Raw genomic sequence first — 72,089 nt, 5'->3', positions numbered from 1 at the left:
GAGATAGACTTGGTAAAAAATGCCTATTCCTTCTTTCCAGTCCCCATTGCTGTCTTCGGTCCAGGAAGTTCAGATCCCGTGCATCTTCTGTCTTCGGCCACCGAGCAAACAACAACCAGCACTGACCCTGCCATAACTGCTTATTATCCTTCCACACTAATAACTTAACGCCCCTCATCACCAACTGCACCTTCACAACCTGCACCAATTGCATCTTCTCCACCGACAATAGACGTTCGATAAATGAGTGCTTCTCCTCATCGGTCTCCCGACCATGGGAATTTGGGGCACAATTACTTACCCATTTCCCCAGATCTTTGAGGGAGGAGAAATGCCACTCTTTTAGTTTTGAAGGAGTGCCATATGTCGTCCAAGTCGATGGAGCTTGCGAATTATCTGAAGCCGCTGACTTCAGAAAAAGACTGGAAGAAAATGCATTCTCTTTTGGGAGAATGCTTGTTGAACAATGCCATGCAAATCGTGGCAACAATACCGTACTTGTTCTCTTACCATTTCTTTTCCGCTTTCCTACCGCAACAGAAATCCTAACCTCGATACTTGTTTTTACGGGCTAACTTTCTTGCTTCCAAAGGCCTACAGAGATTGATCCTCAAAATTCAAGGACTAGCTTCCGAGCAGAATCAACTGTTGGCCGAAAGGAACCAATTTGACGTGCGCCTCCCGATTTTGGAGGCAAAAGCTACTGAGATGGGCAAGCTTGAGGCCTGATTGCAACAGAGTGAGCAAGATAAAATAGCCCACAGCCAAGAAGACACACCATTACACGAGCAACTTTAAGAGGCTAAGGCTAAGTGGGTCGAGCTCCTTGACGCTGTGCTTGCTGTTGCCGATTGCGAGTCTGCCTTCGAAGAGCAAATAAATAATTTGAAGGCAAGCTTAAGCTCCAAAACCAAGGAGGCCAAGATTACCGATGAGAAGAGGGCCAATATGGAGGAGAGACTTAAGAGGGCTATGGATCAAAACCGGATTTACTCAACTACAAATGTTAAGCTCAATTCTTGCCTTACTGCCTTGAGATCTGAAAGAGGCGACTGTCAGGCCGAAATTGATAGGCTCCAAGAAAAGATCCAGGACTAAGGGATTACCTCATTCTAGAAAATACTTATTCCATATATCATATGAGGAGGAAAATATTGGAAGAGGACAAAGTAGGCATTGCTAATACAAATGATTGTATTGCCCATGCCCGAGAACTAAAGTTGTCTGCTCGGGAATGCCTTCCCGCTCGCCCCCCCGCAATCGATTCCTCGAGTACTGGTTTAGATTATTCGGGGACCGAAGGGGATATAGAGGAATATGAAGATGAAGGCCAAGAACCAGCAACTGATTCGCCTTCCTCCACCGGGGGAAACACATGTCCCTCTCTCCCTCCTGGCTCTGATGGCAATGATGCTTCGTTTTTTTTTGTACTTTTAATTATGCCAAGCTTTTCATCGAGTTTGACACTTTGATAAATAAAGAATATTTTTGCTTAAGTGTTGTGCAAAATACATTCCTTTTGCATTGATTTATTTAAAGCTTCGGGTAAACTTTCACCCGATAGCTTTTGATTCCGGGCATAAATTCTTCCGAAATCAACCCTTTACTATGAAGGTTTCATACGAGAGGGACCTTTTATGTTTATGGTGCTCTTGAAGAGGACGTCTTCTGTTCATTCCGGCATAAGCATTTGAAGTTTTTGTTAACTTTCAAATGATAAAATCAACCCATCATTTAGGCAAAAAATAAGTTAAAAATAAAAGGACTTTATTTTATTCCTTCTATCTTTAAATATACACGAGTATTCATTTGCAAAAGTAAAAATTGTCAATACATGTGGCTAACTTGTAAAACTTATTTCTACGGGGCTGATCATGCAGTCCCCGGCCCTGATGAGAAATTATTGTTCTTGATTCTAGCAGTCCCTGGTTTTCATGGCATTCATTGTTGTTGTATATTATACTATTCCCCCAGTGTTCGAATGTGAAATATGCGAAATGGAACACTGGAAGTCTTGCTACTTGTGAGTGGTTAAATAGTCTTTGGTTCGATGGCAAGCTTTGCTTTTCAGCCATCGAACCAAAGATTATTTAACCATCCCATAGCGGTTTATCATTGGTGTGAAGATTTTCATGCCTTGTCATTTAAATGTCTTATTCTTATCGATGACGCTCCTTTCGTAGTATGCTTTCCGTTGCTGCCTCATTAAAAACCTTGCTAGAAAAACCCGATTGGGACAAAAACTGGTCGAAGGGAAAAATAGTGCAGTAAATACTTTCAGTGTTGATATGATCTGTCAGCAGTAGTTTCTTTTGAGGTAAGTCACGTCCCAATTACCGGGCAACTTGACCCCATCTTTATTCTCCAATTCATATGATCCCTTACCAGTAATAGCTGAAACCCGGGAAGGACCTTCCCATGTTGGACCCAACATTCCGGTGTTGACTTCCCGAGTGCGCTGAGTCACTTTTCTCAAAACCAAGTCTCTTACTATGAAATAGCGGAGGGTTGCCCCCCGATTATAATATCTTTCCATCCTTTGATTTTGGGTCACCATCTTCACGTATGCCAAGTCCTTGTGTTTGTCTAGCAAGTCCAGCCTCACCAACATCACTTCATTGTTTGTTTCTTCATTTGATCGGGAAAACCTTAAAGTTGTTTCCCATACTTCTACCAGTATCAGAGCTTCCACACCATATTCAAGAGAAAAAGGCGTTTCTCCCGTGCTCGACTTTGCCATTGTCTGGTACGCCCATAGTACACCCGATAGCTCTTCGGGCCATTTGCTCTTAGCAGCTTCTTGCTTATTTTTAAGATTCTAGATATTCACCTTATTTTTTTTATTCCACTTGTCCATTAGCACTCGGATGTAATCCTCTTGATTTTCAAATCTTTCAAAACTTTTGTGACTTTTGAGCCTATAAACTGAGGCCCGTTGTCACAAGCAATTTCCTTTGGTGTTTCGAATCGGCAGATTATATGGTCCCATATGAAGTCCGTTACTTCGTGTTCACCGATCTTTTGGTAAGGACATGCTTCAACCCATTTAGTGAAGTAATCAGTTAATACTAACCGAAATCTTACCTTTTCAGGGCCCGACAACAGAGGACCGACTATGTCCATTCCCCATTTCATGAATGGCCATGGGGACAACACCGAAGGTAATAGTTCTGCCGATTGGTATGCCAATTATGCATAGCATTGATATTTATCGCATTTATGAATGAATGCCTTTGTGTCCTGCTCCATCCGAGGCCAATAGTAGCCTACTCTAACCAGTTTTAGAACTAACGAATCTGTATCGGAATGGTTCCCGCAAGTCTCTTCGTGGACTTCTCTCATCACGTAGTCCGCCTACGAGGCTCCCAAACATAGGGCCAATGGTCCTAGGTATGATGTTCTATATAATTTTCCATCCACGGGGTAATATCGAGCTTATTTGGTTCATAGTACTCGGGATCCCTTCTGCTCTTCACGTAATTTTCCATGCCAAAGGTATACGATGAACTCATTCCTCCAGTCCCAGACTAAGTTGGTTAAATTGACCTCACAGTAACTGTCGACGTCTAATATCGAGTGAAGAAGTTGGACTACTGTACCGGAGTCAGATCCTTTCATCTCCGTAGATGATCCCAAATTAGCCAATGCATGTGCTTCCATATTTTCTTCTCTCCGAATATGTATGATCGACCATTCCCTGAATCGTGCAAGCAATGCTTGAACCTTATTCACATATTGCTGCATGTGTTCTTCCTTTGTGTCAAAAATCTCGCACACTTGGTTTACTACCAGCTGGGAATCATATTTGATCTCGATGACCTCAGAACCAAGTCCCTGGGCCAGTTCAAGTCCTGTAACCAAAGCCTCATACTCGACTTAATTATTAGTTAATGGAACAGTCTTAATGGCCTGTCTCAGGGTTTCTCCCGAGGGTGTGACTAAAACTACCCCGAGGACGGACCCTTTTACATTGGAAGATTCATCCGTAAACAAGGTCCAAACCCCCGATGTCTTTTCCAACACCAACATTACTTCCTTAGCAGCTAAGGGTTCCGGGACTGAACTTATGACTTGATCGCAGTCCTTGGCTTGTACTTAATGTCGAACTCACTGATTTCGACTTCCTATTTAGCCAACCAGCCTGACAACTCAGGCTTATGAAGGATATTCATTAAAGGAAAGGTTGTCACAACGGCTATCGAGAGGCGACTACGAGAGTTAAGGCCAGCTTTTTGAGGTGTAGATAACGAGTCTCTGCTACTGATAATATTTTACTAACATAATAAATAGGAAACTACGTGAGTTCTTCCTCCCGAACTAAAACGGCGCTTACCGCTTCTTCCGAGATCGCTCGATATACTAGCAACTACTTGCCTTCCCCGGGCCTTTAATAGTAACAAGGGACATGATAGGTAACTTTTTAAGTCTTTCAAGGCTTGTTGGCATTCTGGAGTCCATTCGAAATTGTTCTTCTTTTTGAGAAGGGAGAAGAAGTGGTGGCACTTTTTCGAGGATCTTGAGATGAACGTGCTTAAGGATGCTAAACTTCCGGTTAATCTCTACACCTCCTTCATGCTCGTCAGCTGATCCGGTATATCTTTGGCGGCTTTGATTTTGTCGAGGTTTACCTCTATCCCTCTTTGCGAGACCAGGAACCCCAAGAACTTTCTGGACCCAACTTTGAATGCACATTTTTCCGGGTCGAATGCAGATTTTATGATCTCCCATATTTAAAAACTTGACTAACATGTCATCAATGTATACCTCCATCGTTTTGCCTATCTAATTTTTGAATATTTTGTTAACGAGCCTCTGGTAAGTGGCTTCGGCATTCTTAAGCCCAAATGGCATCACATTATAATAATATATGCCAAAGTTCGTTATGATTGAAGTTTTTTCCTGATCCTATGGGTTCATATTGATTTGATTGTACCCGGAGTAAGCATCAAGGAAACTTATTAACTCGTACCCGGATGTAGCATCAATCATCTCATCAATGTTTGGCAATGGGAACGAGTCTTTAGGGCACACCTTATTTAGATCTTTATAGTCTACGCACATTCTAAACTTATTGTTCTTTTTTGGTACTATAGCTATATTGGCTAACCATTCTGGATATTTTACCTCCTGTATAGAACCGATATTGAGCAGTTGGGTTACATCTTCTTTAACAAATTATTCCTAACCTTGGCGATCAGACATTTTTTCTACCTTACCGATGGGAAGTTTGGGTCCAGGCTTAGTTTTTGCATGGCCACTTCTAAGGGGATACCTGTCATATCCGAATGCGATCATGCAAAGCAATCCACGTTAGCTTTATGGAAATCTATAAATTCTAACATGAGTTTGGGATTAAGTCTTGTTCCTAAGTGAAACTTTCTTTCCAAAACCTCTTCGAATAGGTCCACTTGCTCGAGTTCTTCTGTAGCGAACTTGGTCGCATCCGTCTCTTTTGGTACCTGAAAGTATCTCGGCACCTGATGTGATTTTTATGACTTCTTGCCCTTATCATCTTCGTTCGGCAAGGGGGAAGGCATCGGTTCCTGTAATTGCTATTTACTGGACTTCTTCCCTTTGCTACTAGAAATTGTTACTGTGTTCATCTCCCTTGCCACCTGTTGATCTCCTCTTATCTGCTTAATTTCTTCCGGGGTTGGGAATTTTAACAATTGACGATATGTTGAGGGTATAACATTTATTTTGTGTATCCACGACCTTCTGAGGATTATATCGTATCCCATGTCTCCATCTACCACTTCAAATAAGGTGGTCTTGGTTACCCTTTCGGTGTTCGTGGGCAGCATGATCTCTCCCCGGGTTGTCACACTCGTCAAGTTGAATCTAGCTAAGAGTTTTGTCACTGGAATGATGCTTCCAGTCAGCTTTTCTTGTTCCAGCGCTATCTATTATATGATGTTGGTTGAGCTTCATGGTTCAACCAAAACACATTTAATTGTGAAATTTAGAACATTAAGAGAAATTACCAGAGCGTCATTATATGGCAGAAGAAGTCCATCGGTGTCTTCCTCCATGAAGGTGATGCCATCTTCTGCGACTTGTTGGAGTGTTTTGTTATGAGTCACTGGTATATTTGTTTTCTTGGCCGTCGAAAATGTTACACCATTAATTTCATTCCCTCCAAAAATCATGAACATGGCCACGAATTCTCGCAGAAATTCGGACTCACCTTGTGCACTCCTGAATATGTCCGCCTTCCTAGCTTGGACCTTCCTTACCCCGACATGGGCCTTAATGAGTGGATCTGCAAGCATTTCAAAAGAGTCAATTGAATGCTCGGGTAAGAGTAAATACCATGGCAGGGCCCCTTTCACCGTCATAGTGTAGGTTGTGATGTATTCCTACAGATCCAAAGTCCTATCGTATTTTGGTATATCCGTCATTTTGAACCTCTTCGGAATCAACTTCGGTGATGCGCTCGGTTTAAACGGCAATCGTGTGTATTTTTTGAATCTGGGCCTTTTAGTATTAGTGGTGCGCCTGAAATCTGATCCATCAGAGCGTGGAATTCCTTCGCATTTTGATCCATTCATTCGTTTATTTCCCTCATAAACCTTATAAGCTCAATTTTGAAGGGATCATTCCCGTTGTCATTACCAGATCCTCTACCGGTCCCTCTGGCACCGTCAAAACCGACCTCACCCCTTGAGGTGTGTTATTATCGACTCTTTGAACCATTTGATTCGTAGGGACGCTGGAAGGAACCGCCCCTCTTCAGTTTGCATTATTGGAAGTGTCCGAAAACACTTGTTTCAACTCCGTCATTACTCGATCCTGCCTTGAGATGTGGCTCATGATTGCTCTTTGATGTTTTCTTAAGATTTTTACTGTTTCCACGACATGTTCCTCCTCCGTGTCATCAGAAGTTGGTTCCTGCACTTGCTGGGGGTACTACCCTTCACGAATCGGGGTTGCTTCGTCCCCTTCGTTACGGCTATCACTGACTAAGTCTTCATGTTGAGGCAAATCTTTGCGTCCCTCAATGTTGTGTGTGATGTTGACATCATTAGCTGCCATTTATGGTTTCTTACTAAGGAAGAAATCAAACATGTTAGTAACAAACGTAAGGATCTAAGCAATTACGCAACTATCTAAGTCCCACGGTGGGCGCCAAACGGTATAGTTAAATTTGTTACGTGATTTATAGACAAGCGAACTGACTTTCCAAAATGATAAAGAAATAAGATTAAAAATAAGACTTATCAATTGAAATTGAAGAAGTTAACAAGCCTGGCTCCAAGAGCAAAGTCTCAGAGAAAAGTAATGAAAGCAATGTAAAAAGAAAATAAAGTTGTTTTATTGAGAGCGAAAGTAAAATATTGCATATGTTTTGCCAATAATTTTCTATCTTACAATGGTTGTTCAACCTACTATTTATAGCTATACTTAGAGAAACATATGCTAACGTGCAATATTTTGGACCATGACTGGTGCTGAGGGGTAGGATCCCAAAGCAAGCCTTAACGCGCGTTTACAGAAAATCGGGTAGAATTTTTCCTGTTTTATGACAATCCAAAAATGTACCCTGTCTCAGAAATCAATAACAAAACTAACCTATATCAACCAAAGTATCTCATAATCCTCATCAACTAATAAAATAATTATCAACCACTATTAATCAATCAATTGTACCACAATAATACTAAATTCATATCCAGAATATGATAAGGAAGTCTAATATTAGTTATAGTTCTAAAATAATAAAGGAATACTCATGACACTAAAAAAGTAATTATGGAGCGACTCTAAGAGTTTTAAATAAAACATCATAACAAATGAATAAAGTCTTCGCCCACGCGAACAAGTGTGGGGCTCACCAAAATATTGTGAAATCGTGTACTCTAATTAGCGAAATTCTCGCTCGTGTCAACTGCTATCTCTGTAAAAAATAGCGGGGAATGAGAGGAGTCTAATAGATATTTTGCTTAGCACAAAAACATGAAACACTTGATTAACAAATGAGAATTCAGGAGGAAGTGCAAATGACATGCCACAACTCCTACTTGATCAAGTATCTCGTACAACCTATAAATTTTGGGCTCAATTTACTTTTTTTTTTAATCATATTATGCCTTTCATAGAGAAGACTCATAGGGACACTCCTCCCCAATTGTAAAAACTAAGTCCTTTTCCTCTTATCCGCACGAGACTTTTGTCTATTTTGAGTTGTGAGCAATCTGGTTACTGGACCTTGTCAGTAGTTTTTATACTAAGTCGGGTCCTAATAAGTTAGCCATATCAGCTTCAAACCATACGATATGAGAACAACATCTCTTACCATACAATGCTTCGTATGGTGCCATCTGAATGCTGGACTAAAAGTTACTCCCTCCGTTTCAAATTAGACGAGGAACTTTCCTTTTTAGTTAGTTCCAAAATAAATGACACACTTCTAAATTTGAAAATAATTCAACTTTAAACTCTTCATTTGACCCATTTGACCCTTAATGAGAACTTTTATAACCACGCAAATGTCATGACCCCACAAAGCTTTTACGCCTCAAGCTTTTAAGACCACAAGTTTTAAAAGTTTTTTTTTCTTAAACTCCGTGCCGAGTCAAACTACCTCATCTAAATTGAAACGGAGGGAGTATTATTATAGGGGAATTCAACTAAAGATAGATAGGCATCCCAACAACCTCCAAACTCAAGAATGCAATCTCTCAATATATCCTCCAAGATCTGTATAGTACATTCGGATTTTGCATTTGTCTGCGATAAAAACTGGTACGAAGATCTACTCGTGTACCTAACGTTTCTTAATAAGGTTTTTAAATCGTGAAGTGAATTGTGATCCTCTATCAGAGATGATGGACAATAGAGCTCTCTTGAGTCAGATAATTTTCTATTCAAGTATATTTGTGCATATTTTACCTCACTATAAGAGATTTTGACTAGCAAGAAACGTGTCTACTTTGTAAGCCAATTTATAACTTTCCCACATATAACCATACCTCTAATGGTTTGGGTAATTTAGTCATATAATGTATTATAATTCTATTGTATTTTCACTTCAGAATCTTGAGTTGTTGTAGTGGGCCTATGAGTCGCAAGTGCTTGCCTTAACATGTTGACATGTCAAATAGTTAGAAATAAAGTTAAATATTTTTTCTTCTTTCTTTTCCAATCATTCCAATTTTTTCTAGTCATGGTGCATCTTATAGACCTGAGATATACAATATATTTAGAGTTGTGAGCTCTATCACGAATAGCCTATCTCAATCCATATATATTTGCTACACATAATTGATTACCTATTCGGAGCATATCATTACTATTAACAGTCATATCCTTGCTTTTACTAGCTAGAAACTAATCTCGGTAGTTGAAAAATTTCTCATCCTCGTATTGAATAGTCTTTATTCACACTACGTCACGCTTGACCAATAGCCAATAATGTCTTTGAATTTTTTTCACATTGAGTCTAATACATGTACCCTCTAGTCTATATATGTCTTTGTCGAGAAGTATCAATACAGCAGCTATATGCGCCAAATTACCCAATTTGTTTTTATAAGCCATAATATTTATCTTTTCCGAACAATACAAAATAGTGCAATTATATCTTCAATATTTCCCTCCATCAGCATTGCTAAATATTTATATTTCTGTTGGTTTTAAATATACTCCAGGATCTTGTGCTAGGTATAAATCTCATAGGTTTGTTCGTATAAATAGTGTCGCTAAATCCTAAAAGAAAATACCACTATGACCATCTCCAAATCATGAGTGGCATAATACGACTTGAACTTCTTCAATTTTCTTGAAGCATAAGCTATCACACGACCATTCTGCATGAGAAAGTATCCTAATCCTACCCTTGAAGTATCATAAAACATCATGAATCCTCTAGAGCGTATTGTAATAAGGCTAACATTGGTGAATTGCCAAACATACCTTGGGCTTCTGAAATCTCGTTGTACATTCCCCCATCTACTGAAATTTAGCGATTTTCTATGTTAACTTGGTGAATGGTGGTGCTATTATATAGAAATCCTACAAATGCCTATAGTAGCATGTCAAGCCCCAAAAAATAATAATTCAATCTCTGTTGGAGAAATGAGTCTCGACCATTTATGAACAACTTCTATATTCTCAGAATCTACTATCTTTTCATTCTTAGATATCACGTGTCCTATGAATACCACCGAGTCTAGCTAAATTTCACAATTAAAAAACTTGGTAAAAAATTGATTTTCCTGCAGCGTCTTTAACATATTTTTCAAGTGAATCTCGTGCTCTTCCTAGCTACGAGAATATACCAGAATATAGTAAGTAAAAATTATGATGATTCTTTTTCTTCCAAAAACAACTTTGAACACCAAATCTATTATATACATCAATGCAGTTAGAGCATTGTCCAATTTAAAGGACATCACAAGTATCTCATAGTGTTTGTACCGAGTAATAGAGGCAAACATCAAAATATCTTTCTTTCTTTCTTATTCTAAGCTGATGATAACCACACTAAAGATCAATGGCACCTTGTAACTGATCATACAAGTTATATATACAAGACAATGGGTATCTATTATGTATTGTTTTCTTATTTAATTATATGTAGTTGATGCACATTCTTAAGGACTTATCCCCCTATTTTTTCCAAAAAATATTGGTGTACCTAATGGCGCAACACTCGATATTATAAAACCCGTATCCAGTAGGTCTTACAATTTTTTCGTTAGCTCTCTCAACTTCATTGGTACCACATGATATGGTTTGCGTATCAGGTGTCAAATCAATACCGAAGTCTATATTGGAGGTAGTTATGGTAAAATTTTAGGAATACATTAGAGAATCTCTCACTATGATACTTTTATTTTTTTCAAACTAAGTTTCACATGAAAGTAAAAAAGGGGGAGGGGTGAATTATAGCCTTTTTAAATTTCTAATCGACTACTCTTCAGACCTACTCGATTAAAGCGGAGACAGCATGTACCAAAACTGTTAGTACTCCAATTTAAACAAGTACTACTCACAACAAACAATAAAGGTGCATAATAAAATATGAGAGCAGTAAAGTAAATGACACCAGGAATTTTATACTGGTTTGGAACCAATGTGGTATCCTAATCCAGTCCTCTTGGGTTGCAAGGATGTTATCTCTTGAGCTCTTTTTAATTTGGGTTAAGTACAACTTGTGTGATTTTCAAGGTTCACCACCAACGCTTATAAGGTTGGTTTTCACTCGCTCACCAACAACAAACAAGTGTTGATTTTCAGTCTCTCACCAACAACAACCCTTTAGTTTTCACTCGCTCACCAAAGAAACGAACAATGACATAACCTCTCACGATACACTGCCTCTCCAATATTTTTCTGTCTCTCTTCTCTCTTTTGTGTACACAGTAAATCTACTAGAAGTGAATCTACTAAGGGGTAGGATCCAAAGCAAGCCTTAACGGGAGTTTACAAAAAATCGAGCAGAGTTTTTCCTGTTTTAGAACTATCCAAAAATGTACTTTGTCTCTGAAATCAACAACAAAACTAACCTATATCAACCAAAGTATCTCATAATCCTCATCAACTAATAAAATAATTATCCACCACTATTAATTAATCAATTGCACCACAGTAATACTAAATTCATCTCCAGAATATGATAAGGAAGTCTAATACTAGTTATAGTTCTAAAATAATAAAATAATACTCATGACACTAAAAAAAATGTCTATACAACGACTCTAAGAGTTTTAAAGAAAACATCATAACAAATGAATAAACTCTTTGCCCACACAAACAAGTGGGGGGCTCACCAGAAATTTGTCAAATTGTGTACTTTAATTAGCGAAATCCTGGCTCGCGTCAACTGTTGTCTCTGTAAAAAATAGTGGAAAGTGAGTCGCTTGATCAGTGAGTAATAATACTTAACCACAACTATTTTAAATTGGGGACAAGTCAGAAAATATGCTTGTATAATAATAATAATAATAATAATCAAAATTATCATAAAAATAAAATGCCCTCTCAAAACGGTAAATATAATCAGTCTATTCATGTGCTTCCTTTAATGGAAATAAATTTAACAAATCGGTAATAAACTCGGTAAACACTTTCTCATAGCAAATATTTTTGTTTGGGAGATTTCAAAGGAAGGATCATGTAATTTGTATCAATGCGTGAACCCCTTTGTAAAATGAGTCAAATATAACTGTTTGTCCCTCTCGAGGGAAACCTGTAATTATATGCTAGTTCTACCTTCCCACTAGCGAGGGCTATAACTGTACTCGGTAATTGGTAAATACAAGGTGCACTAGGTCTAACAAACCCGTAGTTAGCTACGGGATCCTTCAAAGTCTCATCCCATTTATACTTTTCTTTATAAACCGTAAATATTAACATGGAAGCATTTTCAAAATAGTACAGGACATTCCAATTCTTATCAAATCGTGAAATCCAATTTTGGTAATGGTAATCATATCTCAAGTAACAGTAAATCATGTCTAGTAACAATGAGAACCTTTTAAATAACTGTAAATATCTCAAGTAAACTATTCAGTACCATATCAAGTAAAGGACTTGTCCCACATGCAATTTTAAATATTCGTGCGGTAACACATTTTCTTTTCAAAATAATGTATAAACTATGCAGGTTATGAAAACATAAATTGCGGTAAGGTTACTACTCACAGTACTCCTGTCGAAATATCAAGCCCATCACCTCGAGCAGTCTGTGAGACTCCTTTCAGCATAATCACATCATATTAATCTCCTGTTAATTTCCTTATTCATGCTAATCCATAACTAATCTAGAATACTCCACCCTGGGAATTTCATGTTTAATTCTAATTTCGTCAATTTATATTAATCCAAGCTACAGATAACTTAAAAAAATCTATAATCTTCTAAATAGAAAGCATTCGTACCGTCTATTCATTGTATTATTAAATCTCCTTGACCATATGAATAATATGAAACTTTAATATCCTTGCTGCCTATGATGTCTTACTGGTATTGTATACGGTTAAAACCAGTTTTGACCTCCGTATAATTAGTCAAGATTGGAACATAATGGACCGAATGTCATTTTTGTAATATCGTATATGAGATCCGAAGCCAGGTTACCGAGCTAAAATTTCTAGGAAAGATTAAATACCGAGCTCGAAGTCATTACCGAGCCCGAGTCCAAATCGAACTATGAAGTGAAGCAGTGTGGTCGAGCTTAAGAGCCAGAGACTGACCTATATCGAGCCCGATTCGATACCGAGCCCCGAGCCAATATTGAGCTCGAGTTAATATTGAGCTCTAAATTTGGAAATCTACCAATACCGAATCCAACCAAAATAGAGCCAAGAGACAAGAGCCGTTACAGTCGCACTAAGGGAGATAATATCAGTGGAAATTAGGAAAAAACTAATCTATCATGGGATCCCCACTATGTATTTTTAAATATATCTAAAGTAGGATTCCTCCACTATAAGAGGGATAACTACTATTTTTGTAAGGGATCGAACATTGAAGGCATTCTTATACTCTCATATTATTAAAGAAACATACTGATATTGAGATAGAGATTATCCTTTTTGGGGCTTAGCACATTGATTCATCTTGCTTGTTCATAAAATATTTTTCACTCAGTTTGGTTTGTATTTCATTCTTTATACAGTCAATACTCAACACATTTCTACTTATTTTCCAATTTGTGCCAAGTTATACCACGTACCCTTAGAACTACATGTAAATTCAACTCTATCCGTTTTTCGGATAAACAGTTTGGTACCCACCGTGGGGCTAAGGATAACAGTAGTTGTTTGGTACGAATCTCTACAAAATACACCATTTTATGCTTGCTCTCAAAATTATCTTTGATTTTTAGGTTAGAAACAACGATTTCTCAATTAATGGCCCTACCTATCGATAATGAAGCTGGCCTTCAAGATGAGAACAACAACTTATCCTTCGGGGGTGGAAGGCCACTCGTCGATCCCGTGGGAGCTCGGGTCGAAGAGCAATAGACATTAATTCACATAGGCCATCAAGGCGAACCAAAGTTTCGACCCTAAAAATAGCATTCACGGCGCAACTCGGTCTGCATTTCGAAATACCCAAAACGCTAAGGAAAACGGAATCAGCTTGCGTATGATTTTCGAAATGTTGCGAGCTCAACAAGTAGCAATAGCCTAGTTGCAGAGCCAAACCTAGGCACCGACCAGACTCTAGCTCAGTCCACCCCAAGAAGTCACCCACAAAATGGGAACAACCATAGTAAGGTCAAATGAGCAAGAATCGGGGACCAATCCCGAAATTGTTAAGATGTTCGAAGAACTGACAAAACGAATAGAGTCAGGAGAAAGGAGGATTGAAGCAAACGACAAAAAAGTGGAAACGTATAACTACAGGATTGATCAGATCCCTGGGGAACCTACGATATTGAAAGGCTTAGATTCCAAAAAATTTGTACAAAAACCTTTCCCCCCGAGCGAGGCTCCTAAACCAATCCCAAAGAAGTTTCGCATGCTCGAAATTCCTAAGTATAATGGAACGACTGACCCCCAACGAACATGTCACCTCTTACACAACCATCAAAGGGAACGATCTAGAGGACGATGAGATCGAATCTGTATTATAAAAAGAATTCGGTGAAACCCTGTCAAAGGGAGCAATGATATAGTATCATAATTTGCCGTCTAACTCTATAGATTCTTTTGCTATGCTTGCAGATTCTTTCGTAAAAGCACATGCCAGAGCCATAAAGGTCGAGACAAGGAAGTCAGACATTTTCAAGGTAAGACAGAAGTACAACGAGTTGCTGAGAGAGTTCATTTCTCGTTTCCAAATGGAACGAATCGATTTACCACCGGTCACTGACGATTGGGCTGTACAAGCTTTCACTCAATGAGTGAACGAGCGGAGCTCGATGGCTTCATGACAGTTGAAATAGAAATTGATCGAGTACCCGGCAATTACTTGGTCCGATGTACACAATCGATATCAATCAAAGATCAGAGTTGAAGACGACTAGTTGGGGTCTAGGTCCGTTATTAAAAGGGATATTGACCGAGAACCGAGGTCGAACAAGGATCGATATCGGCTGTATAGCGAAGATCGTAGGGGTAGAGAACCTTCATGCAACCCCGTACGAGGCGGAAGGAGAATTGATTGAGTCCAAGGGTCTCGGGGGCTGATAAACAGGAATGAGTTCGAGAGGCATACCGGACCTTAGGAAGCAGCACGGTTATCAAAGTATAACTTCAACATCGATGCATCCGCCATCGTATCGTCTATCGGACGCATCAAAGATACTAAAAGGCCTCGACCTCTGCAGATCGATCCTGCCCAGAGCAATCCCAATCAAATGTGCGAATATTATGGCACTCATGGCCACATAACGGAAGATTGCAGGCAACTGAGAGAAGAGGTGGCCCGGTTATTCAATAAATGGCACCTTCAAGAATTTTTAAGTGACAGGGCCAAAAACTATTTCAAAAACATGAATTTCAATAGGCAAAATGAACAGGAAGAGCCACAACATATCATATACATGATCATCGGTGGGATCGATATCCCTCAGGGGCCGGTGCTTAAACGCACTAAGATGTCGGTTATAAGAGAGAAGCGACCTCGAACTCAGGGTTACGCACCCACAGGAACCCTGTCATTTAATGATGAAGATACATAAGGAGTCGTGCAACCTCACAACGATGCACTGGTAATATCTGTACTTATGAATAAAATTCAAGTTAAACGTGTGTTAATTGATCCAGGTAGCTCGGCCAACATTATTAGATCGAATGTCATAGAGCAACTCGGTCTATAGGACCAGTTCGTGCCCGCAATCTTGGTTCTAAATGGATTCAATATGGCATGTGAAACTACTAAGGGCAAAATAATCATGCCAGTTAACGTGGCTGGGAACATCCAAGAAACGAAGTTCCACGTGATCAAAGGCGATATGAGATACAATGCCCTGTTCGGAAGACCGTGGATTCACAATATGAGGGTTGTACCCTCGACCCTCCACCAGTTTTTGAAGTTCCCAACATCGGAGGGAATTAAAACGGTCTACGGGGAGCAACCGACCACAAAATAAATATTTGTCATCGATGAAGTGATTCATATATCATCATTATCATCAGCAAAAGGATCAGATTCGAAGGGGGAATGGAATACCAAATAGTAATCACAAACGTCAGCTTCAACCCAATTAGAGAATCAGAAGACCGACGAAGATGATGAACATGGGGTCCCTCGATCCTTCGTGGTCCCCGATGATTCCGACACTACCCAATCAACGATCGAAGAACTGGAGCAAGTCATACTAATCGAATATCTGCCCAAACGAAAGGTATACCTGGGCACAAGGTTAGATCCCGAGCTCAAGAAAAAGCTTATTCAATTTCTTATAGCTAACATAGACTGTATCACTTGGTCCCATCTTGACACGACATGGATCTCACCGGGAATCACCACTCATAAGCTAAGCTTGGACCCAAAGTGCCACCCGACACCCTTTAACCGTCATTTAGGTAAATCGATTATTATTATTATTATTGTACGTACTGCATTTACTTAGTATTATTATTAAAATATTTTCATCTTCAGCTCTCTGCAGGGAAAAATTATACTAATAATGGAAATTGCATGTGTAGTAATACTAGATTAGGAGACCTACATTTTCTCTTTTGTGGAAGGGGATCTGTAACAACCACAATTTGTCTCACCGGTTGGCGAAAATGAATTCCCTTTCTCCATAACCTATTATTCATCTCTAAGATATAGAGAATCAACCCCTAGTTGCCGCTCTTATGAATAAGTAAGTCTCCCAACACCATAGTAATATTTTACCTTCTATAGCAAACTATTACACCCTATTTATTATAAACCAAAATTATTTTAAAATATTATTATCTATATCTACTTTTTATATTTTATAGCAAAATAAGTATGTATTGTATACACTACCATATAGGCAGAGACGGAACCAAGATTTGAAGTTATTGGGTTCGGCATTTTAACATTTTTATGTTAGTGGGTTCTAAAGTAAGAATTTATAATATTCAATGAATTTTTTAAGACAAATATATGATTTGGACTAAAGCTACTAGGTTCGGCCGAGCCCGGTATCGAAACTCTAGCTCCGCCCCTGCATATAGGAGTGAAATATGCTATTCATATATTTTCTTTTTCTTTCTTTTAGTTAACATACGTTCTCTCTCAAATCACAGCAAGATTTTTCTTTTATCTCTCTCTACAATCTCTCTCTCACAATAAGATTGTAGGAACAAATTTCTCATAATTGATCCTCAATATTTTTTCTCCAAAAGTTCGTGGTAATTGGTAAGCTTTTGGCTGGTTCATGCCAAATTACTCTGTCATTCTCGTTTTTCTCTTCACTTTTTTTTTTTCAATTTTCGCCATTGTTAGATTTTGAGGAAGAATCTTCAAATTTCGTCTTCGGTGGCAGATTCAAAAACTCCGAAGAGGGTTACACGAGGTATACCCAATAAAGCACTCAATTTTGATCGTCGCAGAATTGTCTGCATCATCATCCACTATTGGCTCATCCTCTTAGGCGAACAAATCTGGTCATGGCTACGCCGAAGAAGATTTGAGGACCGAGTTTTTGTTCGTCTCCATTTTTAGTGTTAATACAATGTATATAATATTTGGCTTGGCCGAAAAAAGCCATCGCCGATGAACTTTCTTCTTTTTTTTGCTATTTTAGTCACATATAATTATATAAATACATTGTATTATGTATAACTACACTCAAATACATTATATTTTTGTACACATATATTATTTTCGCTTGTATTTATGTATCCCAAAGGTGTGTATTTTTTGAATACAGTCGAATATCACCGTATTTTGTGATTTTTGTTGTTGTTTGAATACAGTCAAATTGAATACGGTGAATTGAACACAATGTATAATAGTGAATAATGATATTTGTGAATTGAACACAATATATATAGTCGAATTGAATAGAAAAGTATACACCCTATTTCTTGATTACCTCACTATATTTATAATATAGTCGCTCGAATATATGGAATATAACATAGTAGCGGCGAAATTTAGGTAGAATTGATTTTGTTGAGTTAAATTAGGAATGATACACGCTAATTGATTTTCTTTCTGTTATTAAACAACTGGATTCCCCTATTTTTTTTAGCTGAATTCCGCTATTGTATTCATGAATACAATAGCGGGAATACAGCGAATACAGTCGCACAACTGAACTTCCCTATTTTTAGGCAAATTCTGCTACTGTATTCATGAATACAGTAGCGCAAATATAACAAAAATACAGTCGCGTAACAACTAGATAATAATTATAGGAAGTAATTATGTATATGATAGCTATATGAAGTTAATAACCACTAAACAATAGTGATTTTTGAAAATTCCCCTTTAGAAAAACTGCACTACTTTACACAAAAAGCATACATTTCGTTGGCAAGATAGCTAATTGATGATATGTTACCACAATTCATGAACCCCTTAATGTTTTTTTGCAAAGTGCACATAATTAATAAGGAACTAATCTATTCGAACATTCCAAGAGAGTTGTTCGATTAATTGATAGATTTACCTTCAACGTTTTTATAGATTTTACTTCTCAGGGCCAATAACAAATTGCTTCTGGAAAAGTGTTCATCGTTCATAACGAGTGTGTAAACCTTCAAGTTCAGCCTATTTTTCAAGTTTCGAAATTTTAAGGGGTTCATGTCAAAAGTTCAGATGTGATTAGAAATCAAAGTTCGGTTAATTGTTTTTTGTTTCCCCGGGAGCAATTAATCTACAAAGGAAACCAATAGAATATGTACATTACCTTGGACTTGAACGCAACAAATTTAAAAGTATCATAAGCTTAGAGCCATGCCTTATAATGCAATAGTATTGGGGAGAAATTAAGCTACAAAAGAAATCATTAGAAAATATACACTAACTCTGAATTTGAAAGCAACAAATTAAGTCTCATTAGCTTAGCAACACATGACTTGTAATGCAATAGCTTGAACACCTAATTTTTGACTATATTAGAATTTTTATTATTTTTTTATATTTAATATTTTTTAGGTTTAATTTTGATATTTTAACTTTTATGTTATTTTTATTAGTAGGATTTATAGAGAATATGTAATATTTTTAACAAAATCTATTACATAGAGGAAGAAAGAATTTATTTTAATCACAGACCAAATATAATAAAATTACTTCCTATTTTCCTACACTATTTCCTTGTCCCATCACCTACCTACTACACTATTCACGTGTCATATCTCACTCTCCTTTCACTATTCCCTTATCCCATCATTCATTTTCAACACTCTTTTTTGATTTTGCACCGGGTGTCCGAGTCTCTTTGAGCCCCGACTAATCCCGGGGGTGCATAGGCCCTCGGCAAGGAGTTTCCCGCAAGTGCACCACGATTAATTCAGGTTTGACCCAGTCCGATGGCCCTCAGAAATTGTTTGCACCCAGTGGGTTTTGAACTTGAGACCTTGAAAGGGAGCAAACTCCAAGGCTCAAGTCAATTGACACCAGGCCAACCCCTGAGGGTTTTCAACACTCTTTCTCTCTTCTTTTTTTAGCAAAAAAAAAAAAAACCTTCATCCTCCTCCAAAACACCATTATTTTCATCCCCAAAAATGCAGTAAAACCCAGCTGCGAAACAGTTTCAAAACGACCTCCAAGACAGCCCCAAAATCATCCCGAAAACCTCCCCAAAACCTCCATCGAATCAGCCCCAAAGTGCAGCAAAATAGCTGTTACAACCCAAAAATAGCAGCAAAAACAGTCCAAAATGCCGCTTCAATAGCACCAAAAATAAGCCACCTAAACTACCATAAAACCATGTGAAACCCCAGCTAAAATAGCCACAAAAATGCAGCGAAAATCAGCTGAAAACAGCCCAGAAATCAGCTCAAAAACTGCTTAAAAATCAGTCCAAACACCATCCTTGAGCTTCGTCAAAGTTTAGGTCGAGTTCGGCGAGGTGAAAGTTTCTGTCCGGCGAGATTCCGGGCTTGCCGTGGTCATGCTGTTTTCGGTCTTCAAGGCCCGTAAAAATCGAGTATTGAGGTCCGTTTCTTACTTTTAGTCTCAAAATATTGTTGATACTTGTGATAAATAAAGTTTTGGTGTTAGCTTCTGTCATGTCTGCTAGGATGAATTATGTACACAATCTTGTTCCATTAATGATTTGATTCATATCTTTATGCTGAGGAATTCAATGTTAATATTGGTTTTAAGTTTGGGATTTTATTTGTTAATTGAATAGATTTAATTTAGGTTTTGGACTATCATAATCTAATTTGTTGATAATAACGTGGGTCGTGGTTTGGTTGAGTTCAAATGGGCCGTACGTGGAATTAGGTAGAAATGGCGTGGAATAATCACTCTTTAACGTGATATTTAGTTTTTATTCAATATTTTTAATGCTGAGCAAAAATAACAACTATTCTATTAAAATTAATACGAAAAGACGTTGTTACCCCTTTTTCACGAGTGTTGTGTAAATATTAAGGATATGGTGTCTTTAATATTTACACCACACACATGAAGTTAAGGACGTCGTGTCCTTAACGTTTACACTGCACATATGAAGTTAAGGATATGATGTCCTAAAGTTTAACAATAGAAGGTGCAAATACATGACACTTTGATCTTAATATTTACACAACATTCATGAAGTTAAGAACACTATGTCCTTAATATTTACACAACACTCATAAAGTTAAGGACACTATGTCCTTAGCATTTAAACTGCACATATGAAGTTAAGGATATGAGGTCCTAAAGTTTAACAACAGAAGGTGCAAATACAAGTTAAGGACATTATGTCCTTAATATGTACACTGCACGCATGAAGTTAAGGATGCCATGTCCATAATATTTACACTGTATATATGAAGTTAAGGACATGTGTCCTAAAGTTTAACAACGAAATGTGCAATTACAAAATACTTTATCCTTAATATTTATACAACATTCATGAAGTTAAGGATACCATGTCCTTAATATTTATACAGCACCCATGTCTAGCACATGGGTATTTTCGTCCGGGCTGGTAAAAATTTAATAAGCACTGGCTAAAGAGTAAATATATTTTAAACAGTGGCTAAAGAGTAAATATATCTCTAATTAGTGACTAATTGTGCACTTTTCCCCGGTATTAGAGAAGCGCATTTTGGAGAAAAAATATTTTGGGTAATATCAAAGAATGAGGCTAAAAGTTTGCTGCTTTAGTTTCCATTTGTTGGAACCAAGTCATTAGGCTACAGAAGCATGAATTAAGAGGACCGTTAGCTAAGAGCCCGTTTGGACATAAGAATTTTTTGAAGTATTTTTTGAAAAAAATTCACTTTTTTTTCGAAATCATTATTTGGCCATAGAATTTTTAATTTTCACTTGAAGATGAATTTTAAAAATTTTCGAAAATTTGAAAAACTCCAAAAAGTTATTTTTCAAAATTCCCTCATAACACTCACAAAATTTCAAAAACAACCCAAATTATATTTATGTCCAAATACAATTTTAATTTTCAAATACTATTTTCATTTTTTTTTATATTTTACTCTTCTTATGTCCAAACGCCCACGAAGTTACTTGTTGGGCTAGAGATGCAAATTTGAAAGCAATTGAGCCTATTGTTAAGTTGATCTTAAAAGGCTAATTAAGCTATGATTAATTTTAAGTTATTTGGGTCAAAATAATTTCTATCACGCGCAATTTAATAAGAGCAAAAGGTGACCCATTTTCTCTAGGGAGAAAGTCCAAAATTACCCCTCTACTATGGTATATTGTTTATTTCTGCCGCCCGTTATACTATTCGTCCAATCTAGCCCCTACCGTTAATCAACCTTTAAAAATTACCCCTAACCCTAACAGATCTACACCGTGGCAGCTGGCCACCTCACAATATTTTCCATGTCAGTTGTCATGTCAGGTGCCAAGTCACTCGACCCCACCAAATTAAAACTCCACGGACCCTATTACATCACCCGTCTCCCATGCATTACCCGACCCAATTTGCTCACCTTTGGGGTTTTTTCTTTTAAAAAATTTCAAAAGAATATCTCCATACATATCCTTAACGATTTGGTTTCTAAATTTATCACGAAGCAACAATAGATTGAAATCAGTTCTTTAATTGATTTGCAGCTTCACGACTCAAACAACACCAAATCTCCAACAAATACATCCGATAAAAATTTCAGATTTAATGATTCAATACTCAAAAGAGCTTCAATGGTGTTTTTAGTTTTTGCTCTTCAAATTTAATAGCGATCTTCAATTTTAACCTCAACAAATATTGCCCCTTCAGATTTGAATCTGTCAACTATCACTTCTTCAAAATCGCAGAGTTAATTTTCATACCCATCTCACATGTACTGGTGCTCCCAAAATCGTCCGATACACTCGGTTTCATCACCAACTTTCCTTGAATCCTAGTCCTTTAGATGGATTATCCACAATAATAATTGGATGAGATTTGGAACAACAACCAAAGCAATGTCTGTTCTGTACAAATTCAGGTTTATTTGCATATCCAAAGCTTTGAAGCTTGTTCTTTTATGATGGGCTTCAATTTTTTTTCCTAATTTTTTTATCACCAATAACTTCTTCTGCTCAAATCAGATTTATGCCTCACGTCTCCCTTAAAAAACACCGTAACAAATTTCTAATTCCAAAGCAAATGGGTTTTCAATTTTTTTTAACAATTATACCCAAATATTGTGAAGAACCGAGAGTAGTTATGCTTTCTGATCTCTCTTTCTTCTTTTTATGGCATTTTTCGAAAACCATGATTGAAAAAATGTGGAATCTCACAAACCTAATTTCTAACCAAGAGATATTATTTTTTCATTTTAATTGGAGTGGGAAATAAATTAAAGAAAATTCCTTTTCTTTGAAAAACAAGGAAAATAAAGAAGTTTTAGAGCATGGAATTACTTCTTTTTCGTGATTGTTGAATCGATCAAGTGGTGAAACATGGAGTTTAATGGTAAAAGTTGGTATTTCTTTGTCAATGGAGAATGTGATGGGGTTTTAATTTGGTGGGGTCGAGTGACTTGGCAGCAGATACGGAAAATATTGAAGGGTCAACTGCCACGGTGTAGATCCGTTATGGTTAGGGGCAATATTTTAAAAGTTGATTAACGATAGGGGCTAGATTGGACGAATAGTATAACGGGTGGCAGAAGTAAACAATATAGTAAATGGGCAATTTTGGACCTTTTCCCTTTTTTCTATTGCTCCATAACTCCTTGCCTCACAATAATCTGAAATTAATTTTAGGATTAATTCATGAATGCAATAGTATGTTTTATGCACGCTCTTAATTAATAAAATTATCGTGATTATGTATATGTTCGCGTGACATAATTACGAGTTCCAAAATTAAAACCAAGGTATACGTTCACACAACTTTGGATGAAACAATCTTAATAATAATAAAAGTATTAGTAATTGTGTACACGCACGCGTGACATGATTTTTAATGCGCCAAATAAAATGAGTAAATGTACGCGTGACTCATTTGAAGATAATTCCGTAACTATGAATAATCAAGCAATTAAAAGCGGTTTAAGGCAAAAAATGCATAAAATTTTTTACCAACACAATAATATATAAAATTTAGTTAAGCCAAAATTTAGTCAATAAAAGCGACTATGGTAGAACCACGAGACTCGGGGAATGCCTTAAAACTTTTCCCCGGCCAACAGAATTCTTTACCCGAACTTTGTTTTCGCAGACCAATAATAAAAGAATCAAATCTTTCCTTGAATAAGGATTTAAATAAAAGGTGACTTGGAACACCCAAAAATCAAATTTCAAGTGGCGATTCTGAACAATAAAATAATTCCTAATTCAAAATGTCACTTCAAATGAAAAAACTTTTTTAACCCACACAATCCAAAGCATACATATCTTTTGGGCGGTAAAAAAAGGGTGCGACAACTCTGGCGACTCTGTTGGGGAGAACCAGAATTCGAGCTTGTACATTGATTTTATTTGGCTTTATTAAATTTGTATATATTATGATTTATTTGGGCCTAATGTGCTACTTGTCCGCTTTATACCACTTTGATATTTTTGAACTATACATATAAACTGTTTTCTAACGCACCTCTCTGAGTCTTCTTGAAATTAAAATTGGGCATTTGCTTGACATAGCCCGCTTTCTTTGAGACAACCGAGGTACTTGCCACCCGGTGAAGAATTTTAGTCACACATGTTTTAGGCGGGGAGCACCACCAAACTAAGACGAAAAGCAACACTACCAGTATGCTGACTCTCCTCGGCTCGAGTTGTCCGCTCGAGTAAGCCAGTCTAGATACCTTCTCCACTAGGATTTAAACCTAGGAGAACAAACCTTATGCCGGATATCCCTAGTAGGTTCGCTTTATTTGCATCACGTGCATTTGACTTAGCGAAGCTAGGCACAGGGGTCAGGTCCGTATAAGACATGTATCCTCTTTGAGACCATCATGCTCACTTATGTGCTACTTGCTACATCATTTGGAAGGCTTGCTTACATTGTTGACCGTCTTTAGAAAATTAGTTGAGCGGAATTAAAAAAAAAATTATTCTTCTAGTTTAGTACAAATAATTCTTTTTTGCTAAGATTTTGTAGTAGTCTGGCGTGAGGTGTAAAGATTAATTTTCATAAAAATAAAAAAAAAAATAGTCGGTTTCACCGAACTACGCGGGTCTGATTCTCACCGGATGTGAGATACGTAGGTAACCTTTATCTGGTCCGGCCCCCAATTTTTAAAAATTCAAAAATATATTTTCCTTTAAATCTATCCTTGAGACATCGAATCGAGAATTTGTTTTAAAAAAATAAAATAAAAATGAGTTGAATTCGAAAATATTTTTTGTTCTGCTTCAGAAGTTTTTCTTTCAGAAATTAAAAAGAAAATTCAGAATCCAAAAATATTTTCGAAAATTCAAAGGAAAAATTTCAAAAATATTTCTTTTTAGAAGTCTTTCTTTTAAAAATTCAAAAAAAAAATTCTTTCTTCTTTAGAAGTCTTTCTTTCAACAACCCCCTCCTCCCCCCCCCCCCCCCAAAAAAAAGAAATCCCAAAAAATCTAATTTTTTCCCCTTTGTTAGGAGCTATCATGGTCTGAATTGTATAAGAGTAAAAATTAGTTTATTTACTTTATTTCTGATCTTACCTGAACTACGCAACATCTGATTTATGTTCCCACATCAGGTTCAATCGAATGATTTTGAAAAAAGTGAAAAAAAGAAAAAAAGAGAAAAAGAAAAAAAAAAGAAGAAAGAGAAGAAGAGTGTGTTCATTTTAACATGCTTGTTATTTTGGAATAAAAGCTAGTTAAAGGTGGTCGGTTTGTTGGTTTGCAATGGTGAATCACGAAAATAATCCTGGATCACTCTATCATCTTCTCAACCAAGGGAATAAGCACCACTATTGTTGATTCGACTAAGGTCACGAAAAGACAAGTACATAGTTTGGTGGTGAAAAGAAGATGCATATGTTGGTTGACTTTTACCAAGTTTGAGCAATAGGACATGCTTTGTGTGAAACGATCTGTGATGATAGGGACATGGGAGTTCTTCCAACTATTTTGGCAAATTGGTTGCTATGAAATTTCTCATGCCGCCAGTCCTGAAATCCAATAACCAATATTGGGGAACAGTTTTATCAAAAAGTCAAAATTTGAATGTTGGTTCCAAAGCAATCATATTTAATTCCGTAGTAATACTAATGTGCAAATGCGTAGCTAATATGTCAAGTTTGGTAATTGGAAAGTCACTCCCCTCCTTGCCGGACAGGAGTCTTGGTAACTTATTTTGTCATAATTTCTATCTTCTAGATTATTTTGAGGTTGTGATCCAGATGTTGTTTATTTGTCCTGTCATCAAACCTCTCTATCCTTTAATCAATAAAATATAACTTTTCATTTTGTGTCATTTTAATCCATTATGTTTAATTCTTCTTGCATGTCTAGTTCTTTTCACGCCAATTTTAGTGACATGACATGCATGTAGAGTTTTCAGCTACATTTTAGAAAGCCTGTCCAATCTTAAATTAAATCCAGGAAACACTTTGAAGATAAGAAAAAGGTTGAAAGGCTTTGATGATAAGCCCGTGTCAAGTTCACAAGGAACCAAAATAGTTATATCCGTAGAGGTTAAAGATCTTCATCTCAATCTATCATGGAAATCCGGCTTAAGCATATTTGAATGGCTTGAAGTTTTGTTGGACTAATCAATGAAAAAGGTTTTTTGCCACGACCTGCCATAATCTAATCATATCAGGGAAGATGACCCAAATCTCCAGAGAACGTGCATTCCAGGGAATTTTAAATAGATTAGCTGGTACTGAAGTGCATCATTTCCCATCAAGACAAAGACCAAGAAAAGGTGGCTCCAAATTGTCAAAGGTTATTTGTTGCAAACAAGATATTGACGATGGAGCTATACAACTGACAAAACCAAGAAGACAGTCATGCCCATCAATGTCGAACCTGAGAAGAGATAGAATGTTTGGCATTCTTGAGGCTGACATGCCCTTTTCTGCTACCCAAACACTTTAAATCCTTCATCACCCCTTTTGAGCATGTTTTATTTTTTTTTGACCCCCCTCTTTTGAAGTATAGAATCCAAAAAAAAATCGAATATCCGTGCCATCAGAAAATAGGAGTTAGAACAATTTGATTATATAAAAAAAAAAGGAAAAGAATAAAGAAAAATAGAAAGATGAAAAGAAAAACAACAAAGAAATATTTCGTGTTAGTTTGAACTACGTTTGACTTGATTCCTTTAAAGGATACGTAGGCCTCTACACTAGTGTTCAGTCTAAGCAAATCAAAAATAAAAATTTTCAAGTATCTGAAACTGTGGCAGAAGTTTTTTATGTTTTTATGAAAAGTCGATTCCAAGAGTTATAAATATACAACCTTATCATGTTGAGTCCATTTTGAGCCTTATTGCGACGCTTTCTTTCTAACCATATCCAAAAGCCTTCCAAATAAAGACCTCCCAATTAGTCTTTAAGAATGCCAAGGGAAGCATACAATAAGCAATAGTTGTCACACGAGATAGAACAATGTCAAGTTGCTCGCACAAAAAAAAAAAAGAAAAAAAAGATGAAGAGTAAAACACGATAATGAATGAAAATGAGAGTCTTATTGGTGAAAACTCTCATGGGCACTGTAAGGCAATGGTAAGTAGAGATAAATAAATGAGAGAGGCCGGTTGATGAAAACCTTTCGGGGCCCTGTTGGTTGAGGGTAAGTTGTGATTTGATGCAAATGATTGGCACAAAGAGGCCAACTTCAAAGACGAAAGGGAACAACAAGTATAAATGGTAGATTGGCTAGATAGATTGGGCCGCTCAGTCCAAAATGCATGTCATGATCATTAAAGTTTGGCTGCCATATTCAAAGGAGCCCATTCTTTCTTTCTCTCCCCGTAAAGTGGCATTTTCAGTTAAATACTATTCCTTCTCAGTTTTACATCGCGTCATTTTGTCAATTTGCATTATTATTTTGAGTCAGTCTTTGTTAAGACAAAGGAGAAATGATTTCAAAATCTGTTACCAACTTTCTAACTATACAAAGCAAGTTCTATCCTAGCACATCAAAGAGCACATACCCAGGAAGCAACATGCACAATAACTTATTGAGGTTAAACAAGATTTGAGGGTTCATACAGACGGAAGTTCCAAAGAGAACTTTGCTGGTCTATTTGCTTAGAATCCAACAAAGAAAGGGCCACAAAATTGGTCACCGTTTTCCGGAAGGGCAAAATAAAGGATGTGGGGCATACACGACATTGACAAATGCACAAATCCAATTGTGATTTCCTCTGATAAGCCGAACAAAGTGTTTCGAAGAAATCTAAAAGGTCACTAAGCAAGACTTGCTTCATAGGAAAAGTTGATAGCACCACAGACACAAACTGATATCGGGTGCAAGATAATCAAGTTTGATTTTTAAAGGAAAAAACCGCCAAAGTGAGGACTAGCTTGATAAACAAGATTCAGCAACACCTTAGACATTCGGGTATGAAACAGTCGGGGGCAATGATGGAAAGCCAAAATTTCTAGAAAGCAATACAGAGTATCCGAGCAACTCGGTATCGTGCTGAAAGAATCAGTTCTTCTTCAGCAAGGTGGCCGCAAATTCAAACTACTCAGGGCATCAAAGCCACAAACCGACCATCACTATTAAACTCACAAATCTTTTTTTATTTGAAGCTGGAAATAAAGTAGCTTAGAAATGAAGTTCTCAAAGTATGAATGTCACCAAAGGTAAATTCTTCAAAGTCTCTGCTTTTTATTTCTAGGCATGCCCATAATTACATCATCAGCTATTTCATGTTTTAGCATAAGGTACACCGGTCCTTAGTTGAGATTCTATTTTGATATAGGGAACACCACTCTCTAGTCGTATGTTCAGTATAGGGTGCACCAATCTCTAGTTGTATTTTCCAACATAAGGTACACTAATCTTTAGTGAGGTTCCATTTTCATACAAGGTATCATATCCCCTGGTTACTTTCTCTCTAAGTGATACAAGGCGCCATTCCTTGATTACATCCTCTCAGCAATACAGGGTGCCAACTCTTGGTCATATTCTATCTCAGTAATACAGGGTGCCAATCCCTAGTTACATTCTTTCTCACTGATACATGGCGCCAACTCTTGATTATATCCCCTCTTAGTGATATAGGGCACCAACCCCTAGTTATATTCTTTCTCAATGATACAGGGTGTCACCCCCTGGTTACATTCCCTCCAAGTCTTTCAACCTCATTCGTAGGAGACACACTTCCTAGTTTGAGTTATTCCAGTAGGAAGCACTTCCTAATCTAAACCACCAATCCTAAGAGACGCACTTCCTAGTCCAAGTCTTTCAACCTCACTCGTAGGAGACGCTCTTCCTAGTTTTAGTCATTCCAATAGGAGACACACTTCCTAATCTAAACCACCATTACTAGGAGATGCACTTCCTAGTCCAAGTCTTTCAACCTCACTCGTAGGAGACGCACTTCCTTGTTTGAGTCATTCCAATAGGAGACGCACTTCCTAATGTGAACCACCAATCCTAGGAGACACACTTCCTAGTCCAAGTCTTTCAACCTCACTCGTAGGAGATGCACTTCATAGTTTGAGTCATTCCAGTAGGAGACGCACTTCCTAATCTAAACCACCAATCCTAGGAGACGCACTTCCTAGTCCAAGCCCTTCAACCTCATTCATAGGAGACGCACTTCCTAGTTTGAGTCATTCCAATAGGAGACGCACTTCCTAATCTAAACTACCAATCCTAGGAGACACACTTCCTAGTCCAGGTCTTTCAACCTCACTTGTAGGAGACACACTTCCTAGTTTGAGTCATTCCAATAGGGGACACACTTCTTAATCTAAACCATCAATCCTAGGAGACGCACTTCCTAGTCCAAGTCTTTCAACCTCATTTGTAGGAGACACACTTCCTAGTTTGAGTCATTCCAATATGAGACACACTTCCTAGTTTGAGTCATTCCAATAGGAGACGCACTTGCTAATCCGAACCTTTATTCCTAGGAGACACACTTCCTAGTCCGAGTCCTTCAACCTCACTCATAGGAGACACACTTCCTAGCTTGAGTCAACCGTGTTCATTTTAATAGGAGACACACTTCCTAATATGAGTCATTAATCCTAGGAGACGCAATTGCTAGTTCAAGTCCTTTAATCTCACTGTCATTCCAATGCTACCCATGGGAGATGCACCTCATAAGTCTAAGTTTTATCAATTTTACACCTAAGATAAGAACATCTTTTTCGGAGCCTTTAGTTTTATTTTTGCATCTTTCAAATAAAATAAGCTGATCTGCAGCTTTACCCAATAACTCACAAAAACTTTTGTTCGTTTTGTTCGTCTATGATGGTTTTTCAGGACCCCACCATAAAGCACAAATTGTGACGATTAAAGCTTGCAGTTTTAGTTCTAGTCATACAAAAAAAAGGTCTTTTGATCACAAGATAATCGGAGTCATCTTTGATAATGTGTCGGCAACCCGGCTTTCCAAGAATCAAGTTCCAAACTCTGATCGATAAAGAAGGTTGCTCGAGCGCAAAGACGGTTGGGGTCAAGTTTTGATGTGATGCACACATCGACCAGCATCTCAAAATTCATCTTCTCGACTTCAGTTTTGACGTGATGCACACATCGACCAACATCTCAAAATCCATCTTCTCGGCTTCTAAATAAGAAATGAGCATTCAAGAGTCAATCCAAGTCTCAATTCAAGATCGAGCTTCAAGAGTCAATCTTCAATCTCAAGGCACCAATGTGGGTTTAAAAGATTTCAAGTGAAGATGCAAGACTCAAGACAAGAAGAGTAGATAGGATCTTATATTATCCTTTTCTTTAAAGTAATTTTCTATTTATTTTGATGTAATAAACAGGACCACGGACCGTAGCCTCGAAGGAACCTCACTCGACTTTCCCACTCATCATTTTATCACCCTCCTTGAACTACACGTGACCCGATTCCCTTATAACCCGGGATATGTAGGTTGTTCAAAATAAGGAATCGATTGCACTCTTTTCATCTTTTATTCCTTCCCTTTTGAATAATGGTATGGTCAAACATTAGTCACATGGTTCATCTTGTCTTTACTTGAAAACTCTTTATGTTTTCAAACAAAAAAGGACATGTTGTGAGCACCTAATTTTTTACTATATTTGAATTTTCATTACTTTTTTATATTTACTATTTTCTAGGTTTAATCTTGATATTTTAACTTTTATGTTATTTTTATTAGTAGAATTTATAGAGAATATGTAATATTTTTAACAAATTCTATTGCATAGAGGACGGAAGAATTTATTTTAATCACGGATCAAATATAATAAAATTACTTCCTACTTTCCGTACACTATTTTCTTGTCCCATCACTCACCTACCACACTATTTACGTGTCACATCTCACTCCCCTTTTACTATTCCCTTGTCCCATCATTCATTTTCAATGCTCTTCCTCTCTTCTTGTTTTATTACTTATACACCCACAAACCCCACTAAAAAGGCAGCAAAAAAAAAAACACCTTCATCCTCCTCCAAAACACCATTATTTTCAGCCCCAAAAATGCAGTAAAACCCAGCTGCGAAACAGTTACAAAACGACCTCCAAGATAGCCCCAAAATCATCCCGAAAACCTCCATTGAATCAGCCCCAAAGTGCAGCAAAATAGCTGCCGAACAGCCCAAAAACAGCAGCAAAAACAGTCCAAAATACCGCTTCAATAGCACCAAAAATAAGCCACCTAAACTACCATAAAACCATGTGAAACCCCTGCTAAAATAGCCACAAAAATGCAGCGAAAATCAACTGAAAACAGCCCAGAAATCAGCTCAAAAACAACTTCAAAAATCAGTCCAAACACCATCCTTGAGCTTCATCAAAGTTCAGGTCGAGTTCGGCGAGGTGAAAGTTTCTGTCCGGCGAGGTTCCGGGCTTGCCGTAGTCATACTGTTTTTGGTCTTCAAGGCCCATTAAAATCGAGTATTGAGGTCCGTTTCTTACTTTTAATCTCAAAATTTTGTTGCATGATGTTCTCCAGATACATAGTATTCTTCGTACATACCTCACTAGTTTTAGGAAAATACACATAATTTTTGGGCAAAATATGCATCAGCTTTGAGACCCCATTTCAACAACAACAACGATGACTCGGTAAAATCTCACTAGTGGGGTGTGGGGAAGGTAGAGTGTACGCAAACCTTACCCCTACCCCGAGATAGTAGATAGACTGTTTCCGAAAGACCCTCGGTTTAAGTTGACGAAAAAGAAATAATATATCAGTACCATCAACAAGATCTACGAATGTACTAAGGGATAAAAAGTGAGAGACACCAAGTCTACCTAGCGAGAATATAGGATAAGATTGAGACTTGGCAATGACCTTGTAAGTAAAAGTCATAACTGAAAGAATTGAAGGACAAAATCACACAAGTCAAAATGGAAATTCAAAGTCATTGTGCTAGAATACTGTTGCAAATTCCATTATCCTAGAAAATTCTCACAACTTAAATTAGAGATTGAAACAGACTCATGGTGCTGGAACATTGCAAACCTTTCAGTGATAATGAAGCAGAACAAATACTCAGCCCCTTAGACTCCGTGGAAGACTGAAAAGGGAATTTTTGTTTGTTCACTTATAAATACTGCACCACTTCCTTAGTGCTAGCTTTTATAATACAATTACCTCATTCTCACAAAAAGATAATAAAGCAGAGGATGCACTCCTCACCCCACCCCCGAACGCAAATCTCATCCTACAGAATAATGATGGAATACCCATCACCCACCATAGAAAAGTCTCATATAGCCAAGTGACAAAAGCAAACTCTCCACCGAGCCTCTCTCGAAGCTGAAACTCAAAAGGAATACTTCCACGTAAAAAAACTGTGTTTAAAGTAACAAAATAAATAAGATTACTTCCACATCAAAAAACCTTGTTTAAAGGAACAAAATCAATTCACAACACCTCACTTTAGTGTATGCAGGAATAAAAAAGCAAGTTGCGGGTACCAATTATTACGGCTTTGTCTCACAGTAACAAAGGCAAGGCCTTTTAATTGTATACTATGAGTATTAATAAAAGTGAACAGAAAATCACTAATATCAGCACTAAAACAAACCCAATTGCACATTGAAGATGACAAATATAAAGAAACTACCCCAATAATTTATTCCCAATTTATCTTTTATCTTGCAAAATAAATAAATTAATGAATAAGTATACAAACTGGAAAGGCCTCAAGAAGCTCTCTGTCGATGAATGAGAGCAAAGAAGTAAGGAGAAAAATCAATGTATCAACGTAGAAGAACGAGAGAGATAAAGAGAAAAACACCTCTTAAACGATATGTTGGAGTTTCCCACAAGACATTTTTGGAGGTAATCTTTTATGTTGACGGCAACAACTATCTCGATCAGTTAGGGCGGCTTGTATCAAACTTTAGGTTTTCTTCTTCTTTGTATCTTTGTCAGGACTTTTAGGTTTTCTTTTTGTTTTTCCTTCGAGGTGCTTTGTCTCACTTCTGTAAAAAAATAAAAAGGCGCGATAAAGTTAGAAGAGGGAAAATAGGGAGGGAAAGCAAAACTATCCCAGTAGCCCTTTTTTTTAGGAACCGTTGCCAAAGATGCATCTATTGCAGCGGTTAAGGAAACTGTCACGACACATATATCTACCGCGACGGTTCTTTCCCTAATGCAACGGTTTATTCTATTACATATCTTAATAGGTCTGAGAGGATAATGTGACGGTTGTAACCGCTGCCATAGATGTTTTATTGCAACGTTTGCGTAACTGTTGCGATAGTAGTGGGCCACCACAGTGGCCAGTGGGCATACCATTCCTTAAGCCAATCATCTCCCTACCCAAGTGGGGTAGTTGTAAAATTGTAGTAGTTCATGTCATCATTAGTGCTAGATGTCATTTGAAGCAAGACGCAACACTCTTTTGGTGCCTTGTTCAATCACAGTTTTTAACACTGTAAAACAGGTGGTTCTGAGGATACAACTACAAGTCTGGAAATAAGAGCTCTAGTGCTTGTAGAAAATAATCCTGCTGTGTAGTATAGGAGTTCAGACATTCATGTCATTTTAATCAATAAAATTGTTGTAACTTCCATTTAATGCTATGTGTATGAGCACTCCTTCCCGTGAAACTGCATTTTGAAAAGTTTCACTTGGTTTACGGATGCGATATCATTGGGTTCTAACTAACGTAACAAAGCAGATGTATTCAAAAAAATTACTGATAGAATTTCAAATGCACAGGTCCGACAAAATCTTTGTGCCAATGGATGTGAAATATTATGTATATGCAGGTGTGTCCAATTGTGATGACCCGATACGTCACTTTGAGTCCTAACCTTTATTACGTGTTCCGAAACCTCGACTAGACCTGTTTAGTATTTTTCGATTTGCGTGCGCAATCAGTGTCTTGTTCCGGAAAGTTTTTATGTGAAAAATTTAAGAAAAATATGATATTTTGCCTTAAAATACATTTGAGTGTCAACGGTCAACATTTTGTGTAAACGAACCCGGATCTGTGTTTTGACGGTCTCGATGGATCCGCATCGTGATTTGGAACTTGGGTGTATGCCCAGAATCGAATTCGGAAGTCCCTAATTTGAATTAACGTGTTTTGTTGAAAACTAGTAATTTGAAGGTTTAAATAATTTCTAAATTTGACTGCAGGTTGACTTGTTTTCTACCGGGTTCGGATATCGATTCCGGAACTTGAAATAGGTTCATTTCACTATTTATGACTTGTCTGCAAAATTTGGTACAAAACGGAGTTGATTTGACGTGTTTCGAACATCCAATTTTAAAATTGCATGTTCTTGAGTTCTTTGAAAAATTGCATACATTTTGATGTCTGATTTGTAGTTCTAGGTATACTTTTGGTGTTATGATCGCGTGAGCGAGTTTGTATTATGTTTTAGACTTGTGTGAATGTTTGGTTTGGAGTCCCTAGGGCTCGGGTGAGTTTAAGATGCGTTTCAGAGATTTTGAAAGTTGCTGGTGTGACCTGGTGTGTAGGTCTCGCAATTGCGAGATCAGGGGTCGCATTTGCGACAAATGGCCAAGTCTATGATGATCGCATTTGCGAAGATGGCCTGGAACTCAGGGATCGCATTTGCGATCATTTGATCGCTTTTGCGACCTGTCCATGTTCGCATTTACGAATAAATCATCACAATTGCGATGACAGCAGAGACGCGGGGAGTTCACATTTGCGATAACTTCTTCGCATTTGCGACATCTGTGCCTGGACAAAAAGCTGAGAGACGCTATTTTTAGCCTCATTTTTCATATTTTGGAACCCTAGGATAGGTAAGAGGCGATTTGGAAGAGGGAATTTTATCTACAAACTTTGGGTGAGTGATTCTAATCCATTTCTAATCACATTCCATCAACTTATCTTAGATTTTAACATCAAAATCATATGAATCAAAGTGAAAATTTGTCAAACTTTGTTAAGTTTTTGAAAAATACGTAAGAAATTGAGTTTTGAGAGTCGATTTGGACTTGAATTTTGAAACTAATCACATATATGAACTCGTGGGGTCATGGGTAGTCGGAATCTATTATTGGACCCGAATTTTGACCAGGCGGGCCCAGGTTGACTTTTGTTGACTTTTTGGGAAAAGTGTAAAGATCTTAGCTTTATCTATTGTAATTGATTTTTTAGCATTGTTTGTTGATATTAAGTCGATTTTGGCTAGATTCGATTGGTTTGGAGGCGAATTTTAGAGGACAGGCCCTAATTGAGCTTTGATTTGGTTGCGGAGCGAGGTAAGTGTTGGGTCTAACCTTGATATGAGGGAACTAGGAATTCTTGAACTATATGTTATATGAATTACGTGTAGCGGTGTATATGCGAGGTGACAAGTGTATATACGCTGTCAAAATAATTGTTCACATGCCTTCTAGTAATTTATGAATTATCTCATTCCATGTCTTAACTGCTACATGCTTTAATCGCTTTCTATGCCGTAATTTGTTACTTGTCATTAATTATTCTTGTATCAAAATATTCGTTCCTTCCATGACTCCATGATTAATTACTACTTGCCTTAGTTGTCTTATTTGTACACCTTAACTGTCACATACTTGGCTTGTTTTGTTGCTTTTGTATTATTTGTAGCATTTCTTTGATTAGTACGTGGTTCCTTTATAGCTTTACTTTCATATTCCTTAATTGTGCCGATTCTTGTAAATTTAGCTATTGAATTGATTGCTTTTATTGATACTATTTGGGTTGCACGCTGCAACGATTGTGATATGGTGGAATAAGGGAGGATTTTGATATTGATTATGATGATATAGTGGGATCGGGTTACACGCGCAACAGTTGTATACGTAATACTTGTCATTGATAAATTATGATATGGTGGAATAAAGAAGGATTTGATATTGATATGGTGGGATCGGGTTGCGCGCCACAAAGGGGTTTTATATATGACTCTTGATAGTGTTTGCCGAGCGCAAAACACAACATGAAATTGATGCTCGCTAACCAAAGATAATATAGTTTAATTATCGTCTCCACAGGGATTAGATTTAAATAATGTTCGAGTAATTTCTGGCTTATTTGCTATTCAGAATGATCAACACTTAATTTCGTGTGATTACTACTATAATTAACTACTAAATTAAGATTACTAGTAATTAGACCTAATCACAGAGAAGAGAGTTGAACTAAATGGTTGTAAACAATATGAGAATTAAGGGTTGCAACAGGATAGGTGTACGATAGATATTCGGGATCTAACTCTATTTAAATTCACTTTTAATGTTCTAATGATATTTACGAATTCACTTGATGATTAGCTTAAACGTAAGGTTAAAGATTCCTCTCTCGATTAAATCTGAACTCTACAGAATAAACTAATACGAAGCACTATGAAGATATGCAAGAATACGTTAATGGACTAGTCTTTAGGAAAACGTCTCTCGAATATTCTCCTAACTTGGTTTAATCAAAAACTTAAAAAGCTCTCTCGATTACTTAGAAGAATCACTAAATTAAACCAAACCAAATAATGCAAAGATAATCACCAAAATATTCTTCTTTCGATTAAATAAACCGGTGAATAAAGTTGCAAACAATTCAAAGCTCCATAAACATAATCACACAATTAAACTAGAGTTAAATCCACAAATATCAATCAAAATACCATATCCATTGAAACCCTAGGGAAAGAACTACTCCATAGATATGGAAAAGTTGTCACAAATAAGTTTAAGAATATAAAAAACATCAAAGACAACATTACAATACAAACTTTAGTTTTTGCACCTATTGTTGGCAAGAGAATTGATGAAATCTTGTGTCTTTAAGCTGTGGTAGCTCTCCAAAACTCTCCTAGGTCGAATCTCCTATAAAAAAGTATTTTTACAATGTATTTATATCGAGTATGGATGGACGTGGACTACAATACTCTCTCTGAGTCAAGTTAGAATTAACTGGGCGAAAAATTACATTAGTGCGCCGCCCATAGTGACACACTACGAGCCGCGTTAGTGGAGCTTTTCTGAAGCTTAACCAAAAGAACGCACGCTGCCTTGTTCTCATAAGAAGCCAAAAAAGGGGTTATCCCATCGTTTGCTAACGCCTAACACATCACGTGTTAGTACCACTTTTCAGAGGGGTTGGAACTTTAAGCTTCTAATGCACTTTTGGCTTTTTCTTCTATTATTTTATATGCGCACCGGGTCCTTGACACCCGAACTCGATTCCGACTTAACTCTCGAACTTCTACTCAGATTTCAAAATTCCTTTTTTAATTTTCTTTTAGCTCTAAGAATTCGTCTTGACCCGAAATCTGAACCTACACAACAGAAAATACGCAATGAGTTCAAATTGATCATATTTTAGCTCAAACACAATAAAAGTATATCAAATAATAGGTGCAAAGTAGCCAAAAATTCGTATTTCTAGTCTGCCATCAACATCCCACACTTAGACCATTGCTCGTCCTCGAGCAACAAACTACACTTCAAATAAGAACGACTTTTTCACATAAGTCCCCTAACTCATCATGCCAAGAATATTTAAAGCAGACTAAGTACCATACCGTAACATCTTAGCCTTAAGGTTCGGCTCAAAAGTACCACGTATTTTTCAAATACCCGCTCACTTACTCTAATACAGAGGTCAAAGGCATTACCTTTCCCTCGCAAATCATGTGCCCTCACACCAAAGATAGAGAGTAATTCCACACACCATAAAATTCAGGAACAAATATGAACTCAAGATAGAAAGAATTCACTCACTCTTAGAAATAACATTCACGTTCCACAGAGAATGTACCATAGGCTTGCCCGTAGTGTAATACTCTACTAATTGAGCTCATTCAGTCAAGGATCAAGTAAGACTTTATTTTGGTTGTAATGTAGGCTGCGGGATGGGTCAGATATATTTGGATACAATGACTACACATCCCTAAGTACTTTAATACATATACATTAACAATTCAAACCCCACACTTATGTTGAACCAAACCCCAACCTTCACAATATAACAACATCAAGCTCCCAATTTCTTTAAGCACAAATAAGATGAGAACTACCACTAACAAGGAATCAATTTTTTTTCTTTTCAAAGTTTTATTTTTTTTTTCTTTCCAAGTACTCTCACTCTTTTTTTCCCTTTCAATTCCCTACAAGTGGCTCTCATAATTTTTCCAAACATTGCACATTTCTCCTTTTTCAATAGTTTTCCTCAAAAGCACGACCATACCTCAACTTTAGCTTTCACAAGCTCATAACAAAATCAAGTGCTCAAGAGAGGTAAAAAGTTTAAATAGATAATCAATTCAAACAAAATGGATCAAGCTTGCAGTGTGGTTACCAAAGAAGTAGGATTATAGGCTCAAATGGCTGACTAGGATACACAACAATTAGGCGGACCATAAACATATAATTGGCTCAACAACGAAATACCTATATCACTTCCTAGACTGAACAAGACTACTATTTCGCTTTGCAAACACACGGGACAAGTTCTAGACATCAACTGACATACACAGAATATCAACAAATCCTCACTCAGGGTCAGATCTATCCCTACTCTCTAGTCAAAGAAGTTAAGCAAAGTCAAGATCAAACAAATTAAGGTACTTATCCATGAGTCAAGAACTGAGCCTAGGCATCACAACTAAAGCACTTATTGCTCTCAAAGCACAACACAGGTAAGATAAGTTATCTCTATTTAACACCACAACACAAGACTTCTCTATTCCTAATTAAAAAAATTAACTACATCCTGTTCAAGTAAAAACCTTGGAAAAGAACCACATCACAAAGAAAAACCAAGGGCAATTATTACACTACTTAAGAAAAATAAAATATTTTTTTAATCCCTCAAGAAGAAAACCGAGGAAATCCATTGTCGGGAAAAGTAAAAATAAAATCAATCAAAAGAAACGAAAACAAACACACATTTACATATTTATATCCCCACCCCACACTTTAAATTGTGGCATATTCACATAGCACACAAATAAAAAGCAAGAGGTAAAGGAATCTTCCCTGATTCATCTAGCCGGGGTCGCAATCGAAGTCGGGATCTCCTTTGCATGCCCGACCCAATGCACACATCCATGCTGAGAGCTTCTTTTCCGCCTTCTTTGGGTACACCCCATACTTATCAACTTCACTCTTTCCAATTTGCTCTTTCAAGGCCGCCCTTTCTCCTTCCATCTTGAAGATCAGTCTTTCATCTCCCACTCTGAGCATGAGCTGCCTTTCCTGAATATCTAGAATTGCTCTGCCCGTAGCCAAGAAGGGTCTTCCTAAAATCAGCAGAACCTCCCTATTCTCCTCCATGTTCACCACAATGAAGTCCACATGGAACACAAATTTATCCACCTGAACTAGCACATCTTCCACTATTCCTTCTGGTATGATTGTTGTCTGATCCGCCAGCTGCAAGGATACAAGTACCGACCTGATCTCTCAAATCTCTCCCTCCAATTTCATGAAAATAGACAAAGGCATAAGATTAATAGAAGCACCTGAATTACACAAAGATTTTTGAAATTTAATACTTCCTAAAGAGCAAGGTATAGTAAAACTTACTGGATCTCCATATTTTTGAGGGAGTTTATCTTGTAAGATGGCACTAAAATGCTTTGTCAACTTGACAACCGATGTTTTTTCTACTTTCCGCTTCTTGGACAATATTTCCTTCATGAATTTGGCATAAGCTGGCATCTGCGAAAGCACCTCTATGAAAGGTATATTCACATATCCACCTGCTTGAACACTTCTGGAAAGCGCTCGAATTGTTTGTCCAATTTCTCTCTTCGTTGCTTCTGGGGGGAAAGGTAGAACATACATGTATTTGCTCTCTTCAGTCTCATTATTTATTGAATTATCATTTTTCTTCTTTTTCTGAGCTTTAATCTTCCCTTTCTTTTTCAAATCCTCATCTACCCTCACTTCACCTTCTTGAATGTTGTTGATTTTCTATTCCTCCACAATCTTCACCTGTCTTTCAACCGTCTCATCCTTTCGCTTTGCTATGAGATCCTCCAACTCATGCCCACTCCTCAAAACACTGCATTTATTGTCTCTTTTGTATTTCTTTCAGTATCAGCAGGGAGTCCTTGTCCCTGAGGTCTAGAATTATTTTGCTGCCACGAGTTCAAGCTACCACTTGGTGAATTCCAAGAAAAGCCTGGGTGCATCTGTCCCATAGGATTGAAATTATTACCACTCCGGTAGTTACCTCTATCATAGCTTCCTATAACATTTAACACTTCATATGTAGCTGCGACCTGACACTCATGCGTTGGATGAGCTATTCCATATAAATCACAAACTGGTGATGGTTGGCTCTGAACTTTGGTTAAGGTCAACTTTCTTATCTCTTTGGCCATGGCTTCTAATTGGACTCACACTGCGGTGTTTGAATCTACTTGATGAACCCCAACAGATCTTCTTCTATCATTACTCTCAGCAGTCCACTGGTTAGCATCTTCAGATAGCTCATCAAGAATTTTCACAATCTCCTCAGCAGTCTTCTTCATTAAAGGACCTCCAACTGCAGTGTTCAGAGTTCGTCGTGGGGGAGGTGTCAGTCCATCCCAAAAGTCTTGGAGTTGCATTCACAATTCAATCCCATTATGCTGACACTTTATTATATCTCCTTGAATCTTTCCCAAGCCTCGAAAATTGTTTCAGTGTCCGTCTGGCAGAAGTTGTGAATTTCCCTTCTGAACTTCACTATTTTTGCAGCTGAGAAGTATTTGTCAAGAAACTTTCTAGTCATATCTTTCAATGTCCTGATCGACCCCGTTGGTAAGCTACGAAGCCAGTGCTTCGCGACATCCTTCAGTGAAAAGGGGAATGCCCTTAAGTATACATCATCTTTCGACACTCCGTTATACTGGAAGGTGTTCATGATTTCCTCAAAATACATCAAGTGAGTATTAGGATCCTCATTCACCTTTCCTCTAAAGATATAATTGTTCAGAATAGTTTAAAGCAAGCCTTTCTTTAACTCAAAATTATTTGCTGCTACTGGCGGAGGTCTGACACTGGATAGTCCCTGATTGTAGACTAGTCTGTCATAATCACCCAATGCTCTACCAGGTCTGGGTACCGCATTCTCGAACTGGTCTTCAATCAAGGGTCGATTTAGATTGAATATTTGACCCCCATCATCGTTAACGGTCTCATCAGCAGTTGTACAGGCTGGCTTAACTGCTACTCGTGCATCTTCTTATTGTGCTACTTCTCTTACAACTAATTCTACCTCGTCTTCACTATTTTTAGCCATGTGTTCTGGGGTTGAAAGTTGCCCCAAATGTTTTTCGGTGAGTTCTTTCTCTTTCTTCAACTGTCGCAGACTCTTTTCCACTTCTGAATTATTTGGAATCAATTCCTTTGAAGAAGATCGAGTCATACACCAGAGACGTCAATCTGTTGCCTGCACACAGAAGAGGAAACCCGTGAAGAATAAAAAAAAAAGAAAAATAAAATAAAATAAAAAAACTTCCTGAATTAGCACCAAAAACTATTTTGAACACTATTGATTGACAATCCCCGGCAACGCCGTCAAAATTTGACAAGCACAAAACACAACATGAAATTGATGCTCGCTAGCCAAAGATAGTATATTTTAATTATCGTCTCCACATGGATTGGATTTAAATAATATTCGAGTAATTTCTGGCTTATTTGCTATTCAGGATGATCAACACTTGATTTCGAGTGATTACTGCTATAATTAACTACTAAATTAAGATTACTAGTAATTAGACCTAATCACAGAGAAGAGAGTTGAACTTACGGGTTGTAAACAATATGAGAATTAAGGGTTGCGACATGATAGGTGTACGATAGCTATTCGAGATTTAACTCTGTTTAAATTCACTTCTAATGTTCTAATGATTTTCACGAATTCGCACGATGATTAGCTTAAACGTAAGGTTAAAGATTCCTCTCTCAATTAAATATGAACTCTACAAAATAAACTAATATGAAGCACTGTGAAGATATGCAAGAATACATTAATGGACTAGTGTTTAGGAAAACATCTCTCGAATATTCTCCTAACTTGGCTTAATCAACAATTCATAAAGCTCTCTCGATTACTTAGAAGAATCACTAAATTAAACCGAACCAAATAATGCAAAGATAATCACCAAAATATTCCTCTTTCGATTAAATAAACCGGCGAGTAAAGTTGCAAATAATTCAAAGCTCCATAAACGTAATCACACAATTAAACTAGAGTTAAATCCACAAATATCAATTAAAATACCATATCCGTCGAAACCCTAGGGAAAGAACTACTCCATAGATATGGAGAAAATCATCACAAATAAGTTTAAGAATATAGAAAACATCAAAGACAACTTTACAATACAAACTCTCATTTTTGCACCGATTGTTGGCAAGAGAATTGATGAAATTTTGTGTCTTTAAGCCGTGGTAGCTCTCCAAAACTCTCCTAGGTCGAATATCCTATAAAAAAAAGTATTTTTACAATGTATTTATATCGAGTATGGATGGACCTGGACTAAAATACTCTCTATGAGCCGAATTAGAATTAACTGGGCGAAAAATTACATTAGTGTGTCGTCCATTGCGACGCACTGCGAGCCGCATTAGTGGAACTTTTTTGAAGCTTAACCAAAAGAACGCACGCTTCCTTGTTCTCGCCAAGAGACAAAAAATGGGTTATCCCATCGTTTACCAAGGCCTAACACATGATGTGTTAGTGCCACTTTTCAGAGGGGTTGAAACTTTAAGCTTCTAATGCACTTCTGTCTTTTTCTTCTATTATTTTATATGTGCACCGGGTCCTTGACACCCGAACTCGATTCCGACTTAACTCTCAAACTTCTACTCAGATTTTAAAATTCTTTTTTTTATTCTCTTTTAGCTCTAAGTCTTGACCCGAAATCTGAACCTACATAACAGAAAACACGCAATGAGTATAAATTGACTATATTTTAGCTTAAACACAATTAAAGTGTATTAAATAATAGGTGTAAAGTAGCCAAAAATTTATATTTCTAGCCTACCATCAGTGATAAATGATGTTATGATGAAATAAGGGAGGATTGCGTGTGTACTATGGGATCGGGTTGTGCACCGCAACGGATTGTGTATGTTGTACTCATTGTGTTATTGTGTTAGTTTTCAGCCTTTTTATATGATATTTTGAGGTCAGATATTCTGGAGTCTATGTGTGCGAGGATTGAGCTCATTATCATAAATTAACTATTTTACCATCATATCCTGTTTCCTTCCCCGTTGTTATTATTATTACTGCGTAGAGGTTATTTTAGGTGACCCGCCTTAGCCTCGCCACTACTTCGTCGAGGTTAGGCTCGGCACTTACAGAGTACATGGGGTCGGTTACTACACTCTGCACTTCTTGTGCATATTTTGGAGTCGGTCCTAGCGGCGGTTAGTAGATTGCTCGGATCCGGTGCTTGACGGAGACTTGAGGTACAGGTGCACAGCGTTCGCAGCCCTGAAGTCTCCTTCTACATTACTCTAGTTGTTTATTTCAATTCAAACAGTTATGCTTTCATTCAGACTATTATTTGTAGTACTCTAGACGCTCGTGTATTCGTGACACCAGTCTTGGAATTTGTATCTGGATATCGTCGTGCATCAGATTTATCTACTTCATTTAAGTTTATTTAGTTTATTGATTTTCATTTGATTTGAATTATTAAAAATGGTTAATAACTAGCAAATGAAATGTTAGGCGCCATCACGGTCTTGAGGGTGAGAATTCTGGATCGTGACACGAATCATTAGTTGAGGGTGGCATATGTAAATAATGGCGCAATGATGTTTTTTCAGAGTTTAGTAGGAAAAAAAAGAAAAGAAATGGCCGTTGATATTTTTTTAAGTATCGGTAAGCAGAGTTACTTGATATAGGTAATGGTAAGAGGAGCCAGTATCCGGTAAAATACTAACGACGCAAACAAGGACCGAATAACAAAAGAGTTGGTCATCGAAACAGGAATTTAGCAATACGTACACTTCACTCAGCATAATATAATATAGCTGCCTTGTTAGATGCACACATAAATATCACTTGATAGATTTTGTTTGTTTACTATTTAGTTTTTGACAAAGTGCATGTAGTAGTTATAATTAGGTCCATACTCCTAAATATTTTTCATCAAAATTTGAGCTATGGCATTGACCATTAGAGTGCTTGATCTCTTACGAGTTCTTTCCATAGTCAGTTTCTTGGTTCTTTTACAATTTTTGCAGAAAACTGATGCTCAAGTGCTAATCCCTCAAGTTCCAACATTGATGAAATGCAAGTTTGACAAAATATATCAGTTGGGTGACTCACTTTCTGATACTGGCAACTTCATTAGAGAGAGCCTCGTTGGAGCTTTTTCTCCCTTTGCAAAACTTCCTTATGGTGAAAACTTTTTCCAGAACAAATCAACTGGACGATGTTCTGATGGTTTGCTCATGATCGATTTCATAGGTACGCATAGGGGTGTCAAATGGGCGGATTAGGTTGATTTTGGACGGGTCAAAATAGAATGAGTCAATAAATGGACGGATCATTGATCAGCCTAAAAGTTTCTTGGACTGAGATAGACTAGGTCAAGAAGGGCTAAAATTTGACATTATTAATTTCTTGAAGTTGTGTATCTAGGATTTTCCATTTTCTTGTAAAGTTAACTGGCCTTGAATTTGGGGTTAATTTCATGCGCTGAACTTTACCCGTTGTATTAGTAAAGTCATAATAAAGTGAAAGATCACTATTTTTATTGATGATTTTTTCTTAGCTGACCTAATAATTACATTTAGTTATTTAATGTCAATGACTATATGTCACACTTTTTAATGGATATTTGAAGCTATCTTATTATACAGCATTGGAATGTGGTCTTCCTTTCCTAAATCCCTACAAGGATCAGAATGGAAATTTCACACATGGTGCAAATTTCGCAGTAGCAGGAGCTACTGTTTTGCCAGGTGAAATCATGGCTGAGAAGAAGATTTCTAATTCAGTAACCAATAGTTCATTAAATGTGCAACTTGATTGGATGTCTTCTCATTTCAAATCCACTTGCTCTACTGGTAATTATATTTTCGAAATTTTTTTCAAAAGGAAACGATATTGTTTGGTCATTCATTAATTACAGAATAGTGTTTTTTGTTTTTACTTATTTATTTTCTTTTGTCTTTGCTAGAATGCTCAGAAGACCTAAAGAAGGCACTTTTCCTGGTTGGAGAAATAGGAGGAAATGAGTTTAATTATGGTTTATTGCAAGGTAAACCAATGGAGGAACTTAGAGCTATGGTCCCTGAAGTTGTTCAGACCATTATCAATGCTGTTAAAGTATGCTTTCCATTTTCTCTGTTTTTAGTATGTGAAACTCACGAAAGATGTTTGGTTGCCTTCGACAAATAATCACGAGTATCAATGTTTATGTCTACTCACCAATATTTGCAGCAAATCAATAAATGCATGATATATGTATTTCGCATAAATTATAACACTTAAAAAGGCAGTCCGATGTACTAAGCTTATGCTATGCGCAAGGTCCGGGAAAGGGCCGGACCACAAAAATCTATTGGATCCATATGTATATTTTTCATCTCAATTTGAGACTGATGTTTCTCTTTAGAGTTAAATTAACTTGATTTATATGTTTCTCTTTAGAGTTAAATTAACTTGATTTATAACTATTTCGGGTACAAGTTATCTAATTTTTACCACTAGTACAGTATCACAAGCATTAATAGAAAGACATTTTAGTTGCCTTTGATTAGAAACATTTTGCTAATTAATTCATTACCTCTTTCAGACTATCATTGGGTTTGGAGCTGTCCGAATTGTCATTCCTGGAAATTTCCCAATTGGTTGTATACCAAATTTGCTAACAACGTTTTTGACCAATAATTCAACTGCGTACGATGATAATCATTGCTTGAAAGATCTAAATGACTTGGCAATTCTCTACAATCATCATTTGCAAAAAGCCATTCAAGAGCTGAAGAAAGGACATCCAAATATTACATTGGTTTATGGTGACTACTACAATGCCTATCTCTGGCTTCTACAAAATGCCGCAAATCTTGGTAAGTACTCAAAATAACATTCTTTCTATTTTTAACCTTAGTTTATTTTCTTTTAACAAGAATTTGTCCACATAACATTTTTTTTTCTTTTGATAAATTGATTCCTTTTCCACCCATTTTTCGTCCCGAGCACCCTTATTGAAATGATCAATCTGCACTCTCCAAAAATAAAGTTCGTAAAATGCAATAACATTTGAGAAAGTAACACCAAAGTGATCAAGAAACTAAAACAGTGGCGGTTGCCAGAGCCAACAATTCTAACAAAAGAGTTAGAAAAATGTAAGAATACGACGCACGAGATTTAAACATGTGTTATAGACTTCCCTTATGTCAAGGGGTTCAACAAGTTATATATTGCGTGGTATAATTTTCTAAAGGGAAGTCAATTAAACTATATATCGAAATGATTAGGTGTCATACGGAAGCTAGTAAAGCAAACTTTCAACGACGATAAATTAGACAACAGAAGAGAAATATACCAAAAGAAACACAAACATTTAACATGGTTCGGTCAATTGAGCTACGTCCACAGGTGCAGATGAGCAATCAACTATATAAAAGAGAGTACAACATATCGAGAGAACAACCTCACAAAGAGGCACACACAAGTAACAACATAACACTTGTCTCACAAAAACTCTCCCCTAAACAAGACTCTCAAATCCCTTATGGACTACGTTGTGGATGCTGCTAAATAAGAAGGAAGGATCCTCAATTTATAGAAGTCTAAAATATTTTTTCCTCCAAGAAAAAAGACTATCCAAATATGGAAGAATTATATTTTTATTTTTGTAAAATGTAAAACCAATTATGGTAAATATGTTGCCCTTCCTTCAAGAGATAAAAAAACCAAATATGGTAAGAAAATAAGGATAAACGATTAACATGAACTCCTTTCAATACAATACGTGTAAATCCACCCCAGTAGAATATCTCATGCAATTACATTTATTTTGATTGAAATGTGCAGGTTTTGACAAAAACTCTCTACTGAAAGCTTGTTGTGGAATAGGAGAAAAATATAATTACGACAAAAATAGAATATGTGGAGCTCCAGGACTGCAAATTTGTACCGACCCTAGTACTTACATCAGTTGGGACGGAATTCATTTGACACAACAAGCCTACAAATGGTTGGCAAGATGGCTAATCGATAACATGCTACCAAAATTGAAATGCCAAGCTTAATTTAGGCTTCCTTTTCTTTTTCTTCGCAAAGTGCATCAATAGATCTATTAAAAATTTAAAAATAGACCTCTCATTTCTTTCTCATTTGTATATAGAGCAATGCGGAGCGAAGCAATTGTCATAAATTAGAATGTATTCAATCCATTTAGTAGAAAAAAGGATATAGACGTTTTCTTCCAAGGTCAATTGCTCAGTATTTAACATAAAGCTTCCTTTTTTTTTAATTTTTTTTTTCCGTTTTAGTTTTAGTGGTTAAAAGTTAAAACGTTAACTTAGAAAACGTTAACTTAGAAAACCTCAAACAAGAGAAGTAATATTTTTTTTAACCTTTCTTTATTTCTTTTTAATATTTTCCGATCTGTAGTTAACTGGAGAAATGATTGCTTTAATTTTCATATTAGCCACTTCACAACGTTCTGTTCTTGTCTCACATGGATATTAAACTTTCAATCTATTAGAGCGTTTAAAAAATATTATAACATGTGAAAAAGGATGGAGTGCTTTTTTTCTTTTTCTTTTTCTTTTTTTCCATTCGGTAGATGGAATGTTCATTCTCGACGTGATGGCGTCAGGCGTGTAACGTTGTGTCTTTTGTGATGTGAAGTCTACGTACCCAAAACAACATTATCCTTAACTTCTTTTTATATTTTGAAAAAAAAAAACAAGAATACGTGAACATTGTGTTATGAAGGCTGGGGATAGTGAGCTAATTGATGTCGTGGAAGCCATATCCGACGATATTTTAATATTTTAATGATTCATAATACCAATTAACACCAGGAATGTTTTTTTTAGAAGAGTTGACTTTTTGAACGTGTGCCATGCAATGCTTTTAAAATGTTATATAGCGTGATAATTCAAGGAAATCAGGCCAGCTTGCCTTTTGTTACCTCCCGTACTTTTGTATGTTTGATTTGTCGTAAGTTAATGGACATAAGTTCAAGGACACGATTATTTTTGAGGTTATAAGTGATTATGCTAAGTTTAAAAAATGTTGAGAAAGTGTCGTAAGGATTAGAGGTCAACAAATCAAAGAAAATAAGTTTCATCAATGTAAATACCCCGTGCTTTCGGGCTATGGCTTGAGCCGCTCGACGTATGTAAGTAGACCCGAACCACGAAGAATTCTGGTCATATTCAAGTGTAACGACCCGGCCGGTCGTTTTGAGTGTATTAGCCCCGACCCTCTATTTACTGTTTTTTCCGTATCTGTTTCTTCTTATGTGACTTGCCGGGAGGCCTTGTTTTTGATTTCGAAGTGTTTTGGGACACTTAGTCCCTAAAACGGAAGCTTAAGTCTTAGAATTTTGATTGTAGTCGGAAGTGTGTGAAGACGACTCCAGAAAGGAGTTCCGTCGGTTCCGTTAGCTCTGTTGGGTAGTTTTGGACTTAGGAGCGTGTCCGGACTGTGAATTTGAGGTTTGTAGCTAATTTAGGCTTGAAATGGCGAAAGTCGAATTTGACTTGTGCGCAAATTTTGAGGTCAATCGAACGTGGTTTGTAGGTTTCGGCGTCGTTTGTGAAATTTGAAAGTTTAGAAGTTCTTTAGGCTTGAATCAGGGTGTAATTGGTGTTTTGATGTTGTTTTGAGTGATTCGAAGGCTCGACTAAATTCGTATGGTATTTTAGGATTGATTGGTATATTTGGTTGAGGTCCCGGGAACCTCGGGTGAGTTTTAGATGCTTAACGGATCATTTTTGGACTTGGCTTGATAGCTGAAATTCTGGTTTCAGCAGGTTCTGGTTTCCTTGTTCGCGATCGCCAGTATTCATTCGCGATCGCGTAAGCTAATTTGGGGCAGATGTGAGCTTGTTCTATGCGATCGTAGAGTTAGGAACGCGATCGCATATGTGTGCGAAGATGTGCTTCGCGAACGCATGGCTAAGATCGCGTTCGCGTAGAAAGATTTGAGCAGGAGGGGAGGTGTGGCCAATGCTCTATGCGATCGCGTGAGGCAGGATGCGATCGCGTAGGTATGAGAGGCAGTGATCCGCGATTGCGTGGGTGATTTCGCGATCGCGTAGGGTAAAAATGTGGGGCATCATAGTTGTGCTTCGCGATCGCGAGGAATGTTCCGCGATCGCAAAAGGATATCTGGATAGGCAGTATTAATTTCAAAAACGAGGATTTGAACCCATTTTACATATTTTGAGCCAGAGAACACGGAATTGTGCGATTCTTGAAGGGATTTTCGTGGAGTTGATTGGGGTAAATGATTCTTACTTGGTTTTGGTTAAATCACATGATTTTATCTTTAATTTTATCATCTAATTTGTGATTTGGGGTGAGAAATTGGGGAAAAAGAGGAAGAACTCTTGAGTTGGGATTTTGATGATTTGCATGTGATTTTATTATCGGATTTGAGTACATTTGGTATGGTTAGACACGTGAATGAATGGGCTTTCGGGTTTTGTGACTTTTTTTTGGATTTCGAGACGTGAGCCTGGGAGCCGGGTTCTAGCCAATTTTGGATTTTTTGGCTATAATTTAGTACTTTTCTTGTGGAATTGATCGTTTCAGCCTATATTGATTGTATTGTTCTACTTGTGTCTAGATTCGGGATGTTTGGAGACCGATTTGAGAGGAAAAGGCATTTCAGAGCAGAGATTTGTTCGGTTTGAGGTAAGTAAGAGTCTTAAATCTGGTTTTGAGGGTATGGAACCCCGAGAATTGATACGATGTGAGTGTTTGGAGGTGACGCACATACTAGATGACGGGCGTGTGAGCGTGCACCACAAGGGATTATGACTTGGTCCGTCCCGTGAGACTTTAAAGTCGAATAGCCATTGTTATTACTTGTTTTTCCTTGTCTTTGAGCAGTTGACTGCCTTTCATGTTAGAAACCATGCTTAGGCCATATGATACCACTGTTGAGACCCGCATCGGTCGTATAGTTATTGAATTGACTGCTAATTGATGTCTTGTACTCAGTCACAGTCTTACTTGTGTGTTACATCTCTCTTCCCTCTCAGTTTTTGTTGATACTTGTTGTATTTTCTGTTTGGGCTGATCATGATGATATTCTGTGAGTCTGAGGGGATGGAGAGATTAGTGACTGAGATTGGGCCTGAGTGGCGAGCTATGTGAGGTTATATGGATCGGGTTGTACGCCGCAACGAGCCTTATGGCTATTTATGGATTGTGGATCGGGTTGCACGCCGCTACGAGCCTTATGGCTACTTCTATGATTGGGTCGGGCTGCACGCCGTAACGATATAGCGCTTGGGCTGAAAGGAGCCCCTCCGGAGTCTGCACATCCCCAATAAATGCAGGTACCTATTGAGAGTATGTATTGAGGGCTGAGAGCTGAGAGTATGAGCTGTTAAGATGAGTTGAGTGACTGCTGCCTTGAGAGGCTGTACTTGCTTTTATTTATTATTGCACTTAGTTGTTATCTGTTGTTGTGGTGAAATTTCTGTAAGATTCATATCTGTTTTACTTGAGCTCGAACTGATTTGATTTACACCACCGGATTTGAAAGCATGTTCACTCTTTACTGAAAACTTTTGAAATGAACTGTATTTTTATAGCTCATCACTGCTTCTCAGTACCTTATTTAATTCTATTACTTGCTGACTTGGTTGTACTCATGCTACACCTTGCACTTCATGTGCAGATCCAGGTGTGTACGGTTCTGGCGGTCGCTGAGTTCGTGCGCGAGCTTACTATCAGAGACTTACGAGGTAGCTGCCGACGTCCGCAGTCCTTGTTTCTCCTTCCTTATTATCTTTTCTCTCTTGTATTGACATTTGACACATACTGTAGTAGACTCTGTTTTCTAGATTAACTGTTAGATGCTCATGACTTAGTGACACCCCGATGTCGGGCTATTTTTCCGCACTTATATTTTAATTGGGTTTTACCCCTATTTTATGAAAAACTCATGTTATTTTAAATGTTTTTATTCATTCCTGTTAAATTTTGAAAGTGTTTTGGAAAGGTCGGCTTGCCTAGTAGCACGATAGGCGCCATCACGACGGGTTAGGTTTTGGGTCGTGACAAGTTGGTATCAGAGCCTAGGTTACATAGGTCTCATGAGTCATGAGCAGGTTTAGTAGAGTCTTGCAGATCGGTATGGAGACATCCGTACTTATCTTCGAGAGGCTGCCGAACCCTTAGGAAACTTCACATTATTGAATTCTTGTCGTGCAAATCTGTTGATTCTAGTAACTAAACATTTATTGTTTCATTCTCTCACAGATGGTAAGGACTCGTACTACTGGGCAGGATGGGCAGCCACCAGTATCACCAGCCATGGCCCCGAGAGGCCAAGGCCGCGGTAGAGGCCGTGGTAAGGGAAGAGGTGCAGTCCGCACAACAGCTGGGGCAGTACCTGCAGATCCACCAGTTGCCCCAGATCAGGATCAAATTTCAGTTGTTGATGCACCAGCTCAGGCACCACTTGTGCCTATCGTGATTCCACGCCTTCAGGAGGCCTTAGCTCAGATTCTGACCGCGTGTACCAGTCTTGCTCAGGCGGTCTCTGTTCCGGCCACAGCATCCACTTCTTAGGCCGGGGGAGGTGCTCAGACTCCCGCTGCCCGCACACCAGAGCAGGTGGTACAGTGATTCCAGACACCGGGGGCACCACCAGCCCAGCCGATTACATCTGCTCAGGACTATGTGGTTCCTGCTAAGCCTGAGGATGAGCAGCGTAGATTGGAGAGGTTTGGGAGACTCCAGCCTCCATCTTTCAGTGGTGCAGAGGGAGAGGATGCATAGGGTTTCTTGGACAGATGTCAGAGGATACTCCGTACAACATGTATTCTAGAGGCCAGTGGGGTATCGTTCACTACTTTTCAGTTCTCTGGGGATGCCTTCCGCTGGTGGGAGGATTACGAGAGGCGTAGACCGGTTGGCGCAACACCCCTTACGTGGCAGCAGTTCTCCGATCTATTCCTGGAGAAGTTCGTGCCACAGTCCCACAGAGAGGAGCTACACATGCAGTTCGAGTAACTTCGTTAGGGTGATATGTCTGTGATGCAGTATGAGATACGATTCTCGGAGTTGGCCCGTCATGCTATCTGGTTGGTTCCCACAGACAGGGAGAGGATCAGAAGGTTTATAGATGGCCTCACTTTTCAATTGCGATTACTTATGACCAGAGAGAGATACAGTGTCTGGTGCTACTTTTGATGAGGTTGTCGACATTGCTCGTCATATTGAGATGGTTCGCAGCTAGGAGCGGGTTGAGAGAGAGGCCAAAAGGCCTCGTGGACAGGGTGGATTTAGTGGTGTCCCTTCTGGGGGAAGTTCCAACACGGTAGGGGTCGTTTTTTCAGACATGCTCAGACGGCTCACCCAGTTCACCGTGATACATCATCTGGCCATGGTTCACACGGTTATCAACAGGGCCACTCATCTCTCAGTGCTCTCCCAGCTTAGAGTTCATCTCGTGCTCCATCAGGTCAGGGTATGCCTATGCCAGGTCCTTCTGCCAGTTATCGCGGTACTCGAGGCTCCCTTCAGTCCCCAAGAAGCCAGTCTATGACATCAACACCAGTTTCTTCACCACCCACTCAGCCAGCTCGAGGTAGAGCCCAGGCAGCTAGAGGTCGCCTGAGAGAGGGAGGCCGATTAGGGGGTGGCCAGGCCCGTTTCTATGCTCTTCATTCTAGACCATATGCCATTGCTTCGGATGCTGTGATTAAAGGTATTGTCTCAGTTTTCCACAGAGATGCCTCTGTATTATTTGACCCTAGTTCCACTTATTCATATGTTTCCTTGTATTCTCATTTTTTGGATATGCCCCGTGAGTCTTTAGTTTGATCTGTTCAAGTATCTACTCCTGTGTGTGATACTATTATTGTGGACCGCGTATATCAGTCATATGTGGTGATCATTGGGGGTCTGGAGACTAGAGTGGATCTTTTGCTGCTCTGTATGGTCGATTTTGACGTGATTTTGGGTATGGATTGGTTGTCTCCATGTCATGATGTTGTAGATTATCACGTTAAGACCGTGATGTTGGTGATGCCGGGATTGTCGAGGATTGAGTGGAGCGGTCAATAGACTATGTTCCCAATAGAGTGATTTCATACTTGAAAGCTCAGCGGATGGTTGGGAAAGGTTGTCTATCTTATCTGGCCTTTGTGAGGGATGTTAGTGTCGAGGCCCCTGCTATTGATTCTGTTCCGGTGGTGCGAGATTTCCCGGATGTGTTTCCCGTTGACCTGTTGGGCATGCCGCCCGACATGGATATTGATTTCGGTATTGATTTGGTGCTGGGCACTCAGCCCATTTTTATTCCACCGTACCGTATAGCACCGGCTGAGTTGAAGGAATTGAAGGAGCATCTTTAGGAACTCTTTGATAAGGGGTTTATTCGGCCTCGAGTGTCACCCTGGGGTGCACCAGTTCTATTTGTGAAGAAGAAGGATGGTACTATGAGAATGTGCATTGATTATAGACAGTTGAACAAGGTCACAATGAAGAACAAGTATCCTTTGCCACGTATTGATGATTTGTTTGACCAGCTTCAAGGAGCGATGGTGTTCTCCAAGATTGATTTGAGGTTAGGTATCACCAGCTGAAGATTCGAGACTCAGATATTCTTAATATAGTTTTCAAGACCCGATATGATCATTCTGAGTTCCTTATGATGTCTTTTGGGCTGACCAACACCCCAGCAACGTTCATGCATTTGATGAACAGTGCGTTTCAGCCTTATTTGGACTCGTTCGTCATTGTATTCATTGATGATATCCTGGTGTACTCTCATAGCCAGGAGGAGCATGCCACTGTCTGAGGATTGTGTTACAGCGATTGAGGGAGGAGAAACTTTATGTAAAGTTCCCCAAGTGTGATTTTTGGCTCAGTTCAGTGGCGTTCTTGGGGCACGTGATGTCCAGTGAGGGTATTCAGGTGGATCCGAAGAAGATAGAGGTTGTGCAGAGTTGACCCAGACCGTCCTCAGCCACGAAGATTAGGAGCTTTCTTGGTTTGGCGGGCTATTACCGTCGTTTTGTGGAGGGTTTTTCATCTATTGTATGGCCCTTGACCAGATTGACCCAAAAAGGTGCCCCATTTAGGTGGTCGGATGAGTGCGAGGAGAGCTTTCAGAAGCTCAAGACTGCCTTGACCATGGCTCCGGTTCTAGTTCTACCATCAGCTTCTGGTTCCTACACAGTGTATTGTGATGCCTCGCGGATAGGTATTGGGTGTGTTCTGATGTAGGAGGGTAGAGTATTTTTTATGTTTTGCGCCAGTTGAAGACCCATGAGAAGAACTATCCTGTCCATGACCTTGAGTTAGCAGTATTGTTCACGCCTTAAAGATTTGGCGACACTATTTGTACGGGGTCCATTGTGAGATTTACACTGTTTATCGGAGTTTGCAGCATTTGTTCAAACATAAGGATCTTAACTTGCATCAGCGGAGGTGGTTGCAGGTTCTTAAGGACTATGATATCACCATTTTGTACCATCCCGGGAAGGCCAATGTGGTGGCCGATGCCTTGAGTCGCCGGGCGGAGAGTTTGGGGAGTTTAGTGTATCTTTTAGCAGCAGAGAGACCCTTGGTATTCAATGTTTAGGCCTTAGCTAGCCAGCTTGTCAGATTGGATATTTTGGAGCCAAGTCGAGCATTGGCCTGTGTGGTCTCTAGGTCTTCTCTTTATGATAGTATCAGGGAGCGTCAGTATGATGACCCCCCATCTGCTCGTCCTCTAGGACAAGGTTCAGCGAGGTAATGCTAGAGATGTGACTATTGGTGATGATGGCGTGTTGAGGATGCGGGGACGGATATATGTGCCCAATGTGGATTAGCTTCGGGAGTTGATTCTTAAGGAGGCTCACAAATCGCGGCACTCCATTCATCCAGGTGCCGCAAAGATGTACCAGGATGTGAGACAACACTATTGGCGGAGGAGGATGATGAAGGATATAGTTGGGTTTGTGGCTCAGTGTCTCAACTATCAGCAGGTTAAGTATGAGCATCAGAGACCGGTTGGCTTGCTTCATAGGTTAGAGATCCCAGAGTGGAAGTGGGAGCGGATCACCATGGATTTCGTAGTTGGGATCCCACGGACTTCGAGGAAGTTTGATGCTATTTGGGTGATTGTGGATCAGCTGAACAAGTCCGCGCACTTCATTCCAGTTGGTACTACTTATTCTTCAGAGTGGTTGGCTGAGATTTACATCAGAGAGATTGTTCGCCTTCATGGTGTCCCAGTTTCCATCATTTCAGATAGAGGCACACAGTTTACATCAAAGTTTTGGAGGGACGTGCAGTGAGAGTTGGGTACTCAGGTTGAGTTGAGCACAACCTTTCACCCTCAGATGGACGGACAGTCCAAGCGCACTATCCATATATTGGAGGACATGTTACGCGCTTGTGTCATTGATTTTGGGGATTCATGGGACCAGTTTCTGCCGCTCGCGGAGTTTGCATATAACAACAGTTATCAGTCGAGCATTAAGATGGCTCCATACGAGGCTTTATATGGGAGGCGGTGTAGATCTCCGGTGGGATGGTTTGAGTCGGGCGAGGCTAGGCTCTTGGGTACAGACTTGGTCCAGGATGCATTAGACAAGGTTAAATTGATTCAGGAGCGGCTTCGCACAGTGCAGTCTAGGTAGAAGAGCTATGCTGACAGGAAGGTCCGTAATGTGTCTTTCATGGTTGGGGAGAAAGTTCTGCTGAAGGTATCACCCATGAAGGGTGTTATGAGGTTTGGGAAGAGAGGCAATTTGAGCCCTCAGTTCATTGGGCCTTTTAAGGTACTTCAGAGGATCAGAGAGGTGTCTTACATGCTTGCCTTGCCACCTAGCTTGTCGAGTGTGCATCCAGTATTTCATGTTTTTATGCTCCGAAAGTATATCGGCGATCCGTCATATGTTTTGGATCTCAGCACGGTTCAGTTGGATGGTGATATGACTTATGATGTGGAGCCAGTGGCCATTTTGGAGTGGCAGGTTCGGAAGTTGAGGTCAAAGGATATAGCTTCAATGAAGGTGCAGTAGAGAGGTCAGCCGGTCAAGGAGTCGACTTGGGAGACCGAGCATGATATGTGCAGCCGTTATCCTCATCTTTTTACCACTTCAGGTATGTCTCTATGCTCATTCGAGGACGAACGATTGTTTTAAGATGGGGGGATGTAACGACCCAACCGGTCCTTTTGAGTGTATTAGCCCCGATCCCCTATTTACTGTTTCTTCCCGTATCTGTTTCTGCTTATGTGACTTGTTGGGAGGTCTTGTTTTTTATTTCAGAGTATTTTGGGACACTTAGTCCCTAAAATGGAAGCTTAAGTCTTAGGATTTGACCGTAGTCGGAAGTGTATGAAGATGACTCCAGAATGGGGTTTTGTTGTTCCGTTAGCTCCATTGGGTGATTTTGGACTTAGGAGCGTGTCCGCACTATAAATTTTAGGTCTGTAGCTAATTTAGGCTTGAAATGGCGAAACTCGAATTTTGGGAAGTTTATCCGGGGGGTTGACTTTTTGATATCGGGGTCGGATATCGATTCAGGAAGTTGGAATAGGTCTGTAATGTTGAATATTACTTGTGGGAAAAATTTGAGGTCAATCGGACGTGGTTTGGTAGGTTTCGGCGTCGTTTGTGGAATTTAAAAGTTTAGAAGTTCTTTAGGCTTGAATCCGGGTGTAATTGGTGTTTTGATGTTGTTTTGAGTGATTCGAAGGCTCAACTAAATTCGTATGGTGTTTTAGGATTGATTGGTATATTTGGTTGAGGTCCCGGGAACCTCGGGTGAGTTTCAGATGCTTAATGGATCATTTTTGGACTTGGCTTGATAGCTGAAGTTCTAGTTTCAGCAGGTTCTGGTTTCCTTGTACACGATCGCATGTATTCATTCGTGATCGCGTAGGCTTATTTGGGGCAGAGGTGAGTTTGTTCTATGAGATCGTAGAGTTAGGAACGCAATCGCGTATGTGTGTGAATATGTGCTTCATGAATGCGTGGCTAAGGTCGCGTTCGTGTAGAAGGATTTGAGCAGGAGGGGAGGTGTGGCCAATGCTCTATGCGATCGCGTGAGGCAGGATGCGATCGCATAGGTATGAGAGGCAGTGATCCGCGATTGTGTGTGTGATTCCGCGATCGCGTAGGGTAAAAATGTAGGGCATCATAGTTGTGCTTCGCAATCGTGAGGAATGTTCCGCGATCGCGAAAGGATATCTGGGCAGGCAGTATTGATTTCAAAAACGAGGGTTTGAACCCATTTTGCATATTTTGAGCCAGAGAACACGGAATTGGGCGATTCTTGAAGGGAGTTTCGTGGAATTGATTGGGGTAAGTGATTCTTACTTGGTTTTGGTTAAATCCCATGATTTCATCTTTAATTGTATCATTTAATTTGTGATTTGGGGTGAGAAATTTGGGGAAAAAGAGGAAGAACTCTTGATTTAGAATTTTGAGGTTTTGAATGGGATTTTGTTATCAGATTTGAGTACATTTGGTATGGTTAGACTCGTGAGTGAACGGGCTTTCAGGTTTTGTGACTTTTGTTGGATTTCGAGACGTGGGCCCGGGAGTTGGGTTCGGGCCAATTTCGGATTTTTGGCTATAATTTAGTACTTTTCTTGTGGAATTGATCCCTTTAGCGTATATTGATTATATTGTTCTACTTGTGGCTAGATTCGGGACGTTTGGAGACCGATTTGAGAGGGAAAGGCATTTCGGAGTAGAGATTTGCTCGGTTTAAGGTAAGTAACAGTCTTAAATATGGTTTTGAGGGTATGAAACCCCGAGAATTTGTATGATGTAAGTGTTTGGAGGTGACGCACATGCTAGGTGACGGGCGTGTAAGCGTGCACCGCGAGGGCTTATGACTTGGTCCGTCCTATGAGACTTTAAAGTCGAATAGCCATTATTATTACTTGTTTTTCCTTATCTTTGAGCAATTGACTACCTTTCTTGTTAGAAACCATGCCTAGGCCATATGATATCACTGTTAGGACCTGCAATGGTCGTATACTTGTTGAATTGACTGCTAATTGTTGTCTTGTACTCAGTCATAGTCTTACTTCTGTGTTACATCTCTGTTCTCTCTCAGTTCTTGTTGATACTTGTTGTATTCTCTGTTTGGGCTGATTATGATTATATTCTGTGAGCCCAAGGGGCTGGAGAGGTTAGTGACTGAGATGGGGCCTGAGTGCCGAGCTGTGAGCTATGTGAGGTTATAAGGATCGGGTTGCACGCCGCAACAAGCCTTATGGCTATTTATGGATTGTGGATATGGTTGCATGCCGCAACGAGCCTCATGGTTACTTATATGATTGGGTCGGGCTGCACGCCGCATCGATATAGCGCTTGGGCTGAAAGGAGCTCCTCCGGAGTCTGCACACCCCCAGTGAGCGGAGGTACCTATTGAGAGTGTGTATTGAGGGGTGAGAGCCTAGAGTATGAGCTGTTGAGATGAGTTGAGTGACTGCTGCCTTGAGAGGTTGTACTTGCTTTTATTTATTATTGCACTTAGTTGTTATTTGTTGTTGTGGTAAAATTTCTGGAAGATTCATATCTGTTTTACTTGACCTCGAACTGATTTGACTTGCACCACCAGATTTGAAAGCTTGTTCACTCTTTACTGAAAACTTTTGAAAAAACTGAATTTTTATAGCTCGTCACTACTTCTCGGTTCCTTATTTAATTCTGTTACTTGCTGACTTGGTTGTACTCATGCTACACCTTGCACTTCATGTGCAGATCCAGGTGTGTACGATTCTGGCGGTCGCTAAGTTCGTGCGCGAGCTGACTATCGGAGACTTACGAGGTAGTTGCCGGCGTCCGCAACCCTTGTTTCTCCTTTCTTATTATCGTTTCTCTCTTGTACTGGCATTTGGCACAGATTGTAGTAGACTCTATTTTCTAGATTGATTGTTTGATGCTCGTGACTTAGTGACACCTCGATGTTAGGCTAGTTTTCTGCACTTATGTTTTGATTGGGTTTTACCCCCATTTTATGAAAAACTCTGGTTATTTTAAATGGCTTAATTCATTCCTGTTAAATTTTGAAAGTGTTTTGGAAAGGTCAGCTTGCCTAGCACCACGATAGGCGCCATCACGATGAGTTAGGTTTTGGGTCGTGACATCAAGTATGCAAATAAAGAGCACAATATATAAAAAGATAAAGTCCCGAAATGATGTAGGACTTAAAAGCGTGATGATGGTGATTAAGAATAATTTTTGGTGTGTATAAGGAGGCTATGGACTAGAATCATGCCACACCATAGTGATACTGAGTTTATGAAGTGTGTATAAGATAATTATTATTTAAGTGAATTGAGATCAAGAAATTAATTATGTGCATAATTGGCTAAATGGAAAATTATAATGGAAGACAAATTAAATTGAATTATTTAATAAATGGTGTAGGGGATAACATTCCACATGTCACATGGTGGCAACAACATTAGTGACTAATCTACACCCATAAGTGGTGGTGGCACTATTAAACTTAATGTCTCAAGAGAGATGCTAAGGAGGACATGTGTAAATGGAAAAAAAGTTACAATTATGTCTCTTGTTTCACTTTATTTGAGAATGAAATTGAAAAATAGATAGGTTCAACATAGTGTAGCAGCAAGGAACATTAATTTGAGATGATTTTCAGCAATATGAGCTCCTAATATCATGAAAGCAAAGCATAATCTTTCTCAAGGACATCATATGAATTTTTCCCAACTTCAATCTCGTCGTTACGTGTTTTATCGCAATTGACGTGTGTTGGAAGGATTGTCAAGAAAATCGGCTCAGGTATGTTAACGCTAACCCTTTCTTCATTTGGCATGATTCAAGCAACGAAACGTAAACGTAATGTTATTCCAGCCGGTTGAGCAGTCATGCATCTTCATTTACCACCGAGCTACGGCCGGTTGGACAGTCATGCATCTTTATTTATCACCGAGCTACGGCCGGTCGGGCAGTCATGGATCTTCATTTACCACCGAGCTATGGTCGGTCAGGCAGTCATGCATGTACCACCGAGCTACGACCGGTCGGGCAGTCATGCATTTATCACTGTGCTACGACCGGTCGGGTAATGCATTTACCACTGTGCTATGGCCGGTCGGAAAGTCATGCATTTACCATCGTTCTACGGCCGGTCGGGCTGTCATACAATTACCACCATGCTACGGCTGGTCGGGCAGTTACCACTAATCAATTGGGCAATTAACGTCACGATAATGATGTAGTCAGGACTATATATATATATATAAATATATATATATATATATATATATATATATATATATATATATATATATATATATATATATATAGACACACACACACATAAGATTGAACTTATTATACATGTTATGGACCTTAGCGGCAAGTCGGATTACAGGTTGACTCTTATCCCTCTCAGTGATAGTATCTTATTGTTATGATTCATTCATTCCTTACATACTCAGTACATTCTTCGTACTGATGTCCCTTTTCCGGGAGACGCTGTGTTTTATGCCACACATGTGTAGATAGACGAGGCAAGGACCCTCCACTGTAGGCTACCTCCGGATATTAGCTTTTGGTTGGTGAGCTCCACTTCTTCCTAGAGTATTGCTGTGTTAGGGTTTTGTATATATTATTTTGGTTTATGGGAATGCCGGGGGCCCTGTCCCGACTAATCGACTATGTTCATGTTTCCATAGAGGCTTTGCAGACAGTATCCTGTGTATAGTTTTAGTTATGTCATGTTAGGCTATCATGACGGCGTGCCCTTGCCGGTCCCCATATATCTGTGTAAATTATTTATGAGTTGGTTTACGCGAGTTAAGTTCTAATGTCATTACTTTTATATATATGTATATCGATGTGGCCTATAATGGCCCATGACGAGTCTTATAGTAAAGAAGGATAATGTATGTGGCACTCGGTTGAGTAGGGACCAGGTGCCAGTCGTGGCCCTCCGGTTTGGGCCGTGACACCTTTACAGCTTGTTTGGATGGTTGTTATCCATCATTTTATAATGTATTGTATTGTGTTGTTGTAATGACCTGGTCGGTTGTTTTGAGTATTATAGCCCCGTTCCCCCATTTATTTCTTATTCTGTGCTCATTTGTTGTTATGTGACTCGCCGGGGTGGTCGTTTTGGTTTCGGGATTGTTTCAGAATGAGTTGGGACACTTAGTCCCAAGGTTGGAAGCAAGTTGAAAGAGTTGACCGAATGTTGACTTATATGTAAATGACTCCAAAATGGAGTTTTGATGGTTTCAATAGCTCCGTATAGTGAATTTCGACTTAGGAGTGTGTCCAGATATTTATTTGGAGGTCCATAGATGATTTTGGCTCAAATTGGCGAAAGTTGGGAAAGTTGAAGTTGGGAGAATTAAGAAGTTTGACTGAGAATTGACTTTGTGGTTATCGGCCTCGAATTTTGGTTTTAGAAGTTGGAATAGGTCTGTTGTGTCATTTATGACTTGTGTGAAAAATTTGAGGTCAATCGAAGTTGATTTGATATATTTCGGCATCGATTGTAGAAGTTGGAAATTAAATAGATTTATTAGGTGTGAATTAGGGTGCGATTCGTGTTTTTGATGTTGTTTGATGTGATTTTAGGCCTCGACTAAGTTCGTATCGTGTTTTAGGACTTGTTGGTATATTTGGTTGAGGTTTAGGGGGCCTCGGGTGGATTTCAGATGGTTATCAAATCGAAATTTGACTTAGGAGATATGTTGAAATGCTTCAGGTCTAGTGTCATCGCACCTGCGGAAGGATTGGTGTCACGATTCCAAATCACATGTGCCATAATGACGCCTATCACGTTTCTAAGCAAGCCGACATCTCACAAATACAGACATCTTTAATTCAAAATATACTTAAATAGGTTTAAGTAAATAAAATCTCATAAAAACTAGATGAAAACACCGCAATTCAATGCAGAATTTCCCCAAAATCCGGGTGTCACTAAGTATATGAGCATCTATACAATAAGATAGTATGAAACACCATCTAGGAAGGTAGAATAGTATAAGTAAAACTAAAATATAGAGGAGGAGAGTCAAGGACTGTGGACGTCAAAGCAGCTACGTCGAGAATCTCCGAAGTGGTAACGACTCCAAAATCAGCAACCACCGTGCCCAAAAATACCTGGATCTGCACACGAAGTGCTGAATGTAATATGAGTACATCAACCAATGTACCCAATAAGTAACAAAACTAATCTTTGGGCTGAAAGTAGTGACGAGCTCAACAAGTATAGTCCAAATACAGGGATAACAGTACAGAAATGTAGACATGCTTTCAAGTTCAACACTGTAAGCTCAAACAGATAAAATATGCCATGAATGACTGTAATGGGGTACATCTCTATCTCTATATGTCAATTATTTGACTACACAGTTCCACGGACTCGACCGTGTCACAATTCCTACGGTGCACACCCACACGCCCGTTACCTAACATGTGCAACACCTCAACACCAATCACATAACACGTAAATTTAGGGATTCATACCCTCATAACTAGGTTTAGAAGTGTTACTTACCTCAAACCATGCAAAATCTCTACTCCAATAAACCCTTGCTTCGCGAATCGACCTCCGAAAGACTCGAATCTAGTCACAAACAACTCGATACATTCAACACAAGCTATATGAATCAATTCCATATTAATAAAACTAAGTTCTTAAACAAAAGTCAAAAAGTCAACCCCAGGCCCACATTTCAGAATCTAACAAAAATTATAAAATCCGAACACTCATTCAACCACGAGTCCAACCATACCAAAATTACTCAAATCCGATCACAACTCGGTCTTCAAATCCCCAAATTAAAGCCTAGGAAGTTTCTATAAATTTTCCCAATTTTTAACCCAAAACACTAATTAAATGATGAAAACAATGATATACATGTAATTTAACAAAATGCGAGTCAGAATCATATATCCCAATCACTCCCTTGAAAATCTCTCCAAGAATCACCTCAATCCGAGCTCCCAAAATCAAATTATAAAATATGACTCAAACCCTCATTTTGAATTCTTTTATTCTGCCCAGATGCTTCTTCTTCGTGATCACGGGAAATGCTTCGCGATTACGAAGCACAAATTCACAGGCTGCCTAATTTACTCTATGCGAACACGACATCCCACGTGCAAACACAATGCACTGATTTCCCAGACATACGCGATCGCAAACATCATCACGCGATCGCGAATAACAAATTCACATGAACCTAGCCTCCTCTTTTCTTCTTCACGAACGCGACCTTACCCACGTGTTCGCGATTCACTGCCTCTCCAACGTACGCAATCACAGACACTTCTTCGCGAATGCATAGAACAAAAATCATAGCTTCCCCAACAACACTTCGCGATTGTGATCCTCCTCTCGCGATAGCGTACGAGGACACCAGCACCAGCACCAGCAAAATCAGTAATCTTACAAGTTCCAAAATGCGCCGAACATGATCTGAATCACACCTGAGGCCCCCGGAACATCAACCAAACATACCACCAAGTCCTAAAACACGATACAAACTTAGTCGAGGCATCAAATCACATCAAACAATATTAAAAACATGAATTACACCCCAATTCAAACCTAATGAGCTTATGAACTTCTAACTTCTACAGTCGATGCCGAAATCTATCAAATCAACTTCGATTGACCTCAAATTCTGCACACAAGTCATAAATGATCCAACAGACCTATTCCAACTTCCAAAACCAAAATTTGTGCCCGACAACCATAAAGTCAACTCTCAGCCAAACTTCTTAACTCTCTAAACTATAATTTTTCCAACTTTTGTCATTTCAATCCAAAATCACCTCTGGACCTCCAAATCACTATCCATACACACTCATGTCACACCCCTTTTTACCCCCAAAAGATATGTATGTGTTATGGATTGTGGTTAAAGAGTTTTTCCAATTAAAGTGACAAACTTGAGTAGGGATTATTTTATTTACAGAGTCACCACTTGGAATTGATTTTTGGGTATTCTAAGTCACCTTTTATTTGAATCCCTAGTCAAAGGATGATTTGAATCTATTATTATTGGACTGGGAAAATCAAGTTCGGATAAGAAATTCTGTTGATCGGGGAGAAGGTGTAAAGTTGTAACGACCCGACCGGTTGTTTTGCTTTTTAAATCTCCGTTCCCCTAATTAAGACTTCTCGTATGTAGTTTTACTGTTTTATGACTAGCGGGGGAGAGAGGGTAGTTCGGGCTTGGAAGGGTTTGGGTTGAAATCGGAACACTTAGTTCCTTAATATTGGCTTAAAAGGGTTAAGTTTGACTTGAGTCAACATTTGTAGTAAACGACCTCGAAACTAAGATTTGACTATTCCAATAGGTTCGTATGATGATTTTAGACTTGGGCGTATGTTTGGATCGGGTTTCAGACGACCTAGGAGCGTTTCAGAGCTTAATATTGAAAGTTGGCGCATTAGAGGTTTTCAAATTCTTTAAATTTGTTTTGAAGTAGGTTTTGGTGCTATCAAGGTCCATTTGGGATTTCCAGCCTGGAAATAGTTCTGTATGGTGATTTAAGACTTGCACGCAAAATTTGGTGTCATTCCGAGTAGTCTAAGTATGATTCGGTGCGTTCGGAGCAAGTTAAAAACTTGAGGTTCATAATTTGATTCATATTGGTTTTGGGGTGCGATTCTTAGTTTTGATATAGTTTTATGAGTTTCGAGAGTTTGAGCAGGTCCGTATTATGTTAATGGACTTGTTGGTGCTGTTGGACGGGGTCTCGGGGGCTCGGGTGATTCTTGGATCGCCCGGAGCTAAGTCCAAAACTGCTGGTGTGCTGGTTTTGGTTTCCTTCTTCGCGAACGCGGAAGGACCCTCGCGTTCGCGATGAAGGATTTAGGGACTGGAAGCTTTTTCTCTTCACGTTCTCGAAGATAGGGTTGCGTTTGCGGATGCTTGTAACCATAGGCCTTCGCGTTCGCAGTTGACGCATCGCGTTCACGTAGAAGGCCTGGGCCTAGGCCTAAGAAACTCCATTGCCCTTCACGTTCGTGAGTGGAGTCACGCGTTCGCGATGAGTGGGCAGCTCAGTGCATCGCGTTCGCGTAGAAGACATTTTCTGTGTTCGTGAGCTTTGCCTTCGCGATTGCAAGGGCTTGTTCGCGATCGCGAAGAAGGCAGACATGGGTAGTAACTTAATAAAAATCGGGGTTTTGGCCATTTTGTTCACTTCTCTCGTTTATTGGCCGATTTTTGAGCTTTTTAAAGAGGGATTTTCACCTAGCATCTTGAGGTAAGTGTATTCTACTCAATGTGAGTTTAATACCTAGATTATGGGTAGATCTTAACATGAAAATTGTAGAAATTTTAGCATTTTTGTTGAAAAACTTAGGTTTTGATAAAAATGGGATTTAACCACGAAAATGAATATGGAATTGGGTGAGAATTATATATTTGAGTTCGTGAGGTTATGGGTAACAAATATCTTTGAAAATTACCGGAATCCGGACACGTGGGCCCGAGGGTAAATTTTAGGAATCTTCCAATTTGGATTGGGTAATTACTCTAATAGTTAAATTATTAACTTTTAAGCGTATATTGATTAATTTATATAATATTTGGCTAGCTTCGGATTGTTAGGCACCAAGTTGGGTCCTTAGAGTGAAATTGTGGCCAGAAAGTGAGCTTTGAGACGAGATAAGTCTCTTGCCTAACCTTATAAGAGGGAATTTACCCCATAGGTGTTTAAAATTATTATTTGCTTCTAATTGTGGGGCCTACACACGCACGAGGTGACGAGAGTCGGTGCGTAACTACTAATTTTGCTTAAGTCCGGGTAGTTTTAGGACCCAAACCATGAAATACTTGTATTGTTTGCACTCTACTTGTTAATTTTAGTGCCTTAATTATATTGAAACTTGATAAAGGATTCGTAAAGGCCGAATTTCACTTACTTTGAGTTTTGATGGGTTACTTGACCGTCAATAGAAATTGTGCTTCCGTGTGTATTTGTCCTATAATAGCTCTTAAATCGGATGTTCATAGAGTATTCCCTTTCTTGTGGAGTGGGTCAAACGCCTCGGCAGTATAATAGATGCATCTATTGTTCGTGCGGCTCGATCCTCGGCAGTGTACATATTATTCTGGATCGGGCCGTACGACCTCGGCATAAATCGTGCATGTAAATGCTTGGGGGCTGAATACGCTTGATATTATTTTTATGAATTGAGAGGTTATAAGTTGTTTATTGGCCCGAAATTTATTTGGAGTTAGTATGTGTTAGTTGAAGATTTTTGTTTTGGAGTTTACTATCAGTTAAAGAATCATTAAATCCCTATTTGTTATGGTACTATTATTATTATTATTGTTATTCATATATTCCATGCTAATTTAGTATTCCTTTATTTTATATTTGACCCATAGTAAGTGTCGATTTCGACCTCTCGTCACTACTTCTTCGAGGTTAGACTGGATATTTACTGGGTACATGTTGTTTATGCATTTCTGCACTTATCGTGCAGGATCTAAGGCAGGTGCATCTGGTAGTCATTTCGGCGCGCACCCCCGTTACCCCGAGGCTTAGTAGTGAGCTGCTTTCAAGGTCCACCCTGCAGCACCCGAAGTCTCTCTTTTGCATTTATTTTCTATCTACACTATTTCAGACAGTAGCTTAGTATTTTGTATATTATACTAGTTGCTCATACAGTTGTGACACCAGGTCTTGGAACACATGCTAGTAGACTTTATGGTTTTGGAGCATTTATTTCACTGCATTTGCTCTCTCTTTAGCTTTGGTTTACTTTATTAAATCTTTTACTCCTTATTTTCTTAATAAATGAAATTCAACTACTTGGGAATTTATTAAAAAGAACAATTACATGGTTAGTTCACCGTTGGCTTGCCTCGAGGCGACATTGGGCGCCATCACGACATATAAGAGATATCCGATCGTGACAAATGCATTCCCCGAGTCCTGTGATTCTAGCACGTTCGCTTTATTAACTACATTTGACTTATATTATTTTTGGATAAACTGTGTTTTATTGGTTCTCATGTTTTACCTATGTCCGCTTTCATTGCTTAATTATTGAAAATATTAAAGAATTTTTGAATAATCAGATGTCATAACCACACTACGGAAGCGGATGCGTGATTGAGACAAAATTCATTAATTTTGATATAACAGCTCTACGCAAGCGAATATGCAGTCATGACAAAGGATTATTAGCATGTTATTACCTTTTTTGGACAATTACTACAATTATGCTTTGAGAAAATTTATTTTAAAATTTATTAAAAATTACTACCGCGCTACGCAAGCAAATCCGCGATTACAGCAAGGGGTTAATTAAATTAGAAATTAATTAAAGTTATTAGATATGGTACAAAATTAATGAATTTATTTATTGAATATTAAACATCACACTATGCAAGCGAATTTGTGAGCGAAAAGGCTAAAATGCGCCTACTAATTGCCTAGCTTTTAAATTAATTACTAAGCTTATTAAGTTACACAGGTAGTTAAGCTGCATAATTTAAAAGTAAATATGATAAATTAAAAACTATTTAAAAAGCATGTAATTGGAAACTTTGACCAACTTTGTCTATTGGGTTTAAAATGGCACTGGACCACTTTTTTTTGTTATTGGGGTTCTGGGCCAGGTTTTGTGCATTTACACTGGCCCGTTTTGGACAAATTTAGCATTGGGGCAGCCCTTAACTTGTGAAAGTTGGGCCTACAAAAGTTTAGGTTTTGGCCCACGATACTTTGAAATTGGGATTTGCATAGATGGTAACCCGGGACCGGATTATTGACCCGACCAATTTTGCTACATCCATTTCTACCAAGTCATGACTACAGAAATAGTCACTTTATTAAACAATCAATTTTAACTTAATTAAAATTTAAACTCAAGTGATAGTCCAATTTTGCTACAACCATTTCTACCAAGTCATGACTGCAGAAATATCAACTTTATTAAACAACCACTTTTAACTTAATTAAAATCTAAACCAAAGTGATATGCCAATTTTGTATAGGTATTTCTACCAAGTCATGATTGCAGAAATAACCACTTTATTAAACAACCACTTTTAACTTAATTAAAATCTAAACCAAAGTGATAGGCCAATAATCCAGCACTATTAACAGTCATTAAAGCCCACGTTCTTCAAGTATCATCCCTTCCCGCTAATTTTGAATTTCACACAAGAAACAAGAACTAAGTTAGCATGTTTCGAGGCTACACCCTATTAATCACTAATCAATGTTCAATACTTTAAACATAAAGCATTCAAAACTAACTTCAATAAACATATAAAAAAATGGTTTTAACTATCCATGTAAAAGAAAGTTAATGTTAACTAACTTCTAGCACGTTTCCAGGCTCAATCACAATCATAATATTTATTCTTAGGCAAAATTGAACATATTCATGTTTCAACAATCCAAACTAAATTCAAATATTTATTACTTCTGAAAGTATCTGCAATACAAAGTAAAAAAAATACATGGATCACAGAATTATAAAAATACATCCGTAGAATGAGCAAGAATAGTAACAGAAACAGAGCAGAAATGATGTTAAGAGAGCCCAGAAAACCAACAAAGATGTTTGAAACTAGTGGCTAAAAAATTCACAAATTGCTTGAAGGGTCTTTTTATTTTTCTCCAAAGTTTTGCACTTTTAAAGACACTCACAAAGCTCACAATTTTCAACTGCTAAAGGATGCTTTTGCTGCTGATTTTTTCTCCCTTTTTTTCTGTCCTTAAGCAACTCTAACGATGTATCTTTTATAGGAGAAGAAGCCGGGCATTCATGATTGAAAATTTATCTTTTTTGACAGATATTTCAACAAAATTTGCTCTAAATATTCAAAAGACAAGACGTTTTGGTTGAATTTATCTATTTTCACCCAAACTCTGCTCTTAACTATTCAAAGACAGACTTTGGTTAAAAAAAGCTGTCCAAAAGAAGTATATTTTTTTACCAAACTAATGACTTTTGAGTTTTGTACTCCAAAAAATTTGAACAATAAAACAAATAGCCAAACATGTGCTATGTACTCAAGGATTCAGCATATACACTCCAACTCAAACCAACTACGAAGTAGCAAAACAGAAATAAGACTTAAAATGTAATAGAACTAAATATTCAAACAAACCAAACTAAAATGAATTCGATTTGCGCAAACTAAGACTCGAGCAACAAGATAATGCGCGAAACAGGAACTAAACGAACATCGCTAAACTATCACAATTAATTACAACTAAACATTCGACTAGCTAAATAAATATTCAACTACTACACTAAAAATCACGTTTGATCAATAACATTCTAACAAACAACTAAACTAAATGGAGATAACTAATTAAATAAACCTAGCTTGAAACTCTAATTAACAACAAAAAAAATGAAAAATTAAAATCAGAAACTAACTTACTACTATATATAAAAGAAAATAAGAAATTAATTAAATAGACGATGGTTATACCTAATGAGTATGCTTGAAATTGATCGAGCCACGAGAAGATGTCGGAGATGCTAAAAGGCGACTGCCCGACTCCGAAACGCACGTTTTTTTTGGGTAGATGCGAAAACGAAATAAATTTCAGTATCTCGCCAAAAGAAACAAATGTCTTTGAGTCAAAAAATAGCTAAAATAGGGGTTCAAGGCATTTGGTGGTGGATGGACGACAGTAGATGTTATGACCCAAAATCCATAAGGGTCGTGATGACGTCGGACACCGCTGTCAGGCAAGCTAAAAATAAATACTTAATTTGGTTCTTTTTTCTAATATTTCTGAAATCATATTTCCTTCAATTAAGTAGTAAAAGATGAAGTTTATAAAATAAATAATAATATCTTTAAAGTTCCAATACAGTACAACCCATAATTGCCCAAAATCCGGTGTCACAAGTGCATGAGTATCAACTAGGAATATAAAATAAAATACAACACCTGTCCGGAATACAAATTGGATAGGAAACTATAAATACTCTGAAGGAGACTCCGCTGGCTGTGGACTCGTAATGTGGAATGCAGCTCACCTAAGTCTCCGTAATAACCGTGCCTCTACGCCCACAACGTCACTAGACATATATGCACCTGCACAAAAATATGCAACAAGTATAACATGAGTACGTAAATCAACGCGTACCCAATAAGTATCCCGCCTAACCTCGAAGAAGTTGTGACGAGGGGTCGACTTCGACACTTACTAAGGGCCAACAATATGATAATATGAAAGTCTAATTTAGCAAGATATATATAACAATAAAACTCAAAACAAGAAATAACTGAACAATTCATCACCATATTTAAGAACTCAAATCCCTTCCTTCATTTAAAACAAATGATCTTTCAAATAAAGAATTTATACCAATTATAAAAGGAACTTCATGTTCTATTATCACACACAAATACCACCGAGGACGTTCGGCCCGATCCAAAATAAATGTAAACTGTGCACTGCCGAGGGTCGAACGACGTGAATCATAGATGCATCTATTACCCCGCTCGCGGATCATACATGCGACGCAGTCAAATATAAATTTAAGGAATTACCCCGCTCGCGAATCATACTTGCGACGCTGTTACACATAGATTTATTAAGTTATTATAGTATTATTCCATTCTTTTCAAAATACGAAATTCAAATGAAAACTTTTAAGATCCCAATTTTTCCTCAGTTTCAACTCCTTACAAAATATTTAATAAGCAAACTCAATCCCGCTCCTTCTCAAGACAAACAATAAACATAAATCAATAAAAATACCCACAAGGCATGATGTAAGCCTAAAATTACCCGGACATAGGCATAGGTAGTAGCTACGTACGGACTCTGGTCACCTCGTGCGTACGTAGTCCCCACAAATAGAAGCACATAATAATTTAGTTCACCTATGGGGTTAATTCCCTCTTACAAGGTTAGAAAGGAGACTTACCTCGCTCCGAAATTCCATAACCGACTCCCAAGCCCTTCCAATAACTCAAACCGATACCAAGCGCTCCAAAACTAGTCAATAAATGTGCAAATCCATAAATACACACTTTAATACTTATTATAATCCAATTTATAACAATTCCTAAATCTGCTTGAAAAGTCGATAAAATTACCCTCGGACCCAAGTGCCCGGATTCCGAAATTTTTTAAAGATAAACCTAACCCATATCACCATGAACTCAAATATACAATTTATTCCAAATTCCATGTCCAATTTCGTGGTCAAATTCCAAAAATACCAATTTCTAGGTTATTCTTCAAACTCCCAAATTTCTACAAATTTTCATGTCTAAATCCATATATAATCCAAGTATTTGACTTGCAATAGGTGGGAATCACTTACCTTGACATAGATGATGAAGATGGAGCTCCACAATATGGCAAAACTCCCATTTTAAAATGACTCACTGCCCATAAATCTCTCTTCGCGTTCGCGACCCTTTGATTGCGTTCGCAAAGGCCAGATGACCCGCCCCTTTGCGTTCGCATTCCCCTATACGCGTTCGCGTAGGCCAAATGGCCTTAGACCCAGCTCTCTCCTTTCCTCTTCGCGTTCGCGTCGCCTTGGCCACATTCGCGAAGGCTTGCCCAGCTCTTGCCTCGCGTTAGCGTCCACTGGCTCGCATTCGTGGAGGCCAAACCCAGCAGCCCCATAAATTACTCTTCGCGAATGCGGGACTTCCTTCGCGTTTGCGAAGAAGGAAACCAGACACAAGCAACAGTAGTCCAAAACAGCTCCAATTTGGTCCGAAACCACCCCGAAACACACCCGAGGCCCCCGGGACCTCGTCCAATCACACAAACCAGTCCCATAACATAACACAGACCTGCTCGAGGCCTCAAATCACATCAAACAAGATCGAAATCATGAATTGCACCCCAATTCAAGCTTAATGAACTTTAGAACTTCA

The 72,089-nt window shown here is 38.4% G+C and overlaps 1 protein-coding gene across 5 annotated transcripts; it reads left to right on the top strand.

Annotated features, from left to right (window-relative positions):
- Window positions 1-19,558: 19,558 nt before the first annotated feature.
- LOC107762939 (acetylajmalan esterase) lies at window positions 19,559-47,469 on the top strand. 5 transcript variants are annotated; one of them, XM_075238497.1, is made up of 7 exons: window positions 19,559-20,046; window positions 35,238-35,307; window positions 44,269-44,494; window positions 44,890-45,096; window positions 45,210-45,358; window positions 45,828-46,101; window positions 47,072-47,469. In XM_075238497.1, exons 3-7 carry the CDS (start codon window positions 44,311-44,313, stop codon window positions 47,287-47,289), a joined length of 1,032 nt encoding a protein of 343 aa, XP_075094598.1. In that variant the 5' UTR covers window positions 19,559-20,046; window positions 35,238-35,307; window positions 44,269-44,310; the 3' UTR covers window positions 47,290-47,469. The 5 variants fall into 5 exon arrangements, with proteins under 5 accessions (XP_075094598.1, XP_075094599.1, XP_016436818.1 ...); XM_016581333.2 differs by lacking the exon at window positions 19,559-20,046 and adding an exon at window positions 31,370-31,510; XM_075238498.1 differs by lacking the exon at window positions 35,238-35,307.
- The last annotated feature ends 24,620 nt before the right edge of the window (window positions 47,470-72,089 follow it).

The sequence above is a fragment of the Nicotiana tabacum genome, chromosome 19 (assembly GCF_000715075.1).
Source record: "Nicotiana tabacum cultivar K326 chromosome 19, ASM71507v2, whole genome shotgun sequence".
Classification (NCBI taxonomy): domain Eukaryota; kingdom Viridiplantae; phylum Streptophyta; class Magnoliopsida; order Solanales; family Solanaceae; genus Nicotiana; species Nicotiana tabacum.
Note: the sequence above shows the minus strand (reverse complement) of the source record. Positions and strands in the feature narration are given on the sequence as shown.

What these genes read in the sequence shown, in the direction of transcription:
- LOC107762939 (XM_016581331.2), top strand. Translation starts at nt 31,313, where the DNA reads ATGCAGCGAAAATCAACTGAAAACAGCCCAGAAATCAGCTCAAAAACA. An exon ending in CAAATCCACTTGCTCTACTG is followed by an intron (nt 45,097 to 45,209) that starts GTAATTATATTT and finishes TGTCTTTGCTAG; the next exon opens with AATGCTCAGAAGACCTAAAG. An exon ending in CCATTATCAATGCTGTTAAA is followed by an intron (nt 45,359 to 45,827) that starts GTATGCTTTCCA and finishes TACCTCTTTCAG; the next exon opens with ACTATCATTGGGTTTGGAGC.